This window comes from Sceloporus occidentalis, unplaced genomic scaffold (genome assembly GCF_023333645.1).
Source record: "Sceloporus occidentalis isolate IW3139 unplaced genomic scaffold, rSceOcc1.0.p SCAF_3, whole genome shotgun sequence".
Taxonomy (NCBI): Eukaryota; Metazoa; Chordata; class Lepidosauria; order Squamata; family Phrynosomatidae; genus Sceloporus; species Sceloporus occidentalis.
In genome coordinates, this window is record NW_028316983.1 from 201,297,586 (window position 1) to 201,362,101 (window position 64,516).

Below are 64,516 nucleotides of genomic sequence, written 5' to 3' on the forward strand. Positions count from 1 at the left end.
ATAGATAACATTACTATAATTCTAAAACATTCTAAATTTACTGCAAATATTCTGGGTTGCTTGTAGGGTTCTGGACTCAGTTCTAGCATGTCCTGACTCCAGTTAAACCACATGCACTTCGTCCTATGTGACCAGATAGAATCTGCTCTCTTCCCTTTTGGTAAGATATAATGCTTTCTCAAAGATTTATAGTCAAAGACAACCCAAGTCTTCATGTTCAAGAGTGGCTGTGCAGAATGTTGATTTGCTAGCTGCTGTCTAAAGAAGCCACTTTATTTTCCTTTCTGCAGCTGTGCAGAATGCTAATTCTAAAGTCCTTTTAAAAATAATACTTTCCACATCCTCAGTCCAGTCATTTTGGCTTTTAAGCTTTAAAGGCAAATTTGGTGGCAGGAAAGATATAGATGTAAATCCAGTTTAATGCCACCAGAGTGAAAATCTCCACTAGCTCAATTGTACTTTTGCACCAGCAGGTGTGCAAAGGTGCGCAAAGTTGGATAGGGGACTGCTGCATGACTGCCTGCATTCAAGTGTATTATAACCAGTTGCATCACTGATTTCACAAGAGGTGGAACAACTGTTTGCATAATAAAATCTTCTTAGATACCACCCTTACATTAACTCTGGAAATGCACAAATGCTTGTGCAACATGCATTCCAGTGGCACAATGACCTTATCCTTCTGCTGCCATCAATGCAGCCCATCACCGAAAAAAATTAATGCAATTTAGACTGTTAACAAGGCATATTATTCAGTTGCCAACTTTTTGACCAAGGCATCTAACTTTAAAAGTAAACTAGTATCAAGTACAGAATATAGCCTATTGTAACCAATTGTGCTGGTCTACAATTGTATAATTGTGCTGGTCTACCACCATAATAAAGATTCATTCATTTATATAGAGTAAAATATATAGTATAAGAATTAATACAAGCAGGTAATGATTTAAGAGCATGTATCTGTATCATTCTGAATCATTAGAAAATGAGCTTTAGCTCCTGTCTGGGAAGATGCCAGGCTGTTGGAATGTAAATAAGATAAGAAAATGCCTGCACAACTGTAATCAAGAGAGGACCACATACTTGAATGTGAATAGACCTCCTTGTAGATGCACTGGCTGAGGAAAGTAGGATAGATACAACTCCTACTGGACCCTTGGTAGGGTTATGGATAAGATAGCAATAGCAATAGCAAAAGCAATAGCAAATACATTTCTATACTGCTTATCAGTGAACTATCGCTCCCTAAGAGGTTTACACTGTATAAGCCAATTGCCCCAACAAACTAGCTACTCATTTTACTGACCTACGAAAGGATGGAAGACTGAGGGGCTCAATAGATGGCCCCTAAGCGGTGGTTCCATGCCACCTCTTTCCTTGCCGGATCGGGGCCACAACAACCAGAGCCTGCAGCCTCAGTCTAGCCTTTCCGCAGCACAAAAAGCAGCTCCTTTTTGGACTGTGGAAAAGGTGCCCTAGCCACTGTGGTGGTGGCTTTTCACCACTGCACCAAAGCACTGCGCTGAAGACGCAGCATGACACCACCTGCCATCTGGTCATGTTGGGTGGCATGGGGGAAGAGTCGGGGCAGCCGACATGCAATCACCATGCCCCCATGCTACTCCCATGCCAGCATATAATGCCAGTCTGTTGAGACCCAGAGTGGACCTTGGAGCCCACCTCTAGAATCAAACTTACAATGTTGTGGCTGCAGTACCAGCATTTAATCACTGCACCACCAGAGTTCCTTAGATCTTTGTCTTAGCTATATAGGCAAGTATTGAGTCCTTTGTTTTGACTGGATAACTGATTAGCTGAATGGGTGAAGGGAAGAATAAAGGATAAAGATAAAGCCCAAAAGATTAGACTGCTTTTGGCAGTCTCTAATGGAGATGACTGTCTCAGACGGGCTGTGCTATTCCTCATAAAATAAAAACTAATAATCTGCCCTCTTCCCTTTTGTTTGCTGCCCAAACATACTGTACTGGAAAGGCTAGGCTAAGGCATATATGTGTGTCCCATAATCCTCATAATCGATGTTTGTTGTGACAAATTCTGTTGAGATTTAACAGTGCTCAAGGAGATTAATCCTTGAATGCCTGTGCAGACACAGAGGTTGTTAGAAATATGTGTTTCCTCAACAGATAAAATTAATACTTGAATGAATACAATACAAGAGGTATTGTTAAGATGGTTATGATTATGGTATAACGGACAGAATTCTGTTCATGTAAAAGCCTTCATGAAATGTCTATATAATGCTTTAACAGACACTGAAATGTATGAAAAAGTATGAAACTGGTACTGTTATCATGTGTCAAGTGTTATGAAACCTGTAAAAGAGAAGCCAAAACATAAAAGAAATATTAGGAAAGTCCTTATGAAAGTACGCATCCTGATAGCCATGTGATCTAATGCATGCATGATACCTTACATGCAATGTAATATAATGAAATTTAAGCTTCCATACATTGATATGTCTATGTTTCTTCCTAAAGTGGGATGTATATGTTTATATATCTATATAGCTACATGTAATAGTAGCCTAAAATAGTACCAAAGAGTCTACACATTCCCCATGTAAATATTCTGAGATTCCAATCCTTAACTTTGCTTAAGTGGATTGTTGATATTAACTTGGCCTGTTTATTTAACCACCATCATGAGTTGGGTATTCAAGTGACCAGAAGTGAGAAAGATGACCCCAGACAGAGTCCAGTTTAGTTAACAAGTGGCAAGGATCCTCATTCTCTCAGTCTAAGAAGGAACCACACTTGTTTCAGACTCTCTGTCAAATGTGTAATAAACTCAACTAGAAAAGAAAGAACATCTCATTTTTTCCCCCAGACAGAACCCAAAACATCAGAACTATCACTATCCACTTGGACACACACACACACACACACACACACACACACACACACACACCTTCCTTTGAGACATTTGAGACAATGTGTGCATGAAATAGATCCTTGATTCTGTGTGATTCAGCTCATTCTCATTTAATCTCCACAACTGAAATCGAACTTTTTCATCAACTGGCAGAGACCATTTTTAGGCAAGAATATGATTGACTTTAATCATATGACAAAATATTGTTTAAAATGCTGTGCTCTGATTTTTTATTATTATTATATATATTTTATTGATGTTTTAAATATATTTTAAAACTGTTTTTAATGATGTGTTTTTAATAGAGCTGACATTTAACCATGTTTTAACTTTTATATAGTACCATTTTACCATAACTTTTATTTTAAATTTTGTAAGAAACCTTGAGTTCCCTGGTAGGAAAAAGGTGAGGTATATGAATAATAAACTATAAATAATAATTTTATTTTATTGTTTAAAACAACATTTGCAAAAAAAGATATGAAAACAGCATAACATACTTACACAAAAGTAAAATTCTCAGTAGATTTTTAAAGGAGTAATAATGGTAATGAGTGCTTGTGAAGAGCTAATTTCTCCAATATTTTCAATAACAGAATTTTCTACTATTTATAATAACATATTAATACTCATAGTAACCTCTCCTATGCCAAACATGCATGGCTTGTGTGCATGTGGCATAGCTCGGTGCTACTTCATTCATTCATTTACTGAGAGTATTTATACTCTGCTCTTCTGCCACAAAATCTCTCAGAGCAGCTTACAAATTGTTAATTAGATAGTTCCCTGCTTACAATCCAAAAAAGACATGACACAAAAGGAGAAGGGAATGGTAGTGGGGAAGGAGATCAAGTCCATCAGATGCTGCCAGTTCTTCTGTAGCTCTAAGGCCAGGGTGGTGGCACTTGGAGCGGAGCTATGCCATGTGGAGAACAAGCCATTTTCCTGTAGTGTTTCAAGGACCAGTACCATTTTTGTGCCCATTGGGTATAATCGTTTCTTTCTTTCATAGAGACTCTTCAAGGACTGGCAGCTGATGGTTTTGATGCATTGATGTAGCTGATCTTTATATTTAAATCTTTCCCCATATGCTAATCATACTTCAGCAGCATAGCACAGAAATCATTCTGGGAACCAAACCTTTCCTTTCCATGTGATGTATATTTATTTATTTTTTTTAAAAATTGACTCTGAACAAATTGACTCAGCTAAACATTTTGGATTTAATCATCCAATAGTAGATGTGTATAGGTGGGTCTGGAAACCATGCCACATAAGGAGTAGCTTAGGGAGCTGGGTATGTTTAGCCTGGAGATGAGAATCTAAGAGATGACACAATAGTCATGTTTAGATATTTGAAAGGGTGTCATATTGAAGACGGAGCAAGCTTGTTTTCTGCTTCTCCAGAGATTAGCACAGTGGAGGATTGAGCAATGGATTCAAACAACAGGAAAACAGTTGTAAAAACACCTCAACATTAGGAAGAACTTTCTGACAGTAAGAGCTGTTTGACAATGGAATACACTCCCTCACAGAGTGGTAGAGTCTCCTTCTTTGGAGGTTTTTAAACAGAAGATGAATGTCTGTTGGGAGTGCTTTGATTGTGTATCCTAGAATGGCAGAGGGTTGGATTTCATGGCCCTTATGGTCCCTCGCAATGCTTTGATTATGATTACATAGACATACACACACATGCACACATGCACACCTGTTAAGGAGCTTTTTACATTTCCTTTCTATAGTGCTGAAACAGCTTTGGAAATGAGAGCCATTTATGTCATGAAAGATGCAGTGAATGTTTTATTGGACTTGATCAAGCTAAGAACCATCAGCAGTAATTTAAATAAAACTGTTAATACCTTTTTTATGAATTGGCTAATTTCACCCACAAAAGTTCAGATGTACTTCTTTTATTCATAGTTTTGTCCAGTTAAAACTGTTAATGCCACCTTTCCACCCAAATGAGATTTATACTCACTTGATTCTTTTACATCACAACAGAAACATCAGTCCAAAGTGATTCTACTTAATTTATGTCTCCCTGCCTACTGGTCTAGAAAACCTAACATTCTGTCTGGGAAAACCTCTACTTCCAAAATGAATTGTAATACAACCTCCAAGGTTCACACCAAGGCCAGAACAGATTGACTTATAATTGATGACACTACTTGCAGACATTGTCTCAGTATCAAATATATTCCTTTGAAAATGAGCAAGCACTCAATTGTTTTTAAATCTATTTCTTTTCCTGGCATTCTGAATTTGCATGCTGTCCACACAGTCATTTCTCCCTTTTCTCTTCCTCTTCTTTTGCCAGGAGACCACACATGATCTGCCTGCCTACTTTTTAAAAAAGAGAGACTCTAATAGATGTGTGTTTGTCCTTCAAGTCATCTGTCAACTTATGCAACCCCATCAATTTCACAGGGTTTTCTTAAGCAAGGAATACTCAGAGTCATCTTGCCTACATATCCAGTATTTAAGCTGTTTTGCACTTATTGATTTCTTCTCACAGTCTCACTCTTTCATCTTCCCCAAATTCTGTTTTCTCTTGGTGCTGTACTGTTTATCATATCATTTCAAGGTTAGAGGCATTGAGAAGAATCCTTGCTTCATGTTTGTTTCAAAGTTAGATTTGTTGTTGCAGTGAAACAGAAAAAAAAACACTCATGAGAGTCATGTTTGGAATTTCATACCAACAATCTCATGCATGCAATTAGAGAATAGTCTGATAGCAAGACAGAAGCTACATATAACTGGTGTGTCAAATATCAATTCTGGTTTATGTTCAGTTAGGAGAGCCAGTATGGTATAATGGTTTGAGTGTTTGTATATGACTCTGGTTACCAAGATTCATATCATCACTTGGCCATGAAAAACTACTGGGTGACCTTGACCAAGTCACATTCTCTTAGCCTTAGGTGAAGGCAAAGGCAATTCCCCTATGAACAAATCTTGCCCAGACAATCCCCTGATAGGGCTGTCTTAGTATCACCATAATTCAGAAAAAACTTGAAGACACACAACAACAACCTTGCAGGTACTCATAGGAAGAGGGCAAATTCCTATTCCCATTCATTATCATTCCAATATCCTTAAATATAAAGACTCTTACAAGCATGAGTATTGTATAGTTACAAGTGCTACCCGTATGTTCAGTGTAACTTACTCCACAAACCATGGGACCTAAACTGGCATCTAACTGATGTTATTGTGAGACATAGATACACCCCAGGTCTGTATCTCAGGGATAAAAAAGGTAAAGATGATATTATTATTATTATTATTATTATTATTATTATTATTATTATTATTATTATTATTTTCTTATATCCCACCTTTCTCCCAATATAGGGACTCAAGGTGGTGATATTCCCCATTGACAAAGTTGTCAAGTTGTACCCATAGGGGGTGGTGCTCATCTCCATCACTAAGCCAAAGAGCCAGCATTGTCAGAGACTACTCTGTGATCATGTGACCAGCATGATGGCACAGAACACTGTTTATCTTCCTACCAGCGTGATACCTATTTATCTACTTGCTTTTGCATGCTTTTGAACTGCTAGGCTGGCAGAAACTAGGACTAGTGAGGGGAGCTCACCCCATCATGCGGCACCGGGCCGCTAACTGCTGATCTTGCAATCAACAGTTGGCGTCTTAACCACTTGAGCCACCTCAGGGGACCAATTGTTAAAATAAATGCACATATAATTTTTTTTTTAAATCTGATGTTCAAAAACTGGAATTTGGCAGCTGCTAGGTTGGTGTGCACTGAATATTAATCCATAGGGATTTGCATTTTATTTTTGAATAGTTTTCTGATTGTATTATGATATTTCATTTACATAACTGTAAAATAACAAATACTGACTAGAGATATTTTGCAGCACCAACATTCAAATGTAAAGTGATCTCTTGATCTCTTATTTTCTGCCAGAGCTTGGCCCATGAGAGGCATCATTTCCACAGCTGCACTTCTGGAGATTTTCAAAAAAAAGAAAGAAAGAAAGAAAAGAAAAGAAAAAGAAAAACTCCAAATAACCTAGATGAGTAGTTAGACTCTATAATCCAACCATCACAGTAAATCCCTTGTTGTATTGTTTCTTAGAAAATGGTTTCTTTGATAGGGTGATTCAATATTGCACATGTTAATGCGAGCCTGCCAACCCACCCGCTCATGAATATCCTAAGCACCATTCCATTCCAACTCTGAGACACATTTTACTTCATCATAACCAAATATACAAGTTTGGCATTGTCACTTACCCCTCCTCTTCTTCTTCTGTTAAGGATAATTTGGGTCTAGCAGGAATTCAGCACAATGACGTGGCTCCTGAATTGCTTAAATTATATTACCATAATATCTGAAGACATTCCTTTTGCTCTTCATGTCTGGCACGTACACAGATATAATGAATGAAGTCTGACTTGCTTCATTTATTCAGTGTTAAGTTACTGCTTTATGTAAACATTTCAGTCAAAATATAGGCATAATTTATCATCCCTAAACTGCAGTGAGAGCATATTTTCATCCTATTTTTAAAATCCATCTTAATGGTCTTTGCATGGGTTGTGAGGGGAGGGAAGGGGCCTCACATTTCCCCTATAGTAATTTCATATTTTAATCATCTTGGCCATTTTACTTCAGCTTTTAAAGCAAAGGACAAATATTAACACATGTGTTGAGTTTCGTTTCTCTGATTTTCTGCTGGTCATTTTGACAACTGGACAGAAGAAGATTGATCTGGGTGATGTAGGGTGATTGCATTATAAATTGAAATCAATGAAACAAATTTATAAGACATGAGTCTTCTGATCTCATAAGGTGATGTGTGGTGTGGACATGAAAATTAACCCAGAAACAAATATTTCTTATTACATAAAAATTTAAATCCAAACATACATATATAATATAGAAAGATCTGCTTAGAACAGTGGTTCTCAAATGGGGAATGAGCCCCTGGAGGTACAAGAGAGTTGCTCAAGGAAGGCATGAGACTTAGAGGACCTGATCCCTCCTTCTCCTCCTTTTCCCAAACTGTTTTTATATGCAAAAATTACACATGTGTTGAGTTAAATATGGAATTTATTTAAATAAAATTGTTCTAATCTGAATGTCATTTCCTTATAAAATGTTTACATATACATATACACGATTAAATATACATATACATGAAATATAAACGAATGTGCAAGTTAAAATATGCACACTAAATAAACATATTTTTATTCATATACTATGTCAAGTGCGGGCACATGACTTTCGCATGTTGATGTAAAGTGGGTCACAAAGGTAAAAAGTTTATGAACTGCTGTCTTAGAAGAAGCAGACTTGAAAAGGATCTAATTCTAGAGTGTATACATTAATTTAGTTGAGAATCCTGTGAACACTCTAGATCAGTGGTTTCCAAACTATGTATCTCCAGATGTTTGGGACTTCAGCTTTCAGAATTTCTGACTGTTGGTCAAGCTGGTTGGGGCTTCTGGGATTTGAAGTCCAAAACACCTGGAGGACCCACATTTGGGCAACACCACTCTAGATCCTTTTCAAGTCTACAATGTGACATTGTGGCTAAAAATGCAAATACCAATCTTTGAGAATCCTACTATTTCCTGCTAAAGATACTCAGAAACAAGTACATCCACATGTATTCATATGTATATGGTGGGCTAGAAATTCACAGGGCCTGGTTAGCCCAACCCTCAGCTGGATTTTTCTTGGCACCCCCTGTACTCTGAGCATAATGGGTCACTATTTCATTTCATTTCATTTTGCATTGGATGATTAGTTTTGTTTACCTGCTCTATAAGACTGCATGGGCTGTATCCACACTGCAGAAATTATCCAGGGTGACACTACTGTAACTGCCATGGCTCAATGCTATAGAATCCTGGGATATGAAATTTGTTGTGGCACCAGCTCTCCGACAGAGGAGGCTAAATAGCTTATAAAACTACAAATCCCAGAACTCCATAGCATTGAGCCATGGCAGTTACAGTGGTGTCAACTTGGATTATTTCTGCCTTACAAATGCAGTCCCTGGGGATTAGGGCATTTTGTGGTTCCACTGACTAGTTTAGTCATTTGGTCTTAATGCTAGGGCAACACAGGTAGACAATAAAGGGCAGGGGAGAGGAATCTCCAAGACCCAGACCCAATCCAGCCCATCTAGGGTCCAGACTCTCCCCTCTCCTAAAACCCCACACATTCCAAAACATAAAAGCAAATTTCTGCTGTCTCCTATCACTGATCAGAGATAGCAGGAACACTCTTTCCCTCTATCAGAAGTGCTTGGAAAAATCAGCCGAGAGAGTACTTTAACTCCGGTATCTTCTTTCCCGTTGGGGAAGGCAGCAAGTAAGTGAAATCAAGTGCTCTCAGCCAGTACCTCTAGGGCTGGTAGACATGCTGAGTAAAGCAGTTTATATTTTCATCCTCCCTGCACCAGAAGAGGATGGGAATCTATGGCCCGGTCCAGATGGGCCCTTTAGCACATCCTGGCGACATGCTAGGGTTGCCTCGAGGCATTGCTTACAGATGCCCCGCAACCTTAGCATGTATTCCATACGTCAAAATGGCGGTGCCCTGTACAAATGGGCACCGCCATTTTGACATGACGGATGCTTAGCGTCTGCATGTCGCGATGCCATTATGACAAGTGAGTGCACCATTGGCGCACTGAGGTGTTATAATGGTGCCACAAGAAGAACCCGCTTTTTGTGAGTTCTTTTTGTTCTGCGGGGAAGTCCTGCGGTCTGGAGGCTGTGGCTTCCCCACGGAGCAAAACCAGGCACTGGCAGACAGCCCTTTTTGGGCTATCTGTACCAGGCCTATGGTTCCCATCTGAAGTGCTGGATAGAAAAGAGAAACCAAGGTCATCAAATGGTGTGGCCAGGTCCCCTGATACCATCTAGCTTGCAGAGGATTGTGGATTTCGATTTTTTTTTCTGTTTCCCAATCTGATGCAGGGTTTAGTAATTGGTAAATATCTGGAGGGTGGATAACAACAACAAAAAAGTACCTGGAGGCACCACAATCATGAAAAGGGATTCCTGAGATGTGCCGAACAGAACCATGGTTTTTGTGAGCAGGAAAAGGAACAGTTTTGGGAACTATTGCCAGGGGCAAATACCCAGAAAAAGGAAGTGCACTGGCAGTTTTTGGATTCATAGCCAGGTTATGTTCACCTGTATTGTTCAGAAGTAGAGTTGGAATCAACCATTTACATTAACCATTTGCCCACACAGTTTGATCCCTTGCAGGGCTCCTTTGTAAAAAAGCAAATAAAAACCCCATTCTCACTATAAAAAGAATCGGATTGCTGAGCAAATTAAATGGCCCTCGTTCTCATTTGAAACCGGTTCCTGTTGTGATGTGATCGAATCTGTCACAATGAAGTGAGGCAAAGGCAAAAGAACCGATTTTTCCAGACACCAGCTTAAAAGAGGTTCATTTGAAAAAACATGATTCCAAAGCTTTTCGAGCAAGTGGGAATGAAAGATAAGAATCACAATATTCTGGAGGGGAGGGACTAATGGCAGAGTGCTGTTTACCATCCCTTCCCATTTTTTGGGAGATGTCATCCCCCCTCAGTGCTGTCTTGTCATTATTGGTGTGATGTTTGGTTCCTTTTTAAAATAAATAAATAAATAAAACTTAGCGCTTAAGAGACAGAATGGTTTAGCAACTACTAGCAAAGGTGCTAAACCACTCTGTCCCTTAAGCACTTAATTGTATTTACAAAATAAAAGAAAAGAAAACATGCCCTGTCCTCCTTCTCACAGGCCTCCCTGGGTCCCAGGGTCCTCCATTTCCATCATCCTCCCTCTCCTCTTGTCCCTTCCCTCTCTCTCAGCCTCCAACCCCCCCCCTCCCCCCAATTTCCAAGCCAGTCATACGTCAGATGATTGACAGGGGAATTTAAAGCGGTGCTGCCAGTGGGAACCACAATTGCCTTAAAAAAAAAACCTGATCACACAGGGTAAGGAAAAAAAAAAACACCTTTGATAATGAGAACTAGGGGTCTTTTGAAATCGCTTTCCAAACTGGGGTAGGTGCAATTCATGAAGCAATTCATCCTGCCATTGAGAATGACCCCAAAGTCAAAGGCTTTCATGGCCAGAATCCATAGTTTTTTGTGGGTTTTTCAGGCTATGTGGCCATGTTCTAGAAGAGTTTATTCCTGATGTTTCGCCAGCATCTGGATGCTGGCGAAACATCAGGAATAAACTCTTCTAGAACATGGCCACATAGCCCGAAAAACCCACAAAGAATTAAAGCAAATACAGGTATAGCCTTTGTTAACTCAATGTCAAATGTATGTTTTGTGTGTTTATTTCTGGGTATGGCAGCTATGTTTTCTTACAGCCAGCTGCTGGACACCAGGAGAGATGAGCAAGGGAATGATTTCTGGGATAGGCTTCTAGCAAAAAACAAATCATATGAGGTAATAAAGTTTACAATGATTTCTATTAAAATGACCTGTATATAACAGGATAGTGGTGTTAATTTGACAATGGGGGCTTTTGATTTTAAGTTAATGCTAATATATTTAGAAGCAAATTTAAAAGTTACGTGTGGAAGAGTATAAGGGAAGAGGTTTTTGTTTATTGTGTCTCCTACCTTTTGGGCAAATATTGTAGCTTTGCTTTGTGTAGCTTTGCTTTGCAACATATCTGCTTCATTTATTGAGGTATACCTGTAGTCCTCCCACCCCCACCCCCCACCCCTACTGAGCACGAACATCTCCAAGAAGAGCTACCAAACAGCAATGTAACAAGAATAAGATTTGGTAAAACAGTTGTCTTTTTCAGTGAGTGGTAGGAAAAGAATTTGGCAATGGAAAAAGCCAAATTGTAAAACAGGACAAAGGCAGCAATGGATTTAAGTGTTATTTCACCACCACCTAGTGGCAAACAGTATGTCTCCAAAGAGCTCGTTTTAACAAAGGCATTTGCATTATATTTTATATACACGATATAAAGAAGGGGGCATCTTTTTCTCTTCCCAGTGACAGTAAATTTTGCACTAATTACCATCCAAACAAGCTTTTGAGAGTAAATTAATTATCCTGTTACAGCAAAACCAAGAAACAATTTTGTGGTGTGTTAATGACTAACATATTTAGTGCGCCCAAGCTTTATGGACTCAGAGGTTATTTCTCAGTTGTATGAAAACATTAGATAACTGGTTTCCTTTTCATATAGTGTGACCTAACTATCAAGGTAGCCAGTATCATGGCACCATGAATATTGCAATGCATGAAACACAAAATCAATAGAGAATCCAATCAAATCAACAGAGAGTGCAGTAAAAAACCAGGTACTAATAATATAACCTGGGACTCCTTCAGATAGACTAAGTATGTTGGCAGGTTGATGTATTTGTTGCTATATTTCTTTCATTATGCTGCAGATATTGTTGGACTGTAACTCCCATCATTCCTAGCCCATGTGGTCAATGATGAGGGATGCTGGAGGCTGCAGTGCAATAACATCTGGAGGGCCACAGGGTTACCATCCAATTTAGCCTTTAAAAGTGACTACAAGAAAAACGTTTCTGTTTGTGCAACAATAGACTAAAATGATTACATCTCTGGAAATTTATATGTATGTTTAAGATGATGATCACACCGGTACATAAATGTAGTTTCACCATAAAGCTAGGCTATCTGAGGAAGACCTAGAGATTCCTAGACCTAGAGATTCCTAGAAAGAGCACTTGTCTGGGCATCGGTAGTCCCTGCAGCTCAATTCTGTGACCAACCTCTAGCAGATGCTGACCACAGAGTTGTGCTGGGGGACCTACAGATTCCTAGAGAAGGGTTATCTCAGGTAAAAAAAAGTTAGCATTTGTGTTATTTGTGGTTTTTCAACTTTCATGGGGGTCTGTGCTCTTAACCCCAGTGAATGTGGAAGGACTGTTGTAATTTGTTCAAGCTTTGTTTCATATGTTTACACTATGGCGGGATACAGACGGGCAAAAAGGGGTGCATTCATGACGTCATGAAGGTAGAGCCTTCAGACGGGCCTTACCTGAATGCCGCCATGAACACGCCCCCCGCATGCCCCAAGCGGGAAGAAGCGGCATTAAAAAGGTGCTGCTTTTCTCCGCTTCTTTTCCGTTTGATGCGCAGCTGCGCAGCTCCGTCTATAAGCTGCTGCACCGGTACGCCAGAACTGCTACGCCGCTAATTTAAGTTGCCCATTTAAAAGCTCCGTGTCTGCTGCATCACATAATGATGTTTATCACACTATGCTCTTAAAGAGCTACTATTCCAGTGTGACTCCTCTAGCAGCCTCCTGTTGCATGCTGGGATTGGCAGTTTTAAGGAGCTGAACTTCTCTGCCTGAGAATTCTAAATACCCCTCCTTAAAACTGCCAATCCCAGCATGCAACAGGAGGCAGCTAGAGGAGTCACACTGGAATAGTACCTCTTTAAGAGCATAGTGTGATAAACACCAATGAGTCGGGGTCCTGGAACATGCGCAGTTTGCAGTCAGGCTTTAATTGCAGCGTCAGCTGCCATGCAGGTGTGGAAGCTGCAGCACAGCTGCAGCGCATTTTAAGACTCGTAACCCTAACCCTAACCCTAACCCTAGAGCAACATGTACGCATGCGCTGCTTGGAAAGTTTGGACTTTAAAGTGAACCCCTACACACATTCCTGTGCCATTTTCACCTAACAATAAAAAACGCTAAAACTGTAAATATTTACATATATACAAGGGAGGTGATGGGGGATGGCAGGGGGACAGCGGTGGCAGCGGAGACAGCTGTAGCTGTGCATTGCAGATTCAGCAGGAGCGCGAGGACCAAAGGAGAGGAGGCATCTATGATGCTGGTGACACTGGCAAAGTGCAAGCGGACAAGGATGCCAACACCAGCTGATCACCAGCTGGCAGGAGACCACCATTGTTCTTGGGCAGAGCGGGGGGAAAAGTTTTAAAGGGGCTTGGGCACTTTAAATGTGCCCATAGGCTTTCTGCCGCCGCTGCTTAGCGCTGCAGCTGCGCAGCTGCGCATCTGCCAGCCGGCAAAGGAAAAAAAAAGGCCCATTTTTGGCCGCCCGTGAGGAAGCTGCCTCTCTCTTTGCAGCGTCCTCCGAGGCGGCGGTTTGGAAACTCCGGGTCTGAAACGGCCCCAGGTGAGGTGTCTTCACTGCCCCCCATGTGGAAGCCCCATCTCCTGAGCCACGCCCCCGGGGCGGGCGGTCTGGAGGCTCCGTATTCAGCAGAATACACCTCCAAGACGTCTTCCCCTGCCCATCTGTATCCTGCCAATGTCTTTTTAGATTGTAAGCCCGAGGGCAGGGAACTGTCTAACTAAAAAGATTGCATGTACAGCGCTGTGTAAATTTACAGCGCTTCATAAATAAAGGATAATAATAATAATAATAATAATAATAATAATAATGATGATGGTGTAGATGTTAGCTTTCTATGGTCTATGCCTTTTATTTATATGTCATCTTTACTGTATTATATTACTGTAAAATATTACTGTAGGGCAGTTATAAGGTTCTCTCTGCTTCTTTTTATCCTTGCAGAGATGATGTAAATTAGATTGGCTGGTAGATATAGTTTCGAGACCAAGGTAGCCTAGTAGGCTTTATGGCTAAGGATCCGAGTACTTTTCTGCACACTGGTTCAATCATGCTACCTGTCTTCAGAAAACATTTTCATTATTATTATTATTATTATTATTATTATTATTATTATTTAAAATAAAATATAACAGAGTAATTCACCATACAATCAGTAATTCCACAGTTTCTCAATTTCTTAGATTACTATTAACAATATTATATAGTATTTCCTTCTCCTGATGATTTGGTACCTATTACATCTATTAGGCCTCCACTTCTTTTTCTCTTCTTTTCCCTCTGCCATCTTCTGAAAACTTTTATAAGTATGCTTAGTCTTTAGAAGTATAGAAATTTCTCCTCAAAAGAATTTCAAAACAGATCCCATTTCCTCCTAAGACCCTAATGATGGCTTTTATTTAAAGAGACCTTTGACCTATTAGATGTGTTAGGAAGGATCGAATTAGGGGAATTTAATTAGCTCAGATATTACGAGAGGCGTGTCCTGACAAAGCACGCAGTGGGGTCGGGTCCCTATGTGTATACCAGAGGTCATCTAGTCCACCCCCAGAGAGAGACTCAAAATGCCAATGAGTTGCAATAAAAATATAAAACATTTATTGAAGCTACACAACAAAGGGGATCACACATGCACACACACATTCAATGCTAAAGTAAGGGAGGGGTGAGTTTGGGATTAAAGGAGAAAGGATAGGGATATTTACCTTAGGAGTCTTCCGTCACTCCAAAGTGACGGATTTGAGGGATGGTGAATGGTGAGACACGGCTGCGGGAACGGGAAAGCAAGCGGCGACCGCGGTGGCTGGGAGCTGAGGTCCAGCGGGCAAAGCTAACAAGAAGCCCGAGAGACAGTGAGCTTTTGGCTTAGCTCGAGTGATTTCAGCGGAGCCCAACGCTCAAGGATCGCAAGCTTGGAGCAGGCTGCTTGACAAACAAGGTATCAGGTTTGGAACTCAACGCTCAACAAGCCCACTGAAGGGCGAAAAGTGGGGTCCTTTTATATCCCTGAACATAACCTCAGGCTATGGCAGCCTGGCGAACAAGGCTTGATGACTTTATCTTTGTCTAAGCTGAAACTTACACAGTGCATACACAAAGAAGAGGTCTGGCACTTTTCAGGAGGGGACAAATATCTCGATGGCCGAGCCGTTAAGTTAATCACTGGCTCTCAAAAGGAGGAAGCTCTGCTACTGTCTTCCTGCTTTGGGCAGCCTGCAAAACTAGTATGGCAACTCCCAAAACTGCTTGCTGAAAGGCAGTGTTGCCAACAAGCCTCGAAGATAATTCCCCAAAATGTTTGCCCAAAACACACTGAATCCCCCCACATCACACGGAATATTCAGTCACAATTCCCAGAAAATTCCCATAATGTTAAAATGGCTGATGTTTTGCAAATAAACGTAAACGTAATTGAATAAAAATAATTGTAACTTATTTCAACCCTCAAAATCACCATTGAACCAAACAAAGAATCTTTCAGTCCTTTTAAGATATTTATTTTGACATGAAGGGGGTTCAGGAAGCTTTGTGCCAAATAAAAATGTGTTCGGCTGCAACCGCACTGCAGAAATAAATCCAGTTTGACACCCTTTTAATTGCCATGGCTCAGTGCTAGGGAATCCTGGGAATTCTAGTTTTCAGAGACATTTAATCTTCTCTCTCAGCAAACTCTGGTGTGACAACAAACTACAATTCCCAGGATTTCATAGCACTGGGCCATGGCAGTAAAAACGGTATGAAACTGGATTTGTCTCTGGAGTCTGGAGTGAAGATGCAGCCTGAGTTGGGTCCAAGACACACTGCAGAAATAATCCAGTTTGAGACTGCTTTAACTGCCCTGGCTCAGTGCTAGGGAACCTTGGAAATTGTAGTTTTGTGAGACATTGAGCCTTCTCTATCAGAAAGAGCTCTGGTGCTACAACAAACTACAATTCCCAGAATTCCCTAGCACTGAGCCAGGAGAGTTAAAGTGGTCACAAACTGGATTATTTCTGCAGTGTTTTGGACCTTCGTTATTAAAAATGCTCAAGGTCCAATCCATACTGCAGAAATAATCCAGTTTGAGACCGCTTTAACTGCCATGCCTCAGTGCTAGGGAACCCTGGGAATTGTAGTTTTGTGAGAAAGAGCTCTGGTGCCACAATGAACTACAATTCCCATGTATCTGAGGAAGTACGCTTAAGTCTAGGAAAGCTAGACTTAAGAGGGAGTCGGGGGCTGAGAGAGAGAGAGAGAGAGAGAGAGAGCGCTTCCTGAGGGCGGGGGCGGCGACCACTCTCCAGTCCTCTCTCTGATTGGCTGAAAACTGTTAATGTGTGACACTCCGAAGGGTTGGTTGCTCTATAGCCAGCCTCGCTCTCTGAGTCAGGGCTGAAGCTGAAATGGGCAAAAGTCACCAAAAATGCACTGAAATAGAGCCAGGCACCAAAATCACACGAAAAGCTCTGAAAAGTCCCCGTTTTCGTGTGAAAGTCACGACATTGGCAACACTGCGAAAGGTTTAAATTCTACTGATTTTCCTTGACCATGCCTAGCAAGGAGCGGTGGCTACGTGGTCAGCTCGCCTTTAGGGTAATGGCGGCTAGCGATGGGGTCAGTCAGGGGTCATAGATTCAGACCGCATGGCACCCAAAATTTATATAAAACCAAACTTGGTAACAGATGGCATATGTTCTAAATATCTTTTTAACTGGATATTTTTTACTGGTTTTATTTATGGTTTGTGAGGTTTGTTTCTATTTTTTTCCCTTTGTATTTTATTGTTATGTTTTATTGCTATTAGCCACCGGAGCACCGTAGAAAGCTGTGTTACAAATTTAGCAGACAACTAAAATAAATATAGGCTATATTTACAGTTTGCTCCTCAGCAATTTTGTAACATTAGAAGTCCCTTGGTAATGGTTTGGTAATTAAAAAGCAGGGCATCTGGGGTTCAAAACACACTGCAGTAATAATCCAATGATAACTATTATTATTATTAAGCTTTATTTATAAAGCACTGTAAATTTACACAGCGCTGTACGTACAATAAATTATAACAGATAAAATAAACCTGCCCATGGCGCACATTCTACGAAAATAATCAAAAGTAATACAAACTAATACATCTTAACATTTAAACAATAAAAATATAGCAGACAACAAATTAAAATAACTTTTAAGACTGCCTTAACTGCCCTGGCTCAGTGCTAGGGAACTCTGAGGACTGTAGTTTATTGGGGTAGAATTCAAAGATGTTAAAAGTGCATCTGAGGAAGTGGAGCGAGGTCTACCAAAGCTCATGCTGCCAACTTCTTCCTTTCAGTTTCTCTCAACGGTGATACAGTAATTAATTAATTTAATTTAATTTGTTTTATTTATATACCGCTATTCCAAAGATCATAGCGGTGAACAGCAAGTAAGCTAATTTGCCCCCAACAGTCTGGGTACTCATTTTAGCGACCTCGGAAGGATGCAAGCCTGAGTCGAGCTAGGGCCCTTTTGCTGGTCTTGAACTCGCAACCTTGTGGTTTTGAGTGAATGGCTGCAGTACAGGCATTTAGCCTCTGCACCACCAGGGCTCTGTGTGTAGTTTATTGGGGTAGAATTCAAAGGTATAGCTGAGTTAAGATGCATCTGAGGAAGTAGACCTTAGTCTGGGAAAGCTCATGCTGCCAACAGTCTCGCAGGGGCTACAGTAAGGGCTCCCTATGTAGCTCACTGTGGCCCCAGAGCTCTCTCTGGCAGGGAAGGCCCAACGTCTCTCACAAACACTGCACTTCCCCAGGATTCCCTAGCACTGAGCCTGGACAGTTAAAGCGGCCTCAAAGTGGATTATTTATTTCCCTGCAGTGTGTTTTGGGCCCTCTTGGGTTTCCCTGTCCAACCACGCATGCGCAAAAGACAGGTGCGCGGCTGGGCTCCAGCAGCAGCAGCAACATCCGCAGCAGGGAAGCACCGCCAGCCAGGCTTGCGGCCTAGTCGAGAGCCCAAGTGGTCCTGCTCCGAGTCCTGGGAGGCGGTCGCCATAGCAACGCTGGCGGCCGGAAGAACTCCTCCTCGGCGGCCCCCTCCATCTCTCGCTCAGTCTCTCTGGGGCTCCTGAGGAGCTGCGGAAGATGGCGGACGGCGGGGCAAGCCCAGGGCGGCGGCAGGAGGAGGAGGAGGAAGGGGACGATGGCGACGACGAAGAGGAGGAGGAGGAGGAGGCAGGCCCCAGCGGAGGGCGGCGAGGGAAGGGGCCCCGGGGAAGAGGCCGCCCGCCCAGCGTCCGGGACCTGCAGGTGAGAGGAGGGAGGGAGGGAGGGAGGCCGGGCCCTGAATCCCCCGCCCCGCTTGGAACAGCCCTGATGCTGCGAAGATGGGGCTGGAGCAGGAGGAGGAAGAGGAGGGCTTTGGGCAGGGGTCCTGCATTGCCCTCACCTGCCCTACATTTTTAGGCTCCTCCTGTCCAGGAAGAATGACTAAGTGTCCTCCATCTGGAACAGTCCCAGGGGTGATGACCAGGCGTCCTCCTTTGCCTGGACCTGGCCTGCATTCGAGCCTTCGGTCCAGAAGGGATGTCTCAAAGTACCTCTATCTGGAGCCAGAGTAACCCAGTCGTCCTCCTTTGCCAGGACTCGTCCTACATTTTAGGCTCCTGCCCAGGAGGGATGCCTACATATTTGGAGCAGGACCAGAGTGACCCAGTCCTCCTTTGGCAGGACCTGCCCTGCATTTTTAGGCTCAGGTCCAGGAGGAAGTCCAAAATGTCCTCCATTTGGACCTAAAATGGAGGGCAGGTCCTGGCACGACCAAGGATGACCACCAGAGGTCCCCCTTTGCCATTACCTGCCCTACATTTTAAACTCCCCTCCAGGAGAAAGTCCAAAATGACCTCCATTTGGAGTAGGACCAGAATGACCTGGTCCTCCTTTGCTAGGACCTGTCCTACATTTTTAGGCTCCCGTCCAGGAGGGATGCCTAAAAGTCCTCTATTTGGGGCAGGGCCAGAGTGACCCAGTCTTCCTTTGCAAGACTTGCCCCACATTTTTAGGCTTCTGTCCAGGACGAATTCCAAAATGACCTCCGTTTGGAGCAGGCCACAGTGACCCAGTCCTCCTTTTCCAGGACGTGCCCTACTTTTAAATTCCTGTCCAGGAGGGATGCCCAAATGTTCTCTGTTTGAAGCAGGACCAGAGTGACTGGAGATCCTCCTTTTTTTCCAGGACCTGCCCTACATTTCATCCTTCTGTGCAGGAGGGAGTCCAAAATGTCCTCCATTTGGAGCACAGCCAAGGTGGTGCCACATCCTCCTTTTCTAGGACCTGCCCTGCATTTCAGTCTTCCACCCAGGAGGCATTCCACAATGTTCAAGGTGACCAGAGGTCCTCCTTTTCTAGGGCATGTCCTATACATTTCAGCCTTCTGTCCAGGAGGAATGCCAGAATGCAAGCAGCATGATCTTATATTTACGTTAGTGTTCAAATTCAAAGAAATAGCCTTGTTAGTCTGTAGAAACAGTACGTAGAGAGATCTTGTAGCCCCTTTGAGACTCACTAAAACAAATTGGCAGCATGAACTTTCGTAGACTCTATACTTCCTCAAATGCATTCCTGCAAATGCATCTGAGGAAGTAGAGTGAAGTCTATGAAAGTTCATGCTGCCAATTTCTTTCTTTCAAATGTGCTGCAAGATCTCTATATATTTATGTTAGTGTAGAGAGATCTTGTAGCACCTTTGAGACTAACTGAAAGAAACTGGCAGCATGAACTTTTGTAGACTTCACTCCAGTTCCTCAGATGCATTTGACAGCTTAACATGGCTGTATCTTTGAATTCTTCCATTATGTTAGTGTGTTTAGCTTTCATTTTGTAATGTCTTCCATTTTTCTTGACTGTCCTACATTTTACTGTGCCTTGTCATCCTTTGCAGTTAGGGCCTCTGCTCACCTTGGTCAGGGCAGAGCCAGAATAACTCCATACACACACACACACACACACACATTGCCTCGCCTCACCAACAAAATGGGGGCTGCCTTTTCTGGAGTGGTTTCTGGAGTGGTTTATTTCTTGGCAACAAGGGCGAAGGCTTGGGTCCTTTGCTCTCCGTCTTGAGAGGAAACTGGCATGCCCACGGTGGTGGCATACTTTCCACACAGGGTCCTCACCGCATACGAGGACAAGGCACTGCAAAATGGAAGAGATTCAGGGAAAATGGAGGACATGGCAAAATAAAAGCTAAAAATTCTCATAGAAATGTAAATCCATGCTTCTTAGACCTGCTCAAAATGGAAGGCATTTTGAAATTCCCCGTAGACAGATGCTGAAATGTAGGACAGGTCCTGGGAAAGGAGGATCAACCTGTTTCCACATTTGTGTGTTTGCGGTACTGCAAAACCTTGGCCCTCCAGAGGACTATTTTTAATATAGTGGAAAAGCTGGAAACATTGCTTCTCCATAGCTTCACACTGAAATGATATCATTTGCCAAAGGTGTTGTGACAGTCCATTCATATATATTGCTACAGAGAAGGAATTCTAGTTAATTTAAGTGGTGTTTATTACTGGGTAAAATTGAGGAGATATTGCCAAATAGAGATGTTGTTTCTTATGCTTCTGTGCTCAGCAATTGGATAAAAAGATCCTATCAAGCTGTTAGCCTTCCATTGCTGAGTTTTTGTTTACTTGTTAAAGATGCTTTCTGGATTGAGGATCTTTTACAATACCAAAAAGTCAGAAACAAGGAAGGAGTTTCCTCCAGAAACCAGGAAAGGTTTGTAAAATGATTTTTCAGAAACCACTGATGCCACAGTTTCTTATTCAGCATTTCAAGCTATGAAATATATTTTGTGTTTATATTCTAACCTTTTGTAGCTTTTAAAAAGTATTTGTGAGAAATATTTTCTTCCCTTGAATAATGCTTTCTGCCCTGATTGTAAAAGGGCTTGCCACATAAATAGCAGCTAGTTTGCTATTTGCAAATCTTGTCCTAATAGATTTTGCATATCAGAAGAATCAGTTGCAACTTGAACAGTTAGGGATGGACTACCAAATAATAGTATTTGTGGTTTTGAGTGTGGAAGTAAAATATTTAGCAGCATTTTATTTTATCTGGGTCCTTCATGGATTTTTTTGTCATTAGTTAAGGGCGAGTTGCAATTATGCTTCTATAACCCATAATATAAACTACTCAGCACACAGCTTTGTTTTTCTTACATCTCACGAGATAAGATACTTCTCTTGCTCTCATACACCTTTCAGTGTGGACAACATGGAAGATAAAATATGGGGTGGAGCATGAATGTATACAACTATGTACTTTTATAATAATGAGATTGTGATAGATTTAACATTGAAGATGATGCTACCATTGCAGAGTCAAGATGGCAAAAGGGCTAAACAGATCAGCTTAAAGCATCAGCGTGGGGGCATGACATTTGGACAACACACGCCCCGACAACACCTCCACACTGGCATCATGGCACCCGCCTGACCACAAAGCAGGCAATGTCACTGCACTCCTTTGGTCCAGCATTTATACTCCACACATAGAAAGGAGCGCCGAAAAGTGCAGATTCAGAACAACCACTGAAGAAAGCCAAGGAAGTACAAAAGCAGGGTTACATATGAACATAAAAAAAAAACCTAAAAGTAATTACCACAATTATGATTTGAAAGGGCAGCAGTGAAGGAACTCGACACAATCCTCAAGAGTAAATACATATCACTGAATACTAAAGTCAGGATTGTCCATGCTATCATTTTTACAATTTCTGTATGGTTGTGAAAGAAAGCTAATAGAAAGAGAATAACTCATTTGAAGTGTTGTGCTGGAGGAGAGTTCTACAGTTATGATTGCCGGAAAGAAAAATAAATGGGCCCCAATAAAAAAAAAAAATCAAGCCAAAACTCTCTCTATAAGCCAAAATAATTAAAGTGAGCCTGTCACACTTTGGACATATCATGAGAAGATCTGACTCATTAGAAAAGACAATAATGCTTGGCAAAGTAGAAGGCAGTAGGAAAAGAAGAAGACCTCATTACACGTGGATAGACTCAAGGAAAACACAGCTCTGAGTTTCCAAGACCTGAGCAGGGTGTCACCTGAGCAAGGTGACTTGGAGATCTCCTATTTATATAGTTAAAGTCATCTTAACAGAAATTAACAACAATATACATTTTCTTCATTATTTTGACCTTACTCCACTGTTCTATATTGAAAGAGGAACAATAATCAGCATTATAAGGAAATATTTTATAACTACTGTGCTAAGAAATGTAAATCTTTTCTTTCTTTTAGAGGTTTTGACTTGCTAAATAGCTACTCTTTCAAAATGGCATTTTGATACAGAAATCTTTCATAGCCACAGCTGGCCACTGATGGCATGCGTATCAATGTGAACTGGCCATAACTTTTCCTCTAAAATGTTGAGTGTAAATATAACTTGTGTTTCTTCAGGTAGGACACACTGCCTTAAATATCTAACATTCTTTGTAGCTGGCACTGGCTGGATTGTATGAAGATGAAATGAAAAGACAACCACTTCATTCTGAAAAATCAGCAACTGGAGTAGCCAGTCACCCAAGATTACCAGTGCAAAGGTAAAGGAGATGTTTTTGTTAATTATTTGTGATTTATGAACATTACTTGGAATTAACTTTCATAGGTTCTTTAACAAGAATCTCAAATACATTAGAATTAAATTTCTCAGGGTAAAGATGCAGACTAAATTTCTTGGAAATTTACAAGGAAATATGGGCCATTGTGATTAAAACATCAATTTTTTGTAGAGAGATATTTGCACAGCACTTACATGATAGTAGCATAGCTAAAGTCTTTAGGCTTAGATTTATCTCACAAGCTATGCAAACTTCAGAAATTAGAATACCACAACATTCTTTCCTGTGTAATTTAATGTAACATTGGTAGTATAAATGAAATTGTAAATAAATATTTCATGATTGCCTTCTCCAGAAGCTTGAAAAAACCTGAAAGAAGTATGAGTGATGACAAGAATAACCAAAGGTACTGTAAAATAAATCTTTTATGTATTGTAAGTGTTTACATTTCATATCTTAAATTACATATCTTTATATTAATGGCTACGATCATAATAATTCCTGTGTAAATAAAGCATGATGCTGATTTTTAGTAGGTAATTGTAATAGAATAGTTTGTGCAGTTATTCTTCATTATATCTACCATATCTACTTGTGTACAAGTTGACCTCATGTATAAGTCGGGGGAAGATTTTATGGCCAAAATCATGGATTTTGATATGACCCATGGATAAGTTCAGGGTAAAACTTAGGGGCATCTAACAAAAGATCTAAAGAGGAAAATACCACTTCCCTCCCTCCTTCTCCACCTCTGGCCCTCTCCCAACCACCTAGCACCACTTCCCTGGTGCTGAGGGAGAAGGTTTTAACATTGGATTGAGAAGAGAAGGAACTGGAGAGAAAGGGGTTGTTTGGTGGAGAGAAACACCCCCTTTTTTCTGGAGGGAAAGGGGGTGTTTGGTTGATGGGGTGAGAAAGGAAGGAACTGGAGGGAAAGGGGGTGTTTGTTTGGAGAGGAGGGTGGGGATAGGAGGTTTTAACATTGGATTGAGAAGGGAATCGCCTCTTTCACACACTTTCCTGCCTGGCAGCTCTTTCAAAAATCTCTGCCAAGGCACACCAGGTGGTGATTCTTTCAGGACTTTTTAAAGCAGTATTACTGTGTTGACCTGTATATAAGTCAACCCAGGATTTTAGGGACAATTTGGGGCATAAATTTCTCAATTTATAGTCCAGTATATATGATATGTAACATCTAATTTCTTTAAAATCTCAGATAGGGAAGTCCATTTAAGGCAGCATGTTTTCAAAATGGTAATCTCAATTCCTCCTTTCCCCAGTATTTTGTTTTCAAATTTTGAACCCTAGACCAGCTGAGTCAAAATCATGTCTGTATGTCATGCATGGTATCTCAGTTACATTTTGCAACTTGGTAATGGTAAATAGCCACAGCTTCCTTGTTATGTTCTTTCTGATTTTTGAGCAATTTCTCCTCTGTTCCAAAAACGTCCTCCAGAAGCTCCTGAGGCTCTGCCAGTGAGAAGAGCTTTGCAAAGTTGCTGTTATTTTTATGAAGAGCTAGTTTCTGGGAGACCAGAGTTCAAATTCCTGCACTGCCATGGAAACCTACCAGGTGATGCTGGGCAAGTCAAATTCTTGTAGCCTGAGAGGAGGGCCATGGCAAACCCCTTCTGAACAGATCTTGTCAAGAAAACCACTGATGGAGTCACCATGAGTTAGAAATTACTCAGAGGCACACGGCACCAACAACATAAAATTCAGGAACTTAGGCCTGAAAAATACAGGCAAAATAACACAACTTCAAGGCAAGTTGGGGATATGCCATTTACATGACACACACCCCAAACAGGGCCTGAAGCCATGCTGAGGCCACATTATTTGCAAAGAACTGGACCAAGAAGGAGTGGATAGAATAAGCTCTTTCTGGCACCCCGGTTCAGGACTGAGGCAGCAGCCTGAATTGGGATCAGGCACTTGTGGTTGCTGTGGTCCCGGCACAAACAGTGTCAGCATAGTCTCCTGCTACTCTGTTTGTTTCGGGCCTTAGAGAAGCACAGGCTTTCCTCTGGCAGAAATCCCCCCCAAATGGAATGGTGTTCTCTCACTGCATAGACCCCCCAAACCTGCTTTAGTGGACAGGGAATCCCTCTAGAGCTGGTTTTCAAGAGCTCTGAAAGATGCAGGGGGAAGTGAGTAAGTTTAATAATGCTAGCATTGCAATGCAGGTCTTTTTTATTATTATTTTTATTTGGTTGGGAACTTCTGACTGTAGAATTCTTTGTTTTTCAGTCTTGTAAAGCATTTTACTTGGAATGTGGTTCTGTTTGAAACTTTCTGATAAAGTTTGAGAAATTAATACTGTTTCTTTTTTTAAAAGATTTTACTTAGGTGATTCAGATTGCAGAAATGCTGAACCATCTAATATAATTTCCAGTAAAATTGTTGATGAGCTTTTCAAAGAAGCAAGAGAACATGGGGCAGTCCCTTTAAATGAAGTATCAAGAGCCTCAGGAGATTGTCATAAAGCTAAAGTGCGTATGTGAAATCATTTTTATTGTAAAAATGTAGTAATTTCCATACAAAATGCTTTATTTTAAGAGACATATTACTTGATTTCCTACTGTTAACAATTGTACTTAAATCTGTTTGTTCTAAAGCACACTTAGTTTGTGGAAGAGGAGGGAGAAATATACTGTACTCAAACATCTAAATCTAGTTTTAAAGACTTTTCTGCATATTAGTTGGCAGCAATTATTATTATTATTATTATTATTATTATTATTATTAAGCTTTATTTTTTTTTACTGTACACCGCTATGATCATTGCGGAATAGCGGTCTATAAATAAAATGTATTATTATTATTATTATTATATAGCGCTGTAAATTTACACAGCACTGTACATACAATCTTTTAATTAGACAGTTCCCTGCCCTCAGGCTTGCAATTAGTGCCCTGTTGTCTGGATATGCAGAAGAGAATAATGTATTATCTGGATGGCTTGGGCCAGCTGTGTGGAGCAGTTGCATTATAACTTTATTTTGAATAAAAGTTTGATGGGTAATCAGACCTTATAATAGCTTTCAGAATCCACCAGCCAACATGGCCATTTGATATATTCTCTGTGGGATTTGGGGAAATGTAGTTCAAAAAGCAACTTTCCTGAGCTCTAATAAACATAACATCCTTAAATACATAGTGGCCACTTTCCAGGTTCATATTTAATCAGTGTTTAATGCAGGGGTCGGCAACCCCCGGCCCACGGAGGCCTTTCTGCCGGCCCCTGCCTTCCGCGGCTGCCGCCGCCGATTACAGCTTTTCCCGGCTCCCAGGGGGCTGCCATTTTGTTTTCCAGAATGGCGGCGACGTCTCGCTGCGACTTTCCCAGAGGTCGTGCGAGACTTCGCTGCCATTTTGGAAAACAAAATGGCGGCGGCCTAGAGGTGAAGGCTCGCGCGACCACAAGAAAGGTCGCGCAAGACTTTGCTGAGGCCCGCTGCAGCTGCCGGAGCCCTCGAACAGGGCTCCGATGGCAGCAGCGGGCCTCTGGGAGGCCCAATGCCGTCGCTGGGGCCCTCCAAGAGGCCCATTGCTGTCACTGGGGCCCTCCAAGAGGGCTCCAGCGGCGGCAGCAACCCTCTGGGAGGCCCGTTGCCATCGCTGGAGCCCTATTGGAGGGCCCCAGCGACGGCAAAAGGGCCGGCAAAGTGGAGGAGGCCTCCAGCGCTGGCGCCCCCCGCTGGCTTTTTTGCCAGCCTCTGATGGGGGCTGGGACCCCGTCAGGGGCTGGCAAAGAGGGGGAGGCCTGGACCCCGGGGGATGGAGGCTCCGCCCCTGGCATGCAGCTCCACCCCCAGAGGGTGGAAGCTCCACCCCCGGCATGCGGCCCCACCCCTGGAGGGAGGAAGCTCCATCCCCCAGGCTTCGGACCCCCAGTTGTCTGAGGGACAGCAACCTGGCCCCCGGCTCAAAAAGGTTGCCTACCCCTGGTTTAATGGCAGCTGACTTGAAACCAAATCATATTTTGAACTTCCAAATAACTAATAAATAAACCATAGTTTAGAGCTCTTTGTCTTTTTTTCTTGCTGTTCAGTGGCTGGCTTCATAAACTCTTGCTTGTTTAGTAGCTTCCAAAAGATTAGCAACAATGATTTGCTAACGTGGGCATTATGCCAAAATATACTTCAAAAACTGACTTCAACCTGCATTCAAATTCTAGTTTATTAGTCATAAACCATGGTTTGGTATAATGTATGAATTTGACCTTTGGATTTACTGCTGCTATGTAAAATGACTTTTCCAAATATAAGAGAAGCATGTTTAAATGACATTATCCATAACAATGCTACTTTGTATATGTTATTATTTAATCTTGATAAGGTAAAACCATTTGCCATTGTTGTTGTTTTGGCCAATTTTTTCCCCTGTCAACCAGCATGCTAAATTTCAAATCTACAAAGTCTATATTTTGCCATTTATTTACTTAACTCACTAATCAGAAATGGCATAGTTGATGTATGAAAAGTTTTATGATCTCATCCTTGCAATTTATAATTAGTTTATTTTAAAGAAATGTAATTAACCTTTGCTGCTTTGTAACAAGTATGTGTGTTATATTTTATTAGTCATTTTCTGGTGGTGGATACAGATTGGGGGACTCTACTAGGAAGCGCTCTGAATATATTTATGGAGAAAATCAGTTTGGGCAAGATGTAAGTAAAATTATAGTAAACCAAGTTATCAAATATGCAGAGGTACATGACTGAAAACAATAAATCTTGTGGTTGCAGAAGGTCACAGCTAAGTGCAAGACGAGTGACGTTATGTCTGTTGTTGACAGTACATATTTTACAAGATCATTCATAAATCATAAATAGTAGCTTGAATAATAAATATTTGTGGGTGCAAGAAGGAGAAGAAGATTTGGTAGGCAATATTACCCTCATATGAAGACAGGCAAGGGATATAAATTGTAGAGCTAATTATGTAAAGGAAAACCAAATTGATATCTGGTAATAGGAGCAATCGTTTAAGTAAAAACTTCATTTTACCTAATATGTACAAAATGCAGCATTATGGTCCTTAAATGAAATGATTCCATAGTGAAAAATAAAGGGAAAAAACCAGCATGCCAGTCTGATTTTTCCCTCCATTTATTTTCAGGGAGGAGCTCCAGCTTGTGGGCCTAATCTGGTCCATGAAGGTGAGCTATCCATCCTGTGGAGGTTTCCTGCAGAACCTCTCCATATCCTAGCTGGCTGAGAGAACAGTCTCCCCTGTCTCTACTCAGGGACTGGAGATAGCTTGGATTACCTTCTGTATTGTCAGATGACACCTGCAGTCACCAGCTGAAACCCAGCATCTGGAAGGACTAGTTGAGAGCATAGAAGTGATCCTGGTCATCTTCTTTGGCTGATCAGAGATATTACAGCAAGCAAGGATAGGGAGGGACTCTGTGGTGATCACCTGTAGGTCAGAGTAGTCCTAGGGCCTTAGAGCTTCACCAGTATTGTGAAACATTGCATTGGGTGGCCTTCTCCCACTAATATTTTACTGTATTATGAAGAAATTTTAACAGTCAGTTCTTTGACCAAAAAGATTAATACTATAGATATTAATTTCATATGCCAAAACCTGCTTGTGTTGTACTGCTTTATGATACATTACGATTTTAAGTTTATATCCAGCCATGACTAGTACTAGCATTTAGAAGGGCAAAGTATAATTTTTTTTTAAGAGAAATGAAAATAAGCTGTCATAAAATTAAAATGCCATAAATGAAAAAAAGGAATTGGATCGAATGGTATCTGGCGACGTTTGCTCATCATTTTGCCATTTAGTCTTTCAAGCAGTCATACCCTGAAAAACATTTACACTGACCAGCAGCTACAGTTTGCACATAGTGACAATGTAGCATTCAGTTCTACACTAGCAAATGCCATCTTGTTTTCTTCTATGTTAATTGGTGTTTCATATGCACAATGCAGATCCATATATAAGCATTCCCAGTGAAGCTGTATTTCTCTCTGTATTATAACTACCATGTCTTTTGATGAGATTCAGATGACATAGCTGGAGATGGCACAGAATAAGTTTAGATTATAGTCATATTCAGGCATTCCAAGGGATTTTTAAAATGCACACATAAGAAGGGGACTATTGTCCATCTTTACTCTCCTGGTGGAGGATATTATTATGATTTTTATTATATTTATTTGTATCCTGCTCTTTTCCCAGATGATAGTATTATTATTATTATTATTATTATTATTATTATTATTTGTATATTTCCCAGAACTGGGACTTAGAGCTGCTTCATAACATTAAAACAGTCTGAAAAGGAGAGCCTCTTGTGTATGTGGAGAGACTGCACAGGTGGAAATCTAAACAGAGAGGACAGGAGGGGGATAGTTTACTCACCCTATTGTTTTTATGATGCTTCTTTATTAAAATAAATAAATTCATTTAGATGTATTATGTTATCTGGTTTATTGTTTTAAATATGGCTGATTTTAAATACAGCTGATTTATAACAGGTTCAAATCTTGCTCAAACTATGGAGAAATGGTTTCAGCTTAGATGATGGAGAGCTGAGATCTTACACAGATCCAGTAAATGCTGAGTTCCTTGAGTCCGTTAAAAGAGGGTAGGTTTCTATTATTTTTTAATTACAGGAACACATTTTCATTGTTTGCTAAATAATAGATGCCTTTTGAGAACCAATGAAATAATCCATATTTCATATAGTCTGCAGTGCATAGAGGAAGGTGTTTTATGCTATAATGACAGTTTACCATGCTTAATTCTAATATTCACTCTCCTGCTTCTGGGTAGAAAAGCAAAATGTAAAAGTCCATCCTGCACACTTGTTTAGATAAAAACTATTATCTTCTGGTCCTTTTCTACTTAATGAGTCATCACACCTGCCCTTCTGCGAGTAGAGAAGATCCTAGCACTCCTCCATCTAGAGAAAATGGAAAGGAAACCATTTTGGCACATTTCTCTCCCCTCCCCACAGCACTTTTCACCGTCGCCAGGGATGTAGCAACAGGACAAGTAATAGCAATGTGCCTGCAAATTATAATAATGTCTCCCCATATGAAATGATGTTCTTGCCTCAAATTCAAACTTTTCAGTAATTTAAAGTCTCCATTTTTAGAAATACCTGTCAGGCATCCGAAGTAAGAGTGGCAGGGGAGTCTTACTGCAAAAAGGAATGATCAGAGAGTGAGAGCCAACATGTTGTCTCACTCACAGTAAATCAGGGTTACCAGAATTTTTCAAACATGGTAAGCCAGAGTTATAGAACTTTGGCTTTCTCTACATCCAAACATACCCCAAAGGGTTTTAACTACAATTATACCCTTCAAAATGGCTTGAAACTGAACGGGGTTAAAATAATTCTGGGAACTTTGTGAACTGGTTGAAAAAACCTTGCTCACTCTCACTGAACTGCAGTTCCTAAAATCATTTCAAGCTGATATTTCAGAATATCTAGTTCTAGCCATGTTGACCATATAGCAAATCCAGTAACATCCAAACAATGATACTTTTATTGGGCCAACCAAAATAAATGATTACATGTTGCAAGATTCCGAAGTCACACTGGCTTCTTAATCAAGAGAAAAAAATTGAAGATGCTAGGCTACCCCAGATGTTTTTTGGATTTCAAAATACCTCATTTTAACTGTCACAAGGGAATCTTAAAGAGAGAGCCAGTGTACTGGGACCTTGCCCTTAGGAGCCCTGGTGGCACAGTGGTTAAATGCCTGTACTGCAGCCACCCACTAAAAATCATAAGGTTGCAAGTTCAAAACTAGCCAGGGCTAAAGCTTGACTTGGGCTTGCATCCTTCTGAAGTCGCTAAAATGAGTGCCCAGATTGTTGGGGGCAATTAGCTTACAGTAGTAAACTGCTTAGACATGGTTAGTTCAGTATAAAGCGGTATATAAATGAAACTTTTTTGCCCTCTGTGGCTTCTGCTTCCAACAAAGGTTTTTATTCCTGTTTGCCTAATGAAGAAACCAGTGTGACTTTGAAAGCTTGAAACATGTATTTTTGCATTTTGGTTAGGCCAAAAATACTATCATTGTTTGGATATTCTATTTCAATGAGTTTTTGAGAAATGTAATATAGCCATTGCCCTAGCTGCCACAATTTAGATCTTTCTACTTTGCAAATAATAACTAATTAAAAATAAATAATTCACCATATTCAACTTTTCTCATGCAAACTTTGATAAAGTACTGTTTGGTGGTGGAGCCAATCAGAAGCAATATTAAGGCGTTTTACAGACCTCCCAAAAGGGCGGTCTGCCACCACCCTTCTTTGCTGCGTGAGGGAACCGCAGCGGACAAAGCGCGCAGTTCCCCAGCACAGCAAGAAGAACCCGCAAAAAGCGGGTTCTTCTGGCAGCGCTGTTGTGATGTCACAAGGTGCCAATGGCGCCCTTGCGGTGTCACAAGGGCACCGAGACGTGTGGACGCTAGGCGTCCATCACGTCAAAATGGCGGCGCCCATCTGTATAGGGTGCTGCCATTTTGACGCCCTCATTACATGCGAGAGGCAAGGCGCATCAGGAAGCCCTGCCCCCCGCGTTTAACGACGGTGCCCAATAGGGTCTGTTGGGAACGCACCTAAGTGTCTGCCCAGGGCATGTATAGTAAAATGTGGGCTTTTTCAGACTTGTCTAAAGAAGTGTGAGTTCTTGCAGTATCACTCCTTGAGCTTTGCTGGGTTATCTCACCAACACCTTTCTTTTGGGGGATATTTGTAGCAATTTCTTGGACATGCAGTATTGATGTTCCAACACAAAAAGGGTATGTGGTTTGCTGATTCTATAATTTGAAAAGCATTTTTTTCAACACCAACAAAAAATAACTTTCTCTGTTACAGTGTTATAATACAAAAGTGCTATTTGACTGGTGTAATGTAACTCAGTGGCAGTAAATTTAAAAAGAACAAAGCAAAGGAGGAGGGACTTTTTTTGTTCCAGTATGTCTTGAAATGAAAAAGAATCTCACATAAGGACAGGAATAAAATGTTGCAACTAGTGCTGGGATTTTCTAGAAAATAGTCTGGAGCAACAAGAAAATTATTTTTATATTTAAAAAAAACAAGAACAAGAACTGTAACAACAAATGCCACAGCGTTCTGATACATTTGTCCCTGTGGAAGCGCCCAGTATTTGCTTGTATAGTTCATTTTGGTACCAGTAGTCCAGAAAGATGTGTAGGGTTTTTGCAATGCATAGCTACAGGTTGAGTCTCTCTTATCCAGAATTCCGAAATCCAAAATATTCCAAAAACCAAAATGTCCTTCCTGGGTGGCTGAGATAGTGACTCCTTTGCTTTCTGATGTTGTATACAAACTTCATTTCATTATTATTATTATTATTATTATTATTATTAACCTTTATTTATAAAGCACTGTAAATTTTCATGCACAAAATTATTTTGAAATGTTGTATAAAATTATCTTCAAGCTTGAAAACAATCTGTATATGAAACATAAATGGATTTTATATTTAGATTTGGGTCCCATCTCCAAGATACCTAATTATGTTTGTATAGTCAAATACAAATATTCCAAATCCTGAGTTTGCAAGACATGAACAAGGCTGTTGATGACAGGGTGACTTGGAGATCTCTCATTCATGGGGTCACCATAAGTCAGCTTGATGGCCGTTAACAATAACATCAACCTAGACAAATTATTTTTATTCCAAAGATACAGGTGGCATTTATTTGAAAAGTCTATGTGTCCTGGGATTGATGTGAGCATACAATATGTCTACGAAACTATGTACCTGATTTCCTTAAAATATCTTTGTTGTGTTGTAGGGTTTTTATGTTGAAAATTATTAAGAAAGGAACTTGTTTTCACAAATGTCTATTTGAGCTTTAGCTACTGAGAAACATATGAACAAGTTTTATAATATATGACCGACACGTGTTTTTTTTAATTTGTAGTTTGTGGCTTCAGTATGAATTTAGAAAGTAGAATATATGTAATTGTTTCTATTAACCCAACCCATTCCTATGCCACACATTCCTTGTGGTGTTTCTGGTATGGAAGTAATTAGGCAACTCTCTCCTCATTGTGTGAAGATGTGGAGAGAAGTAAGGCAGCACTTATCCCACACAAAACACATAATGCTCCAATTTGTTTATAATATAGATTTACAAATAATTTTTACACACTGTTTGTGTATTTCATTCATTTTCTCACTTTCATCAATCCTTTACTGTTCAGCTTTTTGTTCCTGCTTAAAATTGTTTGTTTGTTTGTTTGTTTGTTTGTTTGTTTGTTTCTGTTGTTAAGAGAGATTCCTGCTGAAATTCAGAGACTGGTTCATGGAGGCCAAGTTAATTTGGATATGGAAGATCACCAGGAACAGGAATACATAAGGCCTAGACTGAAATTCAAAGCTTTCAGTGGAGAAGGACAGAAGCTTGGAAGGTTATTTTTTTAATTTTATTTTTTTAAAAAAACAAATCTTAGTTTATTTTTTAAAAAAGCATTATCTTTAGGTCCTTTTACAAAATAGAAAGAGAGAGTAACTTAGACCATACTACTATCCTGTAGGCCAGTGGTCCCCAAATTGTGCCCTTTAAGAAACTGTAGACTTCACTTTCTAGAAGCCTCAGCCATGTTGGCCAATAGTCTGGTATTCTGGGAACTGAAGTCCAAAATCCCTTAAAGAGCACAGTTTGGAGACCACTGTTATAAGCCATTGTCTCTCTCCCAACATCTTTCTAGTCTTAATTAATCAATTATTTGGAATTGGAAATCATACAGAGAATGAATTTGAAATTCTATTCCTTTAATAAATGTATATTTCATTATCAATTAATATGCTTCCTTTAGTGCCCTCCAGATAGTTTGGACTAAAGCTCCCATAAGCCCCAGCCAGAATGGCCAGAATTGAAGGATTATGGGAAAGAAAATAACTGTGCCTGATAACTGTCGGATTTACCATATATACTCAGCAATAAATCGACCTCATGTATAAGTCAAGAGCAGGTTTGGGGGCCAAAATTATGGTTTTTATATGACTCATGGATAAGTCAAGGGTAAAACTTAGGGCCAAAATCTCTAAAGGATGAAGCAAAGGAAAATAATGCCAAAGAACTTACAAAATTCCAGCAGGCATAACTGTGCTCACACTAAGCGCTGGATGGATGAGAGAGTAGTGCTTCTAGAACAGATTACATTCTTGCCTTTCATCATGGGATGGCTCCTTTTTTAATAAGAGTTAAAGTACAGAATTTACATTGACCCATGGGTAAGTCGATTCAGATTTTTTGGGTCAAATTTTTTACTAAAATTTCTAGACTTATACATGAGTATATACAGTAACGGTTTTTCCCTTCACATCTGACATTGGAGCAGTTTTGTAACTGTTTCATATTTATCATCAGAAGTAAACATAACTGTGTATCTTTATTTTTTTAATAACCATGGTCAGGTGTAAGCTGATCCTATTTAGATGAGGTTTTCTGTCGGCCAAACAGCCATTTCTGTTTTTTTCAGAAACTGTGCTGTCAGTATTTCATGACAGCCCCTCGGATGGTTTCAAATGTAGCCATTAAGAGTAAAACAATGGGAGGGGAGCCTTCAGTCTCTAAAGCTGGATCTAGTCTATGGAGGGCCCATGGGTGTCTTCTCCCCCAAACCATTTCCTTTCTGAGGTTAAAATTACTCTACATGACACTTTAAATGGGTAAATCTTACATACATAATTGTCTTTGGTATTACCCTTTCAACTGTCCTTCACTATTTCACTTAAATTTTTTACTTTGCTTTAGCCTTACTCCTGAGATCGTCAGTACACCTTCTTCTCCAGAAGAAGAGGAGAAATCCTTTCTTGATGCTGCTCTTTTGGTAGATGACTCTGTGCCAACAACTAAAATTCAAGTAAGGCTAGCAGATGGAAGTCGTTTAATACAAAGATTTAATCAAACACACAGGTAAGCATAACTGTTTACTGGGTAGCCTTTCCTCTTCATCTTGATTCAAGGTTAGCATTACTCCTTGTCATCTAAAGATTTTTGTCAGTATTCAGAGCAAAAAAAAAAAGTTCAGACTTTTAAAAAGTAGACAACATATTTTGTTGATCCGAAGACTAAAACATAAATTACTATGTTTTTGCCAACAGGATTGTAGATATTCGAAACTTTATTATCCAGTCTCGCCCTTGGTTTGCTAACACTGACTTTGTTCTTCTGACTACATTTCCACATAAAGAGCTTACAGATGAAAGCTTGACACTACAAGAATCAGATATACTGAACACTGTGATTCTTCAGCAGCTAAAGTAAACCTTCAGCCTATCAGTAAGTCTTCAGCCTATGGCTTCAGTGAATCGATAGTGTTCTCTCTTGTTCTACGACAATGCTTCCAAGAGAGAGAGAGAGAGAGAGAGAGAGAGAAGAAAAAACAGAAAGAAACCAAGTTTTTGGCTTAAAGAAGTCCATTGATTTTTAATCCTCCTCTGTCTTCCAGTGATAATTGTCTTAAAAAGAATTCAGAAAGATTTGTTAATGAATGTGAATTGATTTTGTATATTTATAAAACTAAACAGTGAGAATTAGTGTTCTACCTTTATTTGTGGGTAGGGATGGGGAAAGAATTACTGTAATCAGGCATTTTATAAGGGTGCAAAAGCCATTTTTGGATACAGAAGGATTCTTTTCCAACTGACTTTTAAGACTTGAACTATGGAAGAACTCATGCTGCAGCAGCTAACAGCCATTAAGAAATTCAATGTGTTTAAGATACATTTGTGCCCCATTGTGAGACTTGGAAGTACTCTGTGTATAGGTTGATAACTTCCATGTATCTAGCATAATTTTAACACATTTCTGTAATGTACTTGTAAAATATTTGGGTTATTCTATAATTGTCTTTTAATCTCAACTGTAATAACAGTACTTTAAATGAGAAAGATTGTTATACAGAGCTTATCCTATTTGTATAGTCATTTTTTGTCTTTTTTACAGAAGAGAAAAAGATAGTAGAGTAACAGTTTTTAAAAGAAAAAATTCAGGCTTGAGTCAGAAATTTGAGATTGTATTAAAATACACATAATTTGGGGCTAGTGAATATGGCAATTCAACCTGTCAGATCCAACTGTTCCGCATGGATACTCCAGTGTGTATTTTGACTTTTTTTCCCCCTGTAGAGATAGTCAATTTATATACATGTTAACCAAAATCCATTGTATTAGCATAGGAAATCAGTGTGTTAATGAAATCCCATTAGTTTTTCTAATTGTGCAGATGATATCAAATTTGTTCTTATGGTTCATAGGCATGCTGCAACTTGCACATCCAGTTCTTGGATTTCCCTTTTAGACATAGTCTAGAACTTGGTATCCAAAGACATTGTTTGCACTAACGTATTGGCACTGCATGGACCTTGAAAGGAATTGTCTTGGAATTCCTTTAAAGTTCCATCTAGAAATGCACTAACTTCCTTGTCAGCGGCAACTGCTCCTTGTGGGAATGTTTGTGGCTTCTTAAAATCAGAATCTAATGTCATGAAAAGAAACAAGAGATAAGAAATGCTTGGAAAATAAGTGTCAAGAGGAGCCGCTGGTGATGTCAAATAGTGGCTGGCTGTTAATGGCAACTAGAATTTGATGCCTGCATGTTCATACAGATACCACAGTATTCTTAGCAGCCACCTCTATATACAAATGTTATGTCCTGAAGTTTGACAGTGTACGATGATATGCTGCTGTCTCTGCTTAACCGTGTGTATATAATTTGCACCTAAACGTCTGATCACGGTACATGTGTATTTGGCCAATGTGTTGATTACAGTGTACTATAAAGACAGTTGATCAACGTATCTTTTCCTTTAAGTGTGCGAAGAGTTGCCTATTCTGAAAAAGATACTGAAAAAGATAGAATTTGAAAAGGTTTACTTAAGTTTTGTAACTCAAACTATAATGGTAAAAAAAAACCTTTTTCAGTAGTTTGCCATTGCATCTTCAGAATGAAAGTGTGGAAAGAAAATATGTTCAGAAGGAAGTGGGTCTACCTTTAGAATATGGGGAACACTCTTGGTTGTATGTTTTTTAAATAATAATTTTTGAATGTGGCAATTCTTCAGGTCAGTATAATTTATTTTAAATTCTTGCTTTGAAGTTGACATGCATCTCTAGTTTCAAAGATATAAACATTGTTTTTCATTCTTTGAAAATACTACTTTGAACTCAAAGGAGATTTTCTGAATCTAGTATCTGCATGATTTAACCAGTCATAAATTCCCATTGTGTGTTAATCAATAAAGAACATGTTTTAATTCTATTCTTTCCATCTTGGATTTTTAAAAAAAAAAAAAAAAGCAGAGAAACAGTTATGTAAACATTTGCCTGTCACCCATCACAGGAATAAACAAGGATTAAACTGGTTGAACCAGAGAAGCTTAAAATGGAATCTTATACATGTTTATTCAAAGGTAAGTACTATTAATTTCAATAGAACTTACGCCCAAATACATAGTATAGGACTGGATCTAAAAGGGATTTTAGCTTACTCTGAACACATTAGTGTTTAAATCAATACAAAAACAACCCCTAGTGTTTCTGTTTCATTGGCATGAGTGCCAGTGATGCAGTAAAAAAAAAAAAAAAACACTTGCCTACCTCAGTACTCATTTTTTGAGAAGTTGCCAAAAATTGCAAAAACAGAGGGTTGGATATTTGCTATATCTGTACATATGAGCAGCTAAGGTGAATACTTAATAAGTCATAGTCCCTTTAAGTAGTTGGTTCTTCTGCATAGGAATTGGGTACGCAGCTTTTCCTGTTGTGTGGGAAATTTGAAGCCGTAGTTGATATAGAACAGCCAAACTACTGTATATACTTATATCTATACTGTCTAGAAATTTTAGTTTAAAAAATGACCCAAAAAAACCAGTCAATTTATCCATGGCTCAGTGTAAATACTATAACTCCTTTTTTAAAAAAACAAAACAAAAAGGAACCATCTCCTGATAAAAGGCAAGAGAGTAATCTGTAATGGACACTGACCCCCTCTACTCTGTCATCCATCCAGTATTTTGGGTGAGCACAAACAGTTATGCCTGCTAGAATTCTGAAAGTTCTTTGGCATTGTTTTCATTTGCTTCATCCTTGAGATTCCTTATTACATGTCCCTAAGTTTTACACTAGTCTTATTGACAAATTATATCAAAATCCATAACTTTGGCCCAAACCTACCCTCCACTTATACATGAGGTTGACTTATAGTCATATATATACAGTAGTCAATGGTGTTAGTTGTCAGGAATGAGTGACACCCATGCTGCTAGCCACAGAAGCAACTGGTAGCTTTTATATCATTGTGGTTGATTTTCTGTCATGCTTTATTCTGAAGCTGTCCAAGGTGCTTAATCTATTTGGAGCTAGAATTTAGTAACTTAGGCCCACAACAGACGGGCCAAAGGAAGCACCTTCCGGCCACTTTGGGAGCATGACGTTTAGATGACATACACCACCAATGCGATCCAAAGCTGCTCCAACACTGCACTCCAGTACTTTGGTCCAGGGCAAAAAGAAGCTGGGATAATTCAGCTCCTGGTGGCACAGGTTAGGGCCAGCAGCAATGGCCCACTTTCGGATCAGGCAGTGCAGTCGCTGCTGTCCCAGGTTGCTTGCAGCTGGAGCGGCCTCGAGCCAGTCTACCTCGCCTGTCTGTTCCAGGCCAAAGATAGCTCCTTAAAGTTCAGTCTAAAATCAAGAGAGGATTCATTGCCCTACTGCCTTTAAAGCCACAAGCTCCACTGGCAAGACGCCCATTCATTACAAATTGGGTTTAATTCAAGATACTTGTTCTTACCATTTTTTATTTTTAGTCTTGTATGACTTGGTTCCACGATATATGACAGAGAACATTGCTGTTCACTGTTGTAGTTTTATTTAAATTTGTCTTTGACGTGACAGAGTGCAGGGATGTAGCCAGGCTTTTGGGAAGGGGAGGTCCAGACTAAGTGCCACCATTATAATGGGGCTTGGGCGCATGCACCATGAATTGTATCTAATGGAAGGGGTCCGGACCTCATGGACCCCCCTCCCTTGGCTACGTCTTTTAAGTAATGGCTGCATCTTTATATTTATTATTATTATTAACTTTTATTTATAAAACGCTGTAAATTTACACAACACTGTACATACAATCTTTTTAATTGGACGGTTCCCTGCCCTCGGGCTTACAATCTAAAAGACACGAAACAAAAGGAGAAGGAAATGGTGGAGGGAAAGGGGATGAGGTCTAGTGTTTCTTCTTTCCCTCTGAGGCCTGGACCAAGGCAGATGGACTGGAGGCAGGGCTCTTCCTTCTTCCAGGTTAGTCCTGATGGAGCTGGACCTGCCTGGTGAACTCCCTCTCAGGCCGGCGTGTGGCATTTATGGAGGGCGGAGTCTCCTTCATTCAGGCTAGTCCTGATGGAACAGGACCTGCCTGGTGAACTCCCTCTCAGGCCGGCGGGTCCTTATAGATGTCCTGTTGTTTGAAATCTGCAAGGGCTGTGTAGTTGTACTATAAAGGCTTCAATATCTATACAAGAATATAGATTTTACTTAAATTTGTAAGAAATAATGTGCTTGTTGGTTTATTTCTTCTGGGTAATGCCTACTGTAATTATAATATTGTGTTTTAGCTATTGATATATGTGAACTTTTTGAGCTTTTATTATCCTGCTTCAAGAACGTGAAGAGCACACTATACATTTAAATAAAAAAAATTCTATGCATGCATTCTGAAGCAGCTAAATGCATAGGAATTGTTATTATGAGTATTAACTTTATTAATGCCTCATCTGTCTCCCAAAACTGGGACCCAAGGCAGCTTACAAACGGAAATAAAATACAGTTAAACTATACCAAAAAAAAATTCAATATTGAAATAGAAATAAATAAGCAGAGGTACAAGTCAGCAGCAAAAAGCAACCTCTTTACTTTGCAGCTTCCAAATATTTCCCATAATTTGTCTCATCACAAAGGTACTATGAAGCAGGAAGCCTGCTCCTAAATCTGATTTTTGACAATTGATATGTTAGTTCCTTTGTGTCACAAACCACCCTGCAACCTACCAGGGGCCCCTTGATTCTCAGGAGAGTCATTTAGGGGAATGTGGGATGGCCAGGAAAGTAACTTTCCATCAACTAGAATCCTTTCTGGGTTGAACACTGTGTTATTGTTTCTGTCACTAAATAAAAGAGATATTTACATCATAATCTCTGAAGGAAACTCCCCTGGTTCAAAACATGATGAGAATAGTCACTTTCAACTGAAAATTAAATAAGATTTCATCTATTACATTTTGCCACTTTTTGTGTGGTGAGTGTTCTTTTTATTCAAACAGTAGACAAAAGAATAGTGGTATGAAATATATTAAACATTATCTAAAGTTACAGAATATGTGATTCATATGATTTGGCAGTTTTTTAAATCTAAAATTGGTGGCCCAATTTGTCAGGTAATTCAAAATCTGGATTTTAAGTAGAACGAGTTCCATTGACAAGTAATGAGAAACAGATTGTTTTAAATTCATGCAATCTGCTTTATCTGGTTTGCTGATAACAAACAATACCTCTTAAAAGATGACATCCAACGTGAAACAGTTCCAGCCTTTGGTCCAGGGAAATTCAGAAATATTATCACACCATTGTGAAATAAGGTAGGTTAATACCGTATCTGCTGCAACTGAAAGTACTGTACAAACAATGCTGGATCAGACTGAATGTCTGTCTAGGCCAGTATCGTGTTCCCACATGAAGTACTAGATTAAAGAGAATTGCCCAGTATAAGAAGAAAAGTGCAGTGCTTAAAATATAGTGCATTCCAATGATTTCATTTTTTTACTAGCAAAGTTGAGATAGCAGACTTTATAATCCTGAGGACTGCAAAATTCTTTCTACATATTTGAAAAGCTTGTTCATAGCTTTTATGTTGATAATCCTTAATCAGTCCCCTGTAAAAAATAAAACTATTGTAAATATTAATTAAAGGATCTTTCTAAATCAGAAGTTTGTTGTTGTGTGCCTTCAAGTCATCTCTGACTTACAGCAACCCTAAATGCATCTGAGGAAGTAGACTTAAGTCTATGAAAGTTTATGCTGCCAACTTCTTTCTTTAGTTTGTCTCAAAGGTGCTACAAGATCTCTCAGCCAAACTAGAGTGAATGACTGTATTAAGTGTGAGTTGAGCCATTCCTGAGGTTCAGATGTATGGCATTAACTACCCACAGAAGAGATGGCATGCTGTATGTGCCATTACTCTGAGATTTTTCATCACTCAGCCAGGAGGCATGTCCAAAACAGTGACCTACACAGGATCAAAGTCAGGGCTGGGCAAAATATAAGGGGCATTTTCACCATGTTCTTGTCCCCTCAAACCATTTTAGGCCCAGAAGAATCTTAAACAGGAAAAGAACTAGACTTCTTTGTAACTCCCTGTTCTGGGATAAAAACAGCCGGGGGGGGGGGGGGGCGGGGGGGCAGAAATGTGGAAAAAAAGGGATGTGGGGGCAAAAAAAGGTTGTATTTCCAGAGGGTTGCAGCCTACTGAGGACTCCTGGTGGGCCAGTTCAGTCTCCATAACCTTTGACTGTTTGCCCATCCGTGGTAAAATTAAATATAATACAGGAGTTATGGAAATTTCCAATGTCTTTCTTGCAAAACAGGGAGAGGCAATGCCCTATCCAAACTGGGACCACACCAGCATTTCATATTGTTTCTTCCACACTGATTAATGAACTGTGGCTTCACTCTTTTTCTCCCCTACCATTTTCCAGAGGAAAATCACCTCCTTCCCAGACCCATCTGAAATTGCTGTATGAAATTTTTCTCAACTGGAGCAAACAGCAAGGATGTGGTTATGTGATCATCAGCATCAACAAAACTGTGGTGATGGAAAAGCTGATAAAGCTCTTCTTTGTGTCTTCTGTGCCATAGTATACTACTTTTCAAAACAGAATAAGACATAGGGCATTCCAGTTATGTGTCTAATTGGATTCACAAGGAGCCACAATGGTTAGTGCTCTATAAATATACTCTTTTAAAAGGTTTTTGAGTCAGTATTCACTGCTTTGATTGCATTGATTACTAATCAGGTACACTGCTTTGTGGCATAAGCAAATATGATGCACTAAGGGATGTCTCTAAAGATGGAGGTGGGTAGTTTGTGGAGGACTTTGGTACACTTCTTAATCTCTATAGGTGTTTGTGTAGAACACCTTGATTTGTATATATAAACATTCTTTTAGATTTTGGACATTGTGCAATAGAATCCCCATTGGAGACAGAAAACATTTCACAATTTATCCAAAGCAATGTTTTGGGGTTTTAATCCTAGCGAATGAGCGTTAAACCTTGCCATGAATCAGCTCTATCAGTCATGCAGCTACTGTGTGTACAGCTAGCACAATAATCATAATCAAGGACTATACAATATTACTTAATATAATGTATTTTGCACTGTAATATTTGAGAGCATTATTTAATGGAAAAATCACAGTTGTTCAAAGGTTCAAGGAAATTGATGGTGCAGTTTACTGTATTGGTGATTAAAGATATTAGAATACTACTGAAGGTCCTTGAAAGTACTGTTCAAGGCTGTATGCTCAAGGCTAAATGCATTATGATACATGCTTATCAAATAACCACAGAGCTCCAATGAGCCTTATCTGGTGTATTGTAAAAGACACGTATTTCTGTGAGGTTGCCTGAAGCTCAAACTACCTGTGACATGGAGCCAGATGTTTGTGTTCCCCATAGAAACCGGGGTAGGTGGAGGTGAAAAGAGCAAACAGGGCTTTACCACTCATAACTTATCTCCTTTGATAAAAACGAACTCATGTAGGAGAAATTAACTCAGTTGGGAAGAATATCTGAGGCCAAGAAGTAGTAAGCAAAATGAGCACGCCTAGGCAAAGTTAGATAGTTGTTCAGGCACCAGAGTTTTGGTCATTGTGCATTTTTTACTTTTGGGAAGGAGAAGAGATGCTTGAAATTTTTTCTGCTCCATGTGCTATAATAATGATTGGCTTTAGATACAATGTACATTACATTGACTTTGGTGAATGTGAAGTGCCATTTGGTGCTCTGCCTCAGGCAGCAAAATGTCTGGTCTGGCCTTGAAGAAGAGTTTGTGCCAACACCACAATCCCTCTTCTTGCTCTTTGAATTTAGATGCCTTTGATATCATCACTGTTTTGTTTTTCTTTCACTTCTTCCTCTCAGAAATCCCCCCCTTCCCATTCAAATATCAGTCACCCCTTTTCTGCCTTCTCTGCCATCTCTCAGGTTCATGGAAGTTGCAGCCCAAAACGTTGTCCACACAATGGATTAAAGGGATCTGAAAGGATCTCAATAGCCTCAGAAGCACAGTCCCTTAGTTTGAAAGTGAGACCTTCAATGTGAAGAAGAATGCTTTTACGGCCAGCATCCATCGTTTTATGTGGGTTTTTTTGGGGCTATGTGGCCACATTCTGGAAAAATTTATTCCCAACATTCTGGAAGAATTTATTCCTGATGGCTGGAAGATGCCAGCCATAGCTGCAGGTGAAACGTCAGGAATAAATTCTTCCAGAATGTGACCACATAGCCCGAAAAACCCACAGAAATCTACGAGACCTTTGGTGCTTCATGTGTCTCTGTGTCGCTCTTTCTCTTGAAAGGGTATATGCTTACAGTAACCTCTTATGGTCTCATCTTTATCATCTCATAACATTTTACCCCTCTTGTTGCCTACTCCTATAGAATTCCAAGTTTGTTCCATCATGTCTAAGCCTCCAGCAATGCAGTTGGCTTTAGTGTATAAGTACAGCTTCCCCATGATCTCTAAGCCAAGGGCTATATCATCTATTTCTATGTTTCTATGTCTATGTGTCTACCAATTGATTGAGCGAGATCTATCAAGAAACATCTATTTGTAGGTCAGTTTCATGTATACTTCTTTGTGCAGGATTGAATAGGTGTTTAAGGACACATGGCAACAGGTATGGTCCCATTCTCTCTTAAGTCATTGGTTGCATATGGTTTTGTGTGGTCTTTGTGTTCTTCCAGATTGGTTGAAAGAAATGTGAGTTCTTACAACACAGTTCCTTGTATTTTGCCAGGTTTTTCTGCCCCCACCCCACTTCCATGTCTGCTTGTTCCATTCTTTTGGGGAGGGATGTTTTTAGTGATTTCTTGGATCTGCAATAGAGCTTTTCTGAGGATGCTTCAAAAAGGGACACGTTTTCTTGAAGTGATCCTATGATTTCAAGGGGAAATGTTCTCCTTTTTTAAAATGGTGTGGTATAAGTCTCCACCTCAGAAGATGGCAATGGCAAACCCCCTGTGAAGAAACTTGCAAAGAAAACCCCATGATAGGTTCGCTTTAGGGTAGCCATAAGTCAGAAACAACTTAAAGGCACACAACAACAAATAAAATGTCTAAAAGAAAGACAGGAGGAACAGAGGGAAACTTTTTTGTTTGTTGTTGTTTCAGTATATTGCAGAATTAAAAAAGGACTCCACCTGCCCCCCGCAATGGTGGGAATAAAAAGTTACAAGTAGTTCTAAGAATTGCCAGAAAATACTGTAGTCCTGGACATCAGAAAGGTCATTTGAAATTTTAAAAAACAAGAACTGCAGAAACAAATACACCAGTTTCCTGAGGCATTTGGCCCATCTGACAAAGCCCTTTATCTGGGCTGGAACAAAACTCTTTAATATCAAAAATTTACTATTATTATGTTCCAAAATAGGTACTGAATCTTATGAAATGTGTTCTAATTTAGGAATTATATCCTTGAGGAGTAGATATTGAGGGACCATAAACAAGATTATATATAGGAGGAAAACAACCCATAGGTTTTTCCCCCCAAGAATGCTAAAGATTAGGGTTGCCCCAAGACTTTGTATGCCCTTAGGGTTGCATCAAGTAAAGGACAAGATGGCCTCCCTAGTCCATGGCATCCCCCAATATCAACCCATGTACATATGCTGACTGGACTGGCAGTTGAATCTTACTTCAACCCCAGTAGCAGGATAGCAGCATACAGTACACCTGATGCAGCAAGCTAGTGAGCCAGACCTAGGAAAGTTGTATGGCTTTATATAACTTGGCCTTCTAGCTGAAGAAAATTATGGGAGACTTCAAGAGGAGCAATAAAATACCATTTCTGACTCCCCCTCCGCAGCTAGTTCAGATGGTGAAATGCTGGGCTAGTCTTTCTGCAGTCATTGTTGTCCATGTGTATAAATTCCTGCTATTCCAAGTTAACGTTGATTTTCTAACCACAATTTGAACAGGAGGGCAAAGGAAAGATAGACAAACAGATAACTATATAACTATATATAGTTATAGTGTTAAAGAGGGAGGGAGAGAGAGAGATTCAGCTCTTTGACAACTGATGAAGGCAGAAGCAAAAACATTTTCTCTTCATATATATTTTTAAGTTCTGTTTCTTAATCACTTCTCTCTCTCCTTCAATAAGTACAATAATCCCTCTGTCGTACTGTTTCCTGCTCTCTTTAAACTTATTGTGTGTCTTCTGCTGGGATATGTTTCCTGAAAAGATGGTTTAGAAGCCTCATTTCACTATAGAGGAAAAATTGAGTCCCAGCTTTCTAGACCTCTTAAATGTTTACTTGTAGTCCTGTCTAAGGAGTGTTTGCATTTGATAAAGACCACTTGATAACATAGAACAAAATGGCAAAGAATCTGTTCCAAGTTGTCAGACTAGATGAGTAGATTCTAGGGTGATTATCAGGTATCATGTTTACTGTGCTGAAGTCCGGGGGTACTTTAGCACAAGCCAAGGCATATGGCTTGTGCTCCCAACTATACACACACATGTCCAAAACACCTACCGGTATTTAAAATAATATGATTCATGGCTGATTGGTTAGAGTTCGGAATAGGACTATTCTGCACTGCAGAATTTTGATACAAATCCTATTTGCACTTTTTGAATGTCAGGTAGCTAGGGTGCAAGCTACCCTACCAGGCCCCCTTCCTATGTTTCCCACAACTATTTTATTAGATATTGCGAGTAAGGGGGGAAGTCTAAAGAAGATAGACTTTTTCAAAAGCAGCTGAGAACAAAAGAAAGGACATGAAAAATGTTTCTACCATTTCAGCTATTGTTAGCCACCTTCTAGCTGTCTAGTGCTAATAATAAACGGGTGATAGAGTCCCAGGTTTGCAGAAAATGTGAGACATAAATAAACAACCATAATAACAACTCTGCTATTCTTCAAATTGTTATCTGAGTTAGCCACTGGAAGTTTCCTTGTTGTGAACCTATTGTTCTTTGATTTTCCTGCACTATGATTTTTTAAAGCCAGTAATAGAGTATTTTATGAAAATTCTAATGTTATCAAGAGTAAAAAAAAATTTGGTTGGGCTTCTTCAAGTCATTTCTGATTTATTGCATCTCTAAGGTGAATCTACCACATGGTTTTCTTGGCAACATTTGTTCAGAGGAGGTTTGCCACTGCCTTCCTCTTAGACTGAGGGAGTTTAACTTGCATACTGTCTCCCAGTGGGATTCCATGGTTGAACAGGGATTCAGACCCTGGTCTCCCAGAGTCCTAGTTCAACACTCAAACCATTACACTGGGCCTGAAGGATATACAGATGCCATACGTCCAAGGGAATGCGTTTATGTGCAGAATCAAGTGATTCCCCAGAACAACTAGAACCAGAAAATACAGGGTGAACTAAAGTAAAGCAAAATTAAATTTTAAAACAAATAAAACATGGGGTTCTTATATTATGGGATATTTCCTGACCCAAATGAATCCCTCTCCAACCCACAGTAGAAAAAAGGTTGATTTCTGTAACCTGCTGACAACCAGAGTGCATCATTTTGACTCACCAAGCCATGATTTTCCAAATCACAAGATTTTTTATTATAATAATTTTTACCAAATGCATTACATTCTTGGGACAAAAAAGTACCTCATTATCAATTTTTGCTGGGACTTTCTTTTGTCCATGTGTTTTTGTTTGATTGTTTGTTTGTTTTTGCTTGTTGGGTGAAAATGGGTACATGATATATGGCTGAAATCTTGTGACATTTTTTATAGTTGTGCAGGTGACAAGACTGTAGAATTTCTACTCCAACGGCTACTTCTGTGTGGATTCAACAACAAAACATGACTGGGAAAATAAAATGTCCTGCCCTAGAGCATGAAGGTTAATTTGGGCAAAAGCTTTGTCAACTGAAGTTATTATAGGTTATATAAATAATGGCACAGATTGGGATCACTTTTTGAGATTAGGAAACTGGCACCATATTTTGGATTTCAGTGAAAAAAGGGTCAAGTGGCAGAAGAGGTGTTTGTTCCCATGGGGTTACTTTGGTCTACTGATAAGCAAACCACCCTTCTCACCAAACCAACCAACCAATTTGCTTATAACCCAAACCTGTGTTTTCTGAGCTTTCCTCAAGATCTTTCATAAACATGTGTTGCAGGCTAACAACTTTCTTGGTATCTTACACTGATGCTGAACAGTGTATGAGGATGAGAAGAACCCTCACAGATAATTAATTACCTGAGCTAAAGGAAATCTACTGAGGATAAGGATTCTTCCTCCACCACCACTTTGTGCACTAAGTGCTGCATTTCTTACTTATTTACTTATAAACAGTGATTGAAATAGTTTATTGAAGAAAGTAATGTCATATAAAATCAGCAACAAAAAACATTACATTTCCCTTCACACACACATACATTCTCATTTGACAAAAACAAACAAACAAAACATTATGAGGTAAATCCAATTGTTAATCACAACTAGAACAATCCCATTTAATGTACAGGACTTGTTAAGTCAGCACTTATATAAGTCCTGTTGATTAAATGAGTCTCTTCTAACTTGAATGATCAATTGGATTTATTCACAAAGCACTGATTGTTTGCTGTTCAATTACTCTGAATGCCACTAAACAAGCATCAAGGAAGCAAAAAACCTTATTTGCATCAGCTTTTCATGCTCTTCCAGAGATCAGTGATAGTGTGATACAATCCGTCAAAGTGTGCCAAATCCTAACCCCTGAACCCATGCTTGTTTACAACCTTTGCTTGCAAATACGTAAAAGGCAGCATGACGCAAGGGGGTTGTATAGAGTGTGATGAAGTAACCTCTCTCCAGCCTCTCAAGAGAAGTGATATTCAGTTACACCCCCTTGTCAACATGCTTTTCTCCTGTTGTGACAAAAACTCCACTGAAGGTCCACCAGTAACATAGTCTTAGGTAAAGGTGCATAAAATTGCATCCTTAGCGGGCTGTGTCTTTTTATTAGTGTTCCCACAATGTGTCCAAAAATAAGATATATAAATGCACATGTTTCCTATACATTTGAGCAATGTTGACAGTTTCTCCAAGCTCTTTGGAGCAAAATCATTGTGGAGGTCTTTTTGACCCTTTCTGAAGCTGATACAAAGAAATAATTTTGTTCCATACGCTTCACAGAACTTTGAATCTGTACTTGAAATTAATGTCATTTGTAGGTTGTAAGATACCAAGTCCTGCCCGTGACTGATCTAAAGAAGGGCATTTCACATTCTTGTCAGTGAGTTCCACTTCAAAATAGGAAAGCAACAAAATCAAAAATTGCTTGATTTCATGAACTGCAAACAGTCTTCCAGGGCATTTTGCAAGTCCCGTTCCAAATGGCATATAATAGTATTTTAATCTGCGACCACTGCGGTAGAAAGTTGTCTTTTCTTCTCCATCTTCTTTAAGGTAACGGTCATACTTGAATGTCTGCAATAAAGTCCAAAAATGCATTTGTAAACTCATTATCATTTAAAGTTTCCTGAATACTTGAATTGGTACAGTATATATAAAAAGAGTTCCTCAACAAATTTGTGTTCTCAAGTTTTTCTAAATTGACCTTTTTAAAATAGATAAGTAGATTTTAATAAAATTAATACATTCAATTAAATAATATTAAAATCAGAGCTTGAGATTTATTAATTTGTCATTTTGTGGGTGTTTTGTTTTTTGTAGAGTTCAATTGAACGTTGGAAGGAGCTTCTTGGTTCAATGACAGAACCAATTTGTTAGAGATGTGGTAAGTCCCTTTCTCTTGATATCTTCAAAAAGAGACTATACAGTTACCTACTAGAGATGTTCTACTTGGATTTCCTGTCTCGAACAGGGAATTGGACTCAATGGCCTATGGGGCTTCTTCCAACTCTGATTCTAATTCAACAGGTACAACTAAAGTAGGCTTATGGAATTAATGGGACTTATGTAAGTGCTAAGTCACCATACAACATTTGATTCAATAAGTCTACTCCAGTCATGATTACCAGTAAGCAACTATTTTTGGTGTAATTATAAGTAATCTTTTCTGGTTAGCTTTAAAATTACTTTAAGGGCAATTTTAGAACAATTTGGAACTTGGGAACAAGCATAAGCATAACCGGATATCTCCTGCATACATGTACATCCTTTCCATTGGATAAGGCAATCCAACTGTTAAGACAGTCATGGAACATCAGCCTTTAGTAAGAGGGACATAGTATATCACATTCTTGCTTACTGCAACATAAATGTGTTGGGGTCTCTTTAATCCTAATATTGTACAAAATTATAGCTTATTTGACATTCAAGTATTAGTGCCAAGTGTTTGGTCATTTCTACAACCTGAATACTGAGCTAATCCCTCTCTGAATCTGGTTATGTTACCTACCTTCAAATTCATCTCGTGTTGGCATGCTAGAGTGACAAAAATATTGATGTCAAGTGCTTTACTGCAAGCAGTGTCTCAAGTTTTGCTGATGTGTGCAGTTTTCTCTGAAGCTGTAATTACTCACCAGGGGATCAGAATAGATTTCTGGATCAAAATGCAACAGCTGGGGATAAAGAGCTACAATGTCATCTTTGCGGATACTGTAGGAACTGCTGCTTAATTGCAAAATGAAATCTTCCTTGGCAACTCTGACAGTCATGGATGCACTGGAGAGTCTTATTGCTTCTTTGATAATACTATCTGGATAGGGAACAAAAGACACCTTTAACCTAGATACAAGGTAAGGTGAGCTACTGCAGAGATTGCAAAATTGAAAGTAATGTGATGCACTACAACCAGAGAAGGTCACTGGTGACAAAATCTCTTGAATTTAATGTTCTTCTTGGGAATATCATTACAGCTAAAAAGAATCTGACTGGTGTAAAATATTTAATAGTGACCAATACTAATAACATTATTGTTGATAATCATAAATAATGATCCCCAAATATTGGCAGTTGTTTTTATTGATCACAGGTATGGACAAGCACTAGGGCCTAAATCACCTAAAGGCACCAGATTCTGTTTGATCTTGGAAGCTAAGCAGAGTCAGCCCTGGCTAGTGCTTGGATAGGAGACCACCAATGAATACAGGTGCTGTAGGCTATATTTCAGAGGAAGAAACTGGTAAAAGCACCTCTGAGCATTTCTTGCCTCAGAAAACCCTATGAAATTCCTGGGGTCACCATAAGTCGAGAGGTGACTTGAAAGTACGTACACACACAAGGACAAGTGCTGCAAGTTTGCTACTAGAACATGAGTTAAGCAATTGTACCTAATACAGGCATGTCATTTAGTTGTTTTCGATTCAAGGGAATAGGTTTCCTATTTGAGCCAATATTTCCAGAAATGTTTTCTAACACCCTTTTCACCTCTTCAGTAGCTGCTTCCATTGCCTTTGGATTCCTGAAATTAAAAAGACATATTGAAATTGCATTATTATTATTATTATTATTATTATTATTATTATTTGTATTTATACCCTGCTCTTCAGAAACAAATACTCTCAGAGTAGTTTACAGATTGTTAATTTGACAGTTTGCTGCCCTCAGGCTTACTATCTAACAAGTCATGACATAAAAGGAGAAGGAAATGGCAGTGGGGAAGGATATTAGCCATTGTCTAGTCCATAAACTAAATAGATTTCAGTCACTGCTGATGGAAATGTCCCATGATGAGGGTAAATTGCAGGCATGCTTTTACCAACTATGGTAGTATCTTGGAAAGCAATTTTGGAAAGAGTTAAAACGGACACTAGTTGGTTCCAGCCATGAAGGTATGGTTGCAATACCATGGACGACCTGTACAGGAGCTCTGGCTATTTGCAACCTTCTTATGTTCAAGCCAACTTCTGTCTTACTTGTCAAACTCCAGCTTCATCCCAGCAAATGCTGATCCTGTTCCCTGAAGAGGAACAACATTACTTAAGTCAGTCTGTCCTGGCATTTAGGAGATCAAGCTATGGGAGCCAGAATATTGCATATTTTAACACCAACAGATCTTAGATCTAAATTCATATTTGAATGTTAAGAGGACAATAGCCTATAAAGGGTATAGAGTAAATAACACAAGTAAAAAAATGGGTGTGAAACTAGTTTCTATAAGGAATAGCCTTTTAAAAAGTGGAACCAGCTTAGAATGGATGACTAATCTACATTTCTAAGTCTTCCCTTAGTCCATGAATTTAGGCACGTATACAGTTCTGTATTCTAGGGTAAAAGCTTATTTTTACTTATTAGACTAGGCCTATGTAAACATAACTTGTGTGAGGCTGAAAATATTTCACTGGAAAAATGTATTATGTGTATTGTGATCCAAGTGGTAATAGGAGTGGATGTTGTATTCAAAATGTCCATAATGTAAAAAAGGAATTCAATGAGATCCTTTCCCCTGCTTTCAGATTTCCAAGAGAATTGTGGCCTCAGTAAGTTCAAAGAAACATAACTTTCCAAGTTCTCAAGCAGCCCTGTCAGATTACAAATACAGGAACAAGCCACAAAGGCAATAATCCATATTTCTTTCTAGAAGCAGTTTTTAGATACATATTGCTTCTGAACATAGTTCAAGTCCCACTTATCTGTTATGGCTGGAAACTGCTGATAACCATATGTTCTGTGATCTTGATCAGAAATTAGGGGAAATGGAGGGGGAAATCAGGGATGCAGGACACTATATATCATTTCCCAAGTGAAAACCTGTCCACCATATTAAGTTCCACTTGATAAACTGTAGGCCAGTATAATTGTTATCAGAGAAACAACAAAGGAAAATAGGATAGCATAAACAATGTCAGTCTTGTAGCCTGACATAAGTAGGTACTCACCTAAGAAGATGGAACAAGGTCCAAAAGGTAGCAGGTATTGTATTAGCTTGTGAAGCCCACAGGACTGCCAGATGGGTCTTTGCTTTTTCTTTGTCATTAAAAGTGGAGAGAGTATCATTCAAGAATATGCGTAGGGAAATTAGTTCAGAAATGTTCTCTCTTTTTTTAAGGTTCTCATGGAGCAGAGCTTCAGCTAGCTTCTCTCGTGCACTGTGGGCACTTTTGAATAGATGGATTGGTAGACCTGCTACAAGAGCTGGGAAGATTTGGTCAAATGCCTTGAAGTTCTCCAGGGCATTGAGGATACGTGCTCTCTGGTTTTCTTGGGTAGAAGAAAGAATCTTTCTGTAGCTTGAGTTAAACTCTGTACCAAACAGGGTTAAAAACCCAGATTCAAACATCACACGACAGCAGAATTCATAAAGCTTATCAGTGACCCAGTCACTGGAGCTCATTTTTGCTTCACTTGATTCCACCATGACATAGTGCAAATTTTCCATCATGGCTTCACTGAGAAACGTTAAGGCATTACCCTGCAGTGTTCTAGTGAAAGTCTGCTGCATATTCTCAGTAGTGTTTCCATCACTTGGATCAATACTCCCATGTCCAAATGCCTGTCACCAAATATAATGAACATAAATTGTATTCATTATGGCAATATTCATCCATCCAGTCTTTTTCCCCATCCCCTTGTGAAAAGGGAGTGGTTGTGCATACATTTAGGTACAGCACATTGCATCTCACAAGCTTTTGAAGAATACTGCAAACACTTGACTATTTCTAGGTGGGTGCTATCAATTGTATCCATTCATCTAACAGCACAAAGTAAATTTCTGTTACCTATGTGGAGCCAAGCATTCCTTGTAGACACAGAAACAATTGAAGCAAATGTTTGCTAATATGTGTCTTCAAGCCTACTATAATTTATGACAACTCTGTCACAGGATTTTCATGGAAAGATTTATTCAGACAAGCTTCACCGCTGATTTCTTCTTAGACTGAGAGATTATGATTTGGACAAGATCAGTGGTGTCATTCAGCCAGTTTGCACCAGTTTTCCCAAACTGGTTGTTAAAATTTGTCAGGTTCACCAAACCACTTATTGTGCTGATAGAAAATGAAATGTTTTACTACACCTGGCCCCTCTGACTGGCACATGCCTTGATTCCTTCCCAGCTAGCCTTTCCAGCAGCAGCAGCAGCAGCAGCAGCAAGCCAAAAGCTTTCCCAGCCAGCCTTAGTTCTGCCACAATGGCACGTCCAGCTGGGGAAGGCTACAGAAGAGGAGAAAAGAAACCTGATTGTTTCCTCATAGACAGTCCCTGTTTGGGGAAAGAAATGCAAACAGGAAAGAAAAAAGGAAGGAAAGTGAGGGAGAATGGCAGAGATAGAGGAAGGGAAGGAGGATGAGAGTCATTTGAAGAGTGCCCAACTCTGATCCATCCCCAGTCCTCTGCTGCAAAAAAGCCAGCATCTACATTAATGCAATGATGAATCACACTACAATTGAAAATGTTTATTTAACATGTATACATTTGGGCAAAAAATAATAACATTTAGAACTGGGTTGTTAATTATTTTGAATGCCACCATTGTCCAAGGTTACCCAGTGGGCTTCCAGGGATGAGCAGAGCTTTGAAGTTTGGTCTTCCATTATCCTAGTCCAACACTCAAATCACTATACTGCACTGGTTCTTAACCTTTAACTAAATGTAAAAAGGAATTCAACTTTATCAGCCCATTTGGCTGCGAGGCCTGATAGACCAGATCCCTGCCTCTTTGGCCTGCATTATTGTTATGTAATATTATGTGGATTTTTTGATGTCGCTGCAAGCCACCTTGAACACAGTTTTATAATAGAAAATTAACATACAAATAAACTAATGGCAATGATCATAATTACTGAATACATTTTTTTCTCAAGAGCTACCTTTGTAGAGGTTGCAAAGTGAAACTTCTTCCAGTCCAGATGTCTTCCATGTTGCATGACTGCATGATACGAAAAGGGATCCGTGAGAAAGTGAACATATTTTCCAGCCAGTCGACAAGTGAAAATGGGGCCATGTTTCTTTTCTCTTGCCCTGAGGAATTTGAGTGGATTGGCTCCAAATTGCAAAGCACATCCAAGGTATGGCAGTATCCCATTTTCTAAGGGTGGCTCATTTGGATGTCTGCAAAAGGCAATATATATAAACAGTGTAGATTAAGATTGTAAATTAAGGGTTGACCTTCAAGTTTGCTATGTAAGCAAGCATCTATTTATAACTTGCCACTTCCATGAATGCTAGAAGGAATTGCCCTCCTCTGAGTAATAAATCCACCAAGAAGATGTAGATAACCAACAAATAATGACTTTAGCATAATACAGAAGCTTGTTATAGCCCCAATAATGAGAATACATTGCACCTACTGTAAATCAAATTCAATGAAATTTGCTGTCTGTTTTAAACATACCACTTTTTACTTTGTTTATATTTTGGGAGTGTTATGGTTTATCCTAGAATGGAAGTGATAATTCATGGCAAAATATGATTGCCCATATAACATTTGATTACCAAATTAACACAGTGAAGTATTATTGTCTGGTAGAATGGCAGTATATATGTTAAAATCTGAACAGCTGAATAAAAGAAGCCACCTCTGGGGACCTTGGCAGGTGGCCCAAGTCTACGTTTGGTAGACCATTCACTACAGCAGATGCAATATCTATTTGCTTTAACTTTCAGCTTTTCTGTTTTGTTTGCACTTCTGAACAATATGCCTGCTATAGCTGATGTCTACATATTGGTGTGGAAATCAAGTCTATTAGTCCTAGTTTTGTAATAGGAATCTGTGCAAAAACAGCCTCCCACAGGTAGAAGCCAATGAAGAATGTGCCCCATTTCCATGTTGTGATGCTTAACCAAGCCAGCTTGAACTGACTGGCTGGCTGTTTGAAAATACAGCAAAATTAGGGGCATGCAAGTTATGGTTTGACATGTTGAAAAGCTGTATATTTACATCTAAGAATTGTCTAAAATCTCTGAGTGCCCAGGCTATCTGAAGCCCAATATCCCCCCATATGAGTCTGCCCAGATCTTGAGATTTGAGGGAAGGGCTCTTCTCACCATTCCATCATCTTCACCTGTACTTCTGGTGGAAATGTTGGAAAGGGCCTTCTCAGTGGCTGCTCCCCGGCTATGAAACTCCCTCCTTAAGAGGCCAGAATGATTCCCTCCATCTTGTCCTCCCAGTGATAGCCAAATACTTTTTTTATTCAACAGGTATCATAGAACTAACTGCTGGTGGCGGGAGAGCTTTTAACAAGTGCCATATTGTCTTATTTGTTATTGAGGCTGTTTTAAATTTCCTTTATAGTTTAATCATATTTCAGCCTTTGTATGCCTTAACGATAAGGAATTTTATCTGCACTTGTTTTAATTTTGTAAGCTGCACTGAGTCCTAAGGCTGAGGATGAAATAGGATATGAAAGACCAACAAGAACAATAATACTGGCTGAGTCCCATATCTGAAATTCTTGGGACCAGAAGTGTTTTGGATTTCAGATTTTTTCAGATTTTGTAATATTTGCATACATATAATGATATATCTTGGAGATGGGACCTGAGTCTAAACATAACATTCATTTACATTTTGTATAAACCTTGTACTCATAGCCTAAAGGTAATTTTATACATAATGTTGTGCATGAAAGAAAATTTGTGTACATTAAATGATCAGAAAACAACGGTGTCACTATCTCAGCCTCCCATGTGGACAATTTTGGATTTTGGAGTATTTCAGATTTTAGAATTCCAGATGAGGGAGACTCAACCTGTAACATGGATTCAGCACTTCTGGGAAAAGAAAACAGTTGTGGTTTCAGTGATGATAGCTGCTCTAGGAGCAACTCAAATGGACTGACAAAACGTCTAAAGAAATAGCCATAGATATGATCACAATAGCATAATTACCAAAACAAAAATACCACTCAGAATCTGGCAGAATCTCAGAAACGAGATTCTTGGAAAGGAACAAACAAAAAAAGCTTTTGTTTCATGGATGATGAATGTACAGCCTGTGGCTCACATGCAAATCTTCAAGTATTTTTATGCAGCCACAAGACCACCCCCATGCCAACAAATATTGATATAGGGAGCTAATTTTACCCTGTTACACACACACACACACACACACACACACACAGCTCCTTTAGGCTTGAAGGACTATTGTTCAAAAGCAGACGTGATTTCCAGCTACTTCCCATTTTGGAAAATAGCATGGAGGCCCAAAAACATGAATAAATTGTTCTCTGTGCTCCCAAGAGAATGCAAGGGATGGTGTGTGTGTGTGTGTGTATTAAAAAACATAGAAAATTGCTGGGAAATAGGGGAGGTGCAATTCTTTGAGGGATGTAGCATAGGCAGATCCCTGAGGCCAGGTACTCTCTCCCCCCACCCTAGTTTATGTAACATTAAAAATATTATTGATAATTAATCTCATTTGCAAAAATACTAAAGTCAAACAATTTATTGGCTTATTTCACTGGAATATATAGGTGTTTTTAAGCATTTACTAATAAAAACAACAAAAATCACTAAACAAGAAGACAATAATGGACAGTAATATCGATGAAGAAGGTGGTGAGACAGTGATTATTGCTAGAGGTCGTTTTCAAGGGTCATTTAGACACATAACGATAAGTACACGCTTTAATCAGCAGAATGTTTCTATATCCTTCCTTATTCCTCTTTATCTGGATTTGAAGAGAAAATTATGTTTAAGTATGACATCACCTTGTCATTTAATCAGCAGTACACACGACTGATTTCAGCTTTTTTAAAAAACTAATATATTTCAAGAGGGAGAAAAGCTAAATTAAAAAAATGTGAAGCCAATATAGGAGAAATCAGAAACACACTGCGTACATTGTGTATATAACCAGCGGATTTCAAAGAAACTACGATACTAGCCATGTTTGTTAAATAAAGCTTTTAGTCTTCCAGTTCACATAATTTATTAGCTTGTACACAGATGTTTCTTCCATGTGTATATTTATTTATTTATTTTTCTTGATATTTAGATAATAGGGGGGCATCCCTATTGATCCTCTGTAACACATGTACACCTGAATTTTTTTTAAAAAAATTACCTAGTAAATAGCTAAGCTACTTTTGTTAAATCAATGAACATAAGATGTTAAAGGAATAAAATTTCCAAAGAATGCATGAAAAGACTCCTTCTTACCTCCGCCTTCTTCCCACAGAAAACCAAAAGCTACAGCACAGCACCACCACTGTTCCCCAGATCAAAAGCAAAGCTAACATCTTAAGACAACTATAAAGAGATGTCGAGTATGAACCAATGGTTTATTGAAAGCCTGAGACTGATTCAAAAGATGTCCAGTGCCACTTTTTATATTCGGCAGGATCACTTACTGACTTCACTGGACTGAAATAACCTGTGCAAGCTATTAATTAACCATTTCTGGACAAAATTTCTATGTCTGCAGTTGAACCAAAAACTTACTAGACAATTTGACTGTATATCTCAGATGGTGGCCTTGAGCTGATTATCCCTTATCAGTGAAGGTCCAAAGCAATCAAGCAGATTAATAGCTCACAAGTTTTATTTGACAGGTTTTCATGGACTCCAGTTAACTTTATCAGATATATGCCATAGCACAATTTTGTTGTTTTTGTTGTATTTGCTGCCACAGACTAAAATAGTTTCCCTTCTACCTTGAATGAAAGTCTTTACTAGCTGATCATTTAAATCATTTTTTGGATATGCTTTGATATACCATGCTTATGGGCCACATATAGTTCATAGTTTAAATTCACCATTAAGTGACCCTCTAATGACTTCATTTCTGTTTGCAGTTGCCAAGTTTTGAATTGGTAAAGCCTGGTGCAGTGCCAGGAGTAAGAGTGGTATGAAATGTGGCCAGATAGGGCAGAGCCAAGATGGAATCAGATTATTAATAAGAGGTACCTAGCTTGAGTTGCTGAGGAACTGAAATACCCACAATCACTAAATTGTGCCTGTTGTTGTTGTGTTCCTTCAAGTCATTTCCAACTTATGTTGTCCCTAAGGTGAACCTATAATAGGGTTTTCTTGGCAAGTACCTTCAGAGGGGGTTTGCTAGTGTCATCTTCTGAGGCTGACACAGTGTGACTTACCCAAGGTCACCCAGTGGGTTTACATTGCCAAGTCACAATTTGAACCCCGGTTTCAAGAGCCATAGTCCCAACACTCAAACTACTACACCACTCTGGCTCCCAATTTCACTTGAGTAGTAAAAAAAAATCCATATCCATTGGTTAGGGATGTTGTTCAAGTCATTTCCAATTTATGATGAGCTTACACCAAACCTATCACAAGGTTTTCATGGCACAGTTTGTTTAAAAAGGGTTTGCCAGTGCTTTCTTCTTAAGCTGAAAGTTTGACTTATCCAAAGGGTTTCTAAGTCAAGAAGGAATTTCATCCCTGTGTGTGTACTACATGTGACTTTTAAACCATGATTAGATCAGGAAAAAAGTGACTTTGGTAATATTTATCACATGATGCCACCTCTGACCCATAGCTGCTGTGTCCCCCAAGCGCAGTTAGGGCATCTCTTTTCACTGACAGTGGGGGAACCTGTCAATGTCTTCCCAATTGCACTTGTCCCTAGGTGCAAAATATTGCTGCTGGGCCAGTTGTGATATTGTCAGTCAGTGTCAGTGTCTCCTCCCCTCCTCCTTCCCCCCTCCCCCTTTCTATTCCCAAGAAGGCTTGATTCCCTTTTTTAAAAATCCTAATTTGGTTTCTTTAAAAGAAAAATCTCACGCACAGTAACAGAGCTCCAAAACTGCATGAAAATTTTAACATAAAAATAAAGTAAACTGAAAGGCATAGTTCATAGGGCAGGGAGGCAGGATTAAGGTGGAGGCAGGAAGAGAGAACAATGGCAGTGGCAGCCCCGGTCACATGATTGAAAAGCTGTGTGATTATGGTTATTGTTATCATCATCGTCGTCATCATCATCATTATTCCAGCATAATTCCATTTCATTGATAGAGGTGATTGTTGTGAGAACAAAGCTCATGTGGTAATGTTCCTGATCCCCAGAATCCTAGTCCAACATTCAACCACAACACCACACTGGCTTTTCAACTGGATTAATTTTCTGAACAACGTTGTTGCTCAGTTTTGGTCTTCAGGGGAGCTTGAAAAAATGTTGTTCGCAATTATTTAATAAAGGAATGTTACCTTGAGTAATACTTATTCTTACAAGTTAGCAGTTAGTTATTTTATGAGTGTCATCAGTTTCAACAAGCTTACTTCTGGCGAGCACCACTTGTTGTAGTAAAAGCTGGGGAAATCATAGGCCCTGTACACACAGGCCCTTTAGCAAGTCCTGGTGACGTGCTAGGGTTGCCTCGGGACACCGTTTCCAGACACCCCACAACTCTAGGATGTCACCAGGACATCACAGCTGTGCGGGGCTGTATACACGGCGCGCACAGCTGTGACATCACTGCTGCACGCCTTCCAGATGGGCGCAAGTGGCAGCGACATGCTCGCGCCGCTGCAGGCAGTTTGCAGCAGCGCTAAAAGGAGCCGCTTTTTATCTGTCCTTTTGTTTCAGTGTAGCCGTGCCGCACAATTTGGTTGCTGCACCACGGTTACACAGAAAAGAGAGGTGGCCACTGGCTGCCTCTTTCTGGTGGTCTGTACCCCGCCAAAGTTTCTTCCATAAATTTGTAGCCAAGTTTTGGTCATTTTAAAACCTGGCTTTTAAAATTTGGCTGCGCATTTTATATACAGTTGGCCCTTTGCATCCACAGAGGTTCCATTTCGGACCCTCCCCCCCCCCCCCCCCGAGGGTGGCAAATTCTGCAGGACCTCAAGTCCATTTTTCCCAATGGGGAATGCATATGCCACCATTGAGGAGAATGGTGTGAGGCCATCTGCGGATGCTCCAATCCTGTGGGTAGGAAGAGCTGACTGTACAAAGACTAGAATTATTTGAAACAATCTGGAATTCACCTTCGTGTCTTGAGTGTATGCTTCACCACTTCTACAACTGCCTTAGTCTTTCTTTTTTGTTCCTCTGCTTTGATATCATGCTACATCCTGCTCTAACTCCTCTGGTTCAACCACCCTTGATTCTGACCTTTCTCTCTTGCTGAACTTCATGAATGGAAATGACCAGCCTCAAAATGCTGCTGTGATGCCATCTCTCTCCCCCTTCCACCATTTCCCTTAGCAGCAAAGTGGGCAAATACAGTATTGGTTTTCCAGAGCTTGTTGGCTATGCTGGCTAGGGTTAATGCACTCCAACAACATTTGGAGTGTCACAACACCCTGGTTATGCATAATAACCTGCATAATACCCTGGTCCTTGTATTGGAACAGGACTAAAACATCCATTTCTGTCCCACTGCTGTCACCTTTTTTCTTTTTTCCAGATCAGGGGAAGAAGGGTGTCATTTATCCTACCCACTTCAATAAGACATAGAATAGGGTGGTATATGGCTCAGTCTAGCTTAGGTCCACAACAATACCAGTATGCTACACTGAGACATACAGAATTGTGACTGTTGTTAAAAGTATGAGTTATTGTTAAAATGTAATTAAACTATATTTTTATTTTAAAAATTAAAACATTTTTGTTATAAAAGCAAGAAATAGAAAGAGTTAAAATCTCTTTCCTTATATTTTCCTCCAGTCAGTTCCTTTAAACCTGTCAAAATAAGCAAGTCTTCATCTGCTGATTAAAAGACATGAAAGAAGCCAGCCACCAACAATGCCTTGTCCTCTCCTGTGTTCCCACCGGATCTGATTAGGTGGGTGACATCATCAAAAAGGGAGGTCTCTCCCAAATATATCAAAGCCTGGGCAGTGGGCTACGTAACTTGATAGCAGGGACCAGTCTTTATGCCTTTATACTGTAGATCACAGCTAACATCTTGAATGCTGCTCAGAAACAGACCAGTGAAGCTGTTCTGACAAGGTAGCCAGATGCTCCCTGCCACTGGTCCCAGTCACCAGTCTTGTCCAAACATTCTGCACCAAGAGTAGTTTCCAAACATTCCGGGACAGTCATCTTCTTAAGTGGTGTGAGGCAGCTTCATGCCTTCCAACTGTCTCATTTTAGTAGGAACAACCATTGGTTAATCCAGTGTCCCATTTTCTTGGAGGCTTTTAAAATGTTTCTGTCTCTTTTTCCTCCTTCTGCTTTTCCTCTTCACCTTTGAAATTAACTTCAACTTCTGCAAACTCGTCAGCAGGAAAAAGGGGAGAGGAGAGGAGAGGACCAGAATCTCACCTTTCCCAGTAAACTCAGACAAAAGCAAACCAGTGCAGATACTCCTAGCTTTGGATCAGAACATCCTGTACTAAGTGACCTGAAATTGCTTCTTGAGGTAAGCAAAAGGAATAAACACACCTTGTAAAAGCAGGGTTGGTGTCACCAAGTGCGGTAACTCATGGTATCACCTCCTTGTGCCAGTGACCACCTCCCATACTGCACCATACAGAATCCTTAGTAATGTTTTTTGTATTAATGGTAATCCTAATTTTAATTACCATATATCACTGAATGTAATGTTAATAGTGAATAAACAACTAGCAAAATTAAAATTATACCTTTAAATTACAATGTTAGATGCACAGCCTAAATAGATTTACATGTACATAGTTTCATGTAGTATGGTGAAAATTTTACTCAGAGGGTTATCTAGTCCATCTCTCTATGATGTAGGAAATCCTAAAGCATGTTTGGCAGATTGCTATTGAACTTGCAATGAAAGACATCCCATTCTCCTTTCAGGCAGTTAGTCAGTGCCACTGTTGAATCATGTTTACCATTAGAAAGTTCTTTCTAATGTTTATTGGAAATATCCTATCTTGCAATTTCAATCCATCCTACCACGTGAAGCATAGAGAACAAGCTTAATTTATTATTTGCATAACATCCCATTTGAAAATGCTGTTCTTCATAGGAGCTGACTTCTAGACTTTTTTACTATTATGATCACCATCCTCTGACCTCATTCCAGGTTGTTAATGTCCTTCTTCACTGTGGTGCCCAGAACTGAATGCAGTATTCCAAGGAAGGTCCAACCAAAGCAGAGTAGAATAGTAGGATTATTTCCTATGACCTGAATTATATTCCTGTTAATGCATCCAAAGCTGCATCGGCTCTTTGGATTATTAAATACAATTGATACATAGATCTGTTTTTGTAGGCCTCTAGCTCTCTGCATTGATTTTGTAGTAACTTTCTTGATCTTTGCACACTAATCTTTGGACAATAGCACTCATGATTCAGATTGTGTTTCTATCTTCCTTTTTGTTTGCTTCTCATCTTCCTTTAACTTCTTGAAGCATTTCATCTGTAATCCATTGTTTCTCAAAGATCTCAAAGGTCCTCCACCAGTATCACTCACCTCTACTGCTGCCGCCCAGTAGGATTTGTTCAGATCCCCTCTTTCTTTTTTCTTTCAATCCTTCCCTCTCAATATAATCCTCTCCAGTTCTCTTATTTCCCCTCCAGTTCTGCCCTCCTCCCTCCCTTGCCTCCCCAGTCTGTCTCTCTCACAGCTCCTCTCATTTCTCCAAGGCCCTGTATTCCCCATCACCAGAGCTGGACAGTGAAGAAAGCCAATGGAAAGAAAATCAACTCATTTGAGATGTGGTGCTGGAGAGGAGTGCTGAGAATACCATTAAGGGCCAAGAAGACAAAGAAATGGGTTCTAGAAAAGATCAGGCCTGAACTCTTCCTGGAAGCCAGGATTTTAAATTGAGGCTTTTGTAATTTGGCCACATCATGAGAAGGAATTAATCCTTTGAAAAGACAACAATGCTAGGAAAACTGTAAGGCACTGGAAAGAGAGCAGACCACATGCCAGGTTGTTAGACTTGATCAGAGAAGCCACAGACCCGAGTCTGCAATATCTGAGCAGACAAGTTGAGGACAGGTCTTGAAGATTACTCATGCATAGAGTCAACATGAGTCAAGGTTAACTCAAGGGCAGTTAACAACAACAACAACAAAACAACAACACAGATCTGTAATAGATTGTTTTACTTATAACTATTTTGTAAGTAAAATCTATGTAGATTATTTTCAAAAGGAAAAATCAATATACACCACAGAAAAATTCTACATATATATGAGAATGACCCAGTTTCTGCAAAATCTGGAAAACCACAAATGGTTTCCCTGCCAACCCAATCTAGATATTTCTGTCTCCTATCAATGTTATTACCCCACACCCCTACTAGTGTTGTCTTTAAAATTCTGCAGCTTTTTATTCTGATTGATCCTCAAGAGATGATAACAAGCAAAGCATCACACTTGCCAAAATCAGAAACATAAAATGGGGAAATCCTCAGAGGACGAGGAGTGCTTCTTTGGAGCCTTTTCAAACACCAATGGATAAGAGAACAGGCCAGATGCTTCTCATAGATTCCAAGTTCTTCTTTTAAAAGGATTTATATGCAAGTCGTTTATAGCCAGGAATGGAGGAAAGAGTGAAAATACTTCCATTTAAACACCAGGATCTAATAAGAGAACAGAAAGCAATACAGATCTGTGTGAGATGAGAATATAGAGGGTGGCTTTGACATGAAGTGGTTGTGTAGGGAGATGTAGATGTTCAAACAATGTGCAGTAATTTCATGGGAGGAGTACTTGCCTTTGATCAAATATCTGCATGGATACAACACATATACTAGCATACTTATGGTATTGTCCCTGCTTAACTGCATATATCGTTTTCCAGGGGTTAAGCTGGTGTGAACAAATCTGTGCATGTATACATCTGCACACATGTAGTCACCTATGCTGAATAGGCATAGGGGGAGGTATAGGGTTGCCACCACAATCCCACTCCCCATTTCAGTACACAGGCAAAACTATGTGAAATGAACTAATGAGGAGAAAAATAAACAGAGGGCAATATAGAGTAAGAGGGAAATGTTTCACAAACACCAGATGCAATGTACAGACAATGTTATTTACATCCTCTGTCTACATTCAAGGCCATTTCCACTATTCCCACTGGTAATTTCTTTGTTCCTGTTGCCTGTCAACTAATGGTGACCCCATGAATTTCATAGGGTTTTCCTAGGCAAGGAATACTCAGGGGTGATTTTGATAGGTCCTTCCTCTGAAATATTGAATCATAGAGTTGGAAGAGACCTCAAGGTCCATCCAGTCCAACCCATGCAGGAATACCCAATAAAGGTACCCTGAACAGATGGCCATCCAGCCTCTGTTTAAAAAACCTCCAAAGAAGGAGACTCTACCACACTCCCAAAGAGTGTGTTCCACTATCAAACAACTCTTACTATCAGGTTCATCCTAATGTTGAG

General features: G+C 39.6%; 2 protein-coding genes across 3 annotated transcripts; one reads left to right on the forward strand and one right to left on the reverse strand.

Annotated features, from left to right (window-relative positions):
* The first annotated feature begins 18,431 nt into the window (after positions 1 to 18,431).
* On the forward strand, positions 18,432 to 37,354 carry UBXN2B (UBX domain protein 2B). 2 transcript variants are annotated; one of them, XM_089517354.1, is made up of 9 exons: positions 18,432 to 18,759; positions 22,954 to 23,057; positions 23,431 to 23,481; positions 25,414 to 25,567; positions 27,662 to 27,748; positions 29,573 to 29,682; positions 33,360 to 33,497; positions 34,847 to 35,008; positions 35,197 to 37,354. In XM_089517354.1, the coding sequence occupies exons 1-9, from the start codon at positions 18,595 to 18,597 to the stop codon at positions 35,357 to 35,359; spliced, it is 1,134 nt and encodes a 377-aa protein (XP_089373480.1). In that variant the 5' UTR covers positions 18,432 to 18,594; the 3' UTR covers positions 35,360 to 37,354. The 2 variants fall into 2 exon arrangements, with proteins under 2 accessions (XP_089373480.1, XP_089373482.1); XM_089517356.1 differs by having other exon boundaries at positions 18,672 to 18,759; positions 22,915 to 23,057.
* A 10,765-nt stretch (positions 37,355 to 48,119) lies between these two features.
* On the reverse strand, positions 48,120 to 57,474 carry CYP7A1 (cytochrome P450 family 7 subfamily A member 1). The gene is made up of 6 exons (XM_089517357.1): positions 57,395 to 57,474; positions 54,099 to 54,339; positions 52,170 to 52,783; positions 50,622 to 50,752; positions 49,872 to 50,047; positions 48,120 to 48,813 (listed from the first exon to the last, which is right to left on the reverse strand). Exons 1-6 carry the CDS (start codon positions 57,472 to 57,474, stop codon positions 48,514 to 48,516), a joined length of 1,542 nt encoding a protein of 513 aa, XP_089373483.1. The 3' UTR covers positions 48,120 to 48,513.
* Positions 57,475 to 64,516: the final 7,042 nt, after the last annotated feature.

Bases quoted from the DNA above. Each gene is read 5' to 3' on its own strand.
- UBXN2B (XM_089517354.1), top strand. From the start codon at position 18,595: ATGGCGGACGGCGGGGCAAGCCCAGGGCGGCGGCAGGAGGAGGAGGAG. The intron at 18,760-22,953 runs GTGAGAGGAGGG...CATTCTTTGTAG, and splicing joins CCAGCGTCCGGGACCTGCAG to CTGGCACTGGCTGGATTGTA. The intron at 29,683-33,359 runs GTAGGTTTCTAT...TCTGTTGTTAAG, and splicing joins CTTGAGTCCGTTAAAAGAGG to AGAGATTCCTGCTGAAATTC.
- CYP7A1 (XM_089517357.1), bottom strand. From the start codon at position 57,474: ATGTTAGCTTTGCTTTTGATCTGGGGAACAGTGGTGGTGCTGTGCTGT. The intron at 50,753-52,169 runs GTGAGTACCTAC...TTTTAATTTCAG, and splicing joins ACCTTGTTCCATCTTCTTAG to GAATCCAAAGGCAATGGAAG. The intron at 48,814-49,871 runs GTGAGTAATTAC...ACTTTATTGCAG, and splicing joins AAATCTATTCTGATCCCCTG to ACATTCAAGTATGACCGTTA.